This window comes from Diadema antillarum, unplaced genomic scaffold (assembly GCF_040938485.1).
Source record: "Diadema antillarum isolate AM-2024a unplaced genomic scaffold, OU_Dant_1.0 seq00000786_RagTag, whole genome shotgun sequence".
NCBI classification, from domain to species: domain Eukaryota; kingdom Metazoa; phylum Echinodermata; class Echinoidea; order Diadematoida; family Diadematidae; genus Diadema; species Diadema antillarum.
Window position 1 is genome coordinate 15670 of NW_027271674.1, and position 60948 is coordinate 76617.

The 60948-nt window shown below is 38.6% G+C and overlaps 1 protein-coding gene across 1 annotated transcript; it reads left to right on the plus strand.

Annotated features, from left to right (window-relative positions):
• Positions 1 to 12252: 12252 nt before the first annotated feature.
• On the plus strand, positions 12253 to 60285 carry LOC139739175 (Na(+)/citrate cotransporter-like). The gene is made up of 14 exons (XM_071649789.1): positions 12253 to 12418; positions 29646 to 29911; positions 32310 to 32478; positions 33881 to 33948; positions 35598 to 35702; positions 35844 to 36065; positions 39803 to 39922; positions 41679 to 41774; positions 44245 to 44349; positions 49673 to 49770; positions 50626 to 50747; positions 52396 to 52557; positions 54818 to 54955; positions 60154 to 60285. The coding sequence occupies exons 1-14, from the start codon at positions 12305 to 12307 to the stop codon at positions 60283 to 60285; spliced, it is 1917 nt and encodes a 638-aa protein (XP_071505890.1). The 5' UTR covers positions 12253 to 12304.
• Positions 60286 to 60948: the final 663 nt, after the last annotated feature.

A 60948-nucleotide genomic window follows, 5' to 3' on the forward strand; every position in this document is an offset into this window, starting at 1 on the left:
CAATGTAACTTTGTAGAGAATTCCTGTCATAGCTGCTGATGAAATCCACTTATCTGACGTCAAAATGAAGTTGTTTTCTCACACTCAGATAGAATTGTACAAGAAAAGAATAGGTGTATGAAACAAATATCACACCAATGGAGCAAACGAAGTAGGTTTTGTTCTACTGTCGAGAGTTACCAAAATTATGACCAACAAGCATGACAAGCGTAATGCGAAATTCCCTCTATGATTTCACGTTCACCTGTCGTGTAACAATGAAAGGCTGTAAACCGCTTGCAGGTACATTACGACTGCGGGAACTTCTGTGTGAGTTGTTGATGCGCGCACGCGTGTGTGTGTGTGTGTATGTCCGGAGTTAATGACCGCAAAAATCTCAATACCCAAAAGTTGTGCCACAAATCCACCCTCCTCTTTTTTTCTGGCTAAGATATTAGTTGTTGTTGTTTTTTTATTTCACCATTATATCAGAAGGTCAATCAACACTTTAGATTTTTTTTTTCTATTTGCAAATTATTCCTAAATTTCTCGTTGTCTTGTTGGGAGAATACACAAAATATTGTCGTGATATTGGGAACCGCTCCTCAGTAAACTTTATTTTTTCATAGTAGGTGAGCAACATTAACTTCATAATAGGGCCTAGTCTTGAACTAGTATTGTATATTTACGATACGATTACTGGCGAACACACAAACTGATGGACGAACGGAAAGATGGACGGATAGACAACCCAAAAACATAACCCCTTCCATCAAGGCGTTGCTTTGTTGCGAAGCCATAAAGAAACTTACTGGGATACAGTTTTATATGAGATCTCAATGAATGCTATAGTAATCTGCCTAAATGAGCATATAGAAATATGGTAACCCGTGAAGTCAAACGGGTCGCATCAAGAATATTATGTTATCACATGAGAAAATTTGAAGATGCTGCAGGTAATATAGAAGTGCATATAAAAATTAAAGTATAAAGTAAAGTATACTTACATGTAGAAATAGCCATTGTTTGATATTTTTTTGTTTAGTAATAGATGTGTAATTCATGACTAAAAATATATAATTCTTTAAATTATTTCCTTTTTATTTTTTGTAAATATTGGTTTTGATCTGTCCATCAATACGTGGATGGTTTTGTTGAAAGAAGAAGTGAATATGAAACGCATATGACAGAGAATTACAACTGCATTTTAAAACCCAACATTTCCAAAACAGTTATATGATATTGGATGGCCTTGAGATTAATACAAGGAAATATTGGACGAGCTATGCACAAATATTGGACGAGTCGAAGACGAGTCCAATATTTTGCTTAGCGAGTCCAATATTTCCTTGTATTAATCGAAAATAGGACATTCAATATCATCATTATTATCCTACAGAGGATTTTAGCAAAGAATGTTTTCACTTAGGCCTACCCTTTCTGTCTCCGACTCCGAGTGCTGTTCCTACTGTGTAGTGATCCTGACATGGGGTATGGTACATGTACACTCTTCAGTGCAAGTTAATCCACTTCAGTCTCTGATAAAACAGTGATCTATTATCCAAGGTAGCCGTCATGTTACTGTTAGACAGATATCTAGCTAATTTAGACCAGAATTAGATGTATTTGTATCCGAGATCTGAGAAACAATTCACGTCACATCTACCGTAGATCGTGAAAGATCGAATTAGGCTACTACTACCACAACTAGTCCTACTGTGCTGTATATAACGTACTTGTACACACGTACGTAAATATACAGTAACTGTAATATGCATATCGCGCATGCAAATGCAAGCGCAGCGGCGGCGGCCGGCTACATTATATCGCGCGCGGGCTATCTAGCAGTAGCGCTGAGCATGCAGAGCTGCAGATCAATCGTCGCCTTGCGCCTGCATGCACAAAAAATGCAACTTGTTTTCATCAAACCTAAATCTAACTTCCTGTTATGAAAGTGATATTTTGAAAAATTGTGTGAAAAACAATTTCAACTAATTGATATATGAAATTTGTTTGTATAAACACAGAATTTTAGAAGAAACGATATTCTAGTTAATTCATGATTGACCAATCACAGACGTTTTTACTTCATATTTCAGGTCATCGCGTATATATCTCAACTAATCACGGTGCAGTTTATAAAAAACTTTGGGGAATCCCCTCTTGCCCTCCAATATTTTAAATATTGGTCGCCTCGGCCAAAATTATTGGTCGAGTACAACAAACCTTCTAAGTGGGTCGGAGGTTATGAGGTGCGTCGACAAAATAACACTTGTATTTGGGCTCTAAAAATCCTCTGTATGGATAATAATTACCGATATTGTTTGTAGTTTAGCTCATGACAAAAGTTCTGGGTTTGATGGTGCGAAAAATTATCAAAAAGAACATATATATATATATATATATATATTGGGTTTTCCCATCCATTTTCGCACTTTTGTCATTCAATTTTTGTTCACACAATTTCATGAATTTTTCATTCAAATTAGCCAGATGCTGTTCATGTTGTCGACTCGTAATTTGCAGTTTTTCGCATCATAATGCATGAAGCAAACTTTAAATTTTGTACCCTGGAAAGCAGCAAACATAATTATGTTATCCATTCTTTGACATTAAACAGGCTACAATTCTACACTTAAAACTTTGTCTTTAATCATGTTTGCCTAGAAATCGTTTGTCAGTATTTTCGTATGCAAGACGGTACGTCTGTTTGTATCAGTGTGTACTCGGATTGATTGTGTGTGTGTGTCTGTATCTGCGGTTCTGAGTGTGTATGTGCGTGGGGGGGGGGCACTTGTGTGTATGTTAACTTCTGAATGTAAAATGTGTACGATTACAGAAAAAATACATGAATGACTGGGAAATCACACCGGATAGAGATATGAGACTAGTATGAATGAAAATTTAACGAAAATGATTGACAAAAGACATAATAGATCCTGCTTTTTTGAGTGCTGCGAGTGAGACTGTCGAATTTGAACTGTAAATGACGAAAATGTATGCCAAATGACTAAAGTGGATGGACTTTATTTGAAAATGAACGACGAAAGACGAATTTGAAAGTAAGATTGGCCTATTCCCGATATCCCGCGACGAAATTGAAGTAAACATGTGTGAAATTGAATGAAAAAAGTTTGAAAATGAATGGGAAAACCTATCCTGTATGACTGTGACGGTTTTAATTTGTTAATTGCAAGTAGCATTGTATCGAATCAAATGAAATTAGCTTACAGCGGTTCCAATATATAGACTTTGTCCTGAAGAAGAGATATCAAACTATCCATCAATATCAATTTTACATGTATTTTGAAAGCTGTTAAGAAATGTATGCCATAGATTATGAAAATTCTTAGACACATGCAATATATTATGTAAGTCTCAATAGATTTTCCAAATGGACACTCAACATCTGCTTATTCAGCTTTCTCATCGTGTGATTAATATATATATATATATATATATATATATATATATATATATATATATATATGGAGACTGATAATAGGCAAAGAAAGCTCACGAGACCGACACAACCGTGACGCAAAATAGGCTCACGAGACCGACAGGATGAACAGCGCCATCTGCATGTCAATTGCAGATAAGTAACCGTACAGGGTGTTCCATGAAGGAGAAAATTATATACTGCGGTAACAACATCGTCACGCTTTCGAGGGAGAGATTGTAACTAAATGAACAGCACCATCTACATATCAACGACATCGAGTATGTATTCCTTTTAGGGGGCAGTTCTGTCAGCCTTCGGGGAGCGACATTGTTAATATTTTTTAAAAAGAAAATTGTCCTCTTCATGGGACCCCCCCCCAAAAAAAAAAAAAGAAGAAGAAGAAGAAGAAGAAGAAACGAAGAAATGTATGAAAAATAGAAGAAAACAACAATGAATGGTTTCATTTTAAATGCCATCGTGCTATTTCAATAGGCTTTCCCAGTTTCTAGGTAGACGAAGGACAGGATGTAAGCTCTTTCGCCCTTTTCTCCTCGCTTCACTAGGTAAGTAGGCCTTATCAGATATCCTATCCTTCTACTTTTACCGGCCTGCTTAAAAGTTCAATTCTCAGTTTTCTCTGTTACTATAATGTATAAAATCTAAAGGATGAAAACGTTTTACATATATATTGCAAAGATTCATCTAGATTTGTAGCTTGTGTTTGCAAAGTTATTCTCCTCAAATCAGTGCATTTCTTCATGAAATAGAATAGCTATTTCCAAGGATGCATCTTCTTTTGGGAATCCTTAACACTACCAAAATTTTCTTCAGAAATGGGCATTATTAAACCTCACTGAAAATGTAAATAAAGTTATAGATATTGGACAAGTTGTTGTTGTGGTTACCCTCGATCTTTTAAAGGCTTTTGATATGGTATCCTTTGATATTTTGATTGAAAAAATACGATTTTTCGGATTTTGTGAGGATACTATACGCTGGTTTGTAAATTATTTCAGCCAAAGAAAACAACAAACTGTAATCAATGGTAATGTTTCAAAGGAGGGTGAGGTGCTCTGTGGGGTCCCTCAGGGAAGTATTTTGGGACCTTTGTTGTTCATCATGTAAATGAATGATTTGCCTCGGGTAGTTAGAAATTATCAAGTGTCGCTTTATGCGGATGATACCTGTATTTATTATGCATCCACTGATCCTATTGAACTTGAAAGAATTGTTAATGATGATTTACGTACCGTGCATGAATGGTTACTTCATAATAAGCTTATGTTGAATGTTAAAAAATGTAAATGTATGTTTATAGCTACTCTCTAAAAAAAAAATCGAGTGAAAATATTCACTCTAAAAAGAGTGAATACAGAAAAATCGAGTGAATTTCGAGTGAAATTTGAGTGAATTTTGAGTGAAAATGTTCATTTTCACTCATTTTGGAGTGACGTCAGGGATCACTCAAAAATCTTCGAGTGATCCCTGACGTCACTCCAAAATGAGTGAATATGAATATTTTCACTCAAAATTCACTCCAATTTCACTCGAAATTCACTCTTTTTTGTATTCACTCTTTTTAGAGTGAAAATTTTCACTCGATTTTTTTTTAGAGAGTAGGTACTAAGCGTAATCGTAAAAAATTTGAAAATGTTAGTATAAGAATTGATGGTACTCAGTTAGAAAAGGTAAAAAGTTGCACATATCTAGGTGTAGTCATTGACTCAGAATGCTCTTGGAAACCACAGGTTGACAGCGTAAAAAGTAAAGTGTTACGTAATTTGTACGCTTTAAGAAGGGCAAGACCATACATTGACCAAGACACCGCATTAACCCTGTATAATACAATGATTCGTCCTCATTTTGAGTACTGTAACACCATCTGGATGAAACCAAATTCTGGTCACATAAAAAGACTGCAAATACTTCAGAACAGAGCCTTGCGAACTGTTCTGAAAGTGGATCATCGTCACAATAGACGAGATTTGTATGGGAGGCTGCCTATTGACTGCCTCAGTGCCAAAGTGAAAAAAAGATCTTGTTGTTTTTATTCACAAAGTTTTGAATAACCTCTTGCCTGATTTTCTGACTTATCAAGTGAACGTAAAAGTATCTAATTACAATCTGAGGAACTCGGCATTTAAAGTATTGTTGCCAAAACCAAAGACCAATTTCTGCAAAAGTAGTACTGTTTACATAGCAGCTCAATTATTCAATCAATTACCGGAAGCCACGAGATCATGTACAAGGTTAGCACAATTTCTGAAGGATATCGATTCTGTTTTTTTACTTGATTTATGAGTTTTTCTATTTCTGAGTAATATCTTCTTCTTTTTTAAATCACTTCCTTTCCGAGATTTTTTCTTCTTCTTACTGCATTCTACTGTCAGACTGTTTTGTAAAGAGTGTTGTGTATATATTATGTATTTTTTTTCATCTTTTTGTTTCGTTATACCGATTATTGTCTATGTATTATTCTATACGTTGATTGTACATTATGTTTTTTGTACAGTGTATATCATACGGACTTGCTGAAAAACAGCCTAACGGCTGAGTGCAAGTATTTTTTACCCGTGTTTAAATAACACAAACAAGCAAACAAACAAACAAACAATACCTTGATATTATAGACGATTACATTATTTTCTGTGAATTTATACTAAATCTATACCTTTGCAGATGACTACGCCCCCTTCTCCATATCATGTAAAGCAGGTGTGCACTGCAACATTGACGATGTTGTGAAATATTTTCTTGTAAACTTCATTTCACAGCTGGATATTTTTCTGATTGGTTGATCTGAATGTCCACATCATTTTCGTTTAGTAGTTGTTTACCGGGATGTGTTTTGCGGAAATCGAAACGAGGGTGTGTAGGAATTTTTGAAATTAAAGTGGAAAGATCTCAAGTACACTTTTACTGAATTTTGTTTATTTTTTTTTCACAAACACTCACGCACGCGAACAAAATTAAAGATCTTGAACAGTTCGGGGGTGGGGGGAGGGAGGGCCACTGACGGGACAATACAATACCCTTTCTTTTCTTTTCTTTTTTTAAATGAAGGTGAAATTCTTATTCCGAATCAATTTAGATTTATGAAAAATCATTCTACAGATTACGCCATTATTCAACTTTGTGACAAAATAATTGAAGTTAATATTAATAAGTAACATACTATTGGAATTTTCGTGGACCTGAGTAAGGCATTTGATACTATTGATCAAAAATTCTTATTCAAAAAATAAAACATCATGGCGTTCGAAGAATAACCTTGTTATGGTTTACCGATTATTTATCAAACCGTGAGCAATATGTTGATTTTTGGCACTGAGCTCCAGATGACAGGAAAGCTGAATCTAACAGATCTTTGAATAAAGTGGAGTTAACTTTAAACAAATGAGAATCATGTCTTTTGCGGTTCTCATAATGGTGAATATTGCTAATGATATTAGAAATTTTCATTATGTGCAATGGAACCAGGTTTTGAAATAAAAGAAGCCGAGTGGTATATGGTAGGAATATAAATAAAACATAAAGAGTCTCCAAACAATCCCTCAAAAGGTCGTTATTACTGAATGATTGAATTACATTGTATTCATGAAAAGTTGATCTCCCTTATTTTATATCTAAACATCTTTTTGTTTTGCGCGTGTGTGTGTGTTTCCTCACAAATCTGACTTGTTATAATATATGCCAGTATAATACCTCAGACATTTTGTCAGAAGGTTTAAGAGAACTTGCATCCTCACAAGGCTTCTAAAGCTTTCCTCCAAGTTCTCTTTTTCATTTCACTTTTAATTTTACCAAAGGCTGGATTCCTCAATTAAATATCTAAGTGTGTTATTCTGTTATTATGTCCATTATGTTATATTTTCTTATAAATTATTGTATGCTTTTTTCTATGAGGAGTTTGCTTCCGAAAGGTGCCATATCCATCTTTTTTTCAATGGATTTAGCGCCTTTTGGAAGCAAGCTCTTCATTTATGTATGTATGCATTGTATGTTTGTTTGTTTGTTTTTTTTTATCGTAGAAATGAATAAACAAACTGAACTGAACTAAACTGAATCCAACTCGACATTCCAAAGATTATCATTTTCACAATCCCAAGCTAATGTTACACTGTAGCTCACAGATCAATTAGACACCATGGACCAGACGTTCGAAATAACCTTCCTGAGCAAATAAAGGCAACCACCAAATCATACTCTTCTGAGACACTATAGACAAATATCTTTTATCGAAATATAATAATGTATGAGTGATAAGATATGTCAGGGTTCTTGTTTTTACTCAAAAACAGTTTGTACCTGTATAGTAGGAGTTTAGTAATTTGCAGCATATTATAAGATTGATAAATGTAAACAGAAATATGTAACAGACATACATATGACACATAATCATTAGAAACAAATACAATTATGTATTATATGACAAAACATAATTGTATTTCATGGCATGCACAGTACAGCACAACACAGCAAAACTGCACAGCACTCACCTCGGCTCAATATCATAGTATAGAATGATTATTGAAAATGAATAAACTATAAATGTTTTGAATTTTTCCCTCTATTTTAGACCTTACAAATTACTACGATATTTTGGATTTCATAATTGATTTAATTTTGTAGATATGTCCTTTATGTAAGTCGAATTTAAAGGCCTCGATCAATGTGAAGCTGCTTCTTATGATCGCGGTCTCCTGCTTTTCCGTTATAATGTCGAAAAAGGCTCAAGTTCAAAATCAATTAAGTTAAATCCCCTCTTTTTTCAGAGTATGTATGTATTTCGAGTTAAGACAGTAGGCCCTATGTTAGCGTATGCGTCGTGTAATGTTCGTTTCTAAATGTTCTAAAATGTGTGTATTCTTTTGTTATGTGTAATTTGGAAAAAGGCATAAACCAAACCAAACCAAATCGAACCAAACTTTCCTTTTCCATCTATTATCTTTCTCATGCCATTATCTGGACACCCTATACAATGAATTGGTCTATATAGGTGTCGCTGTTTATCCTGTCGATCTTGTGGGCCTTCTTTGCCTAGTGTTGGTCTCGTGAACCTCTTGCGAAGTGTTGGTCTCTATCATGAGCCTTTTAATCCTAGTGTCGGTCTCGTGGGCTTTGTTAGCGCAGTGTCGGTCTCGTGTGCCTTTGTGAGCATCATGGGCTGTATAACTCGTGGGCTTATTTTACTTGATGTCGAACTGATGTATTACTTGTGGGCTGTATGACTTGTGAGTTGTGTAACTCGTGGGCTGTACACTGGCGTAGCCGGGGGGGGGGGGGGGGCGATGGGGGCGGTCGCCCCCCCCCCCCCCCCCCCTAAGATTTGGACCGGGGATTTGGGAGGCGGGAAAAAAATGCGTGTATACTGTATGCATGCACATGAAGCGGGTCTCCTTTGCAACCTTTCATCAAATAAGATTTTTTTTTTAATATTTCACTCAAAGTGTGCACCAGATCGTTGAATTTCAATTCAAAATGTGCAAAATCTCTCGTGCTTGGGAGGGGGTATCCCAAACCCTCCCCCTCTGTCCCTCTTTCCCTAGCTAAGTACTTTTTTTTTTTAGATTTACAAAAAAATATAAATAATTCTGAGTGCACAAGACTTATCTCTTATATTCCGAAAACTCAAGGTTCCCTCATGTATAAGGGGAATTTCCCCTTTTAATCGACCCTTTCCTCCCTCAGCCCCCCCCCCCCCATCAGTTTTTTTTTTTTTTTTTTTTTTTGGTGATTTCCCAAATGTTGATCCCATCAAATATGCGTATACGAGATATCTCAATTTCAACCTTAAAAAGGCAAAAGCTCCATCGGAAGGGAAGGGTGGAGATAACACTCGCCCACGCCTTCTCCCTGCTCACCCCCCCCCCCCCCCCCCCCCCGCCATGCATAGAAGTAGACTGTGGCTATACCCAGATCGCTTTATTTCAATTCTAAAAACGCAAAAGCTCCACGAGCGGGAGGGGGAATCCCCCTTCCCCTAAGCTCTACCTCACTAGACTTTATACATACACCCAGATGGTGCACATTCGGAATAAGAGCTAAATTCCGTGATTTTAACACTTCGATGAAAAGGTATTGCACCAAAAATTTGCACCAGATCGCTGAATTTCAGGTCTGAAAACGCAAAATCACCTTCGTGTGGCAGGGGATATGCCCCTATCTACACCCTCGTGTGCATGCTTTTTCTGTTTGATTGCTGAACAGACAGCGTTCATGATATTCAGTGTAAGAATTAATACAAGAAGACTAGTGTATTCAAATTATACCATTTATAGGCAAATTGTTCAATAATAATCTACACTAAAATATACTGCTATATACCTTAAACAAGTGGGACTGTTTCACGTCGATAAAACGCGCAAAAACATGCATCAAATTGCACCATTTGCAATATCAAAATGCAAAAAGTTCTTATCGTGGGAGGGGGGACACCCCCTCCCACACCCTCCCCTCCCCCTTCGCTGTCTCCACTCGCTCGGGTTCAGTCGCGTTTATGATATTCAGTGAAAAGAATTAATACAAGAAGTGTATTTAAATTATATCATTTTATAGGCAAATTGTTCAATAATAATCTACACTAAAATATACTGCTATATACCTTAAACAAGTGGGACTGTTTCTCGTCGATAAAGCGCGCAAAAACATGCATCAAATTGCACCATTGGAAAATCAAAATGCAAAAAGTTCTTACCGTGGGAGGGTGGAAACCCCCCTCCCACACCCTCCCCTCCCCCCTCGCTCGCTCCGCTCGCTCGGGTTCAGTCGCGTTCCTGATATTCAATGAAAAGAATTAATACTAGAAGTGTATTCAAATTATACCATTTTATAGGCAAATTGTTCAATAATAATCTACACTAAAATTTACTGCTATATACCTTAAACAAGTGGGACTGTTTCACGTCGATAAAACGCGCAAAAACATGCATCAAATTGCACCATTTGCAACATCAAAATGCAAAAAGTTCTTACCGTGGGAGGGGGGACACCCCCCTCCCACACCCTCCCCTACCCCCTCGCTTGCTCCGCTCGCTCGGGTTCATTCGCGTTCATGATATTCAGTGAAAAGAATTGATACAAGAAGTGTATCTAAAAATTATACCCATTTGTAGGCAAATTGTTCAATAATAATCTACATCAAAATAAACTGCTACCATGAAACAAGTGGGACTGTTTCACGTCGATAAAACGCGCAAAAACATGCATCAAATTGCACCATTTGCAACATCAAAATGCAAAAAGTTCTTATCGTGGGAGGGGGGACACCCCCTCCCACACCCTCCCCCCCCCCCCTCGCTCGCTCCGCTCGCTAGGGTTCAGTCGCGTTCATGAAATTCAGTGAAAAGAATTAATACAAGAAGTGTATCTAAATCATACCCTTTTATAGGCAAATTGTTCAATAATAATCTACATCAAAATAAACTGCTACAAACAAGCGGGGACTGTATCACGTCGATAAAACGCGCAAAAACATGCATCAAATTGCACCATTTACAACATCAAAATGCAAAAAGTTCTTACCGTGGGAGCGGGGACAACCCCCTCCCACACCCCCCCCCCCCCCCCCCCACCTCGCTCGCTCCGCTCGCTCGGGCTCGGTCGCTTCGCTCCCTCGCACACTAACCGCCTCCCACTAAGATGAAATCCTGGCTACGCCGTTGGGGCTGTATGACTCGTGGGTGTCGGTCTCGTGATGTGCATCCGTAGGCTCAGGTACGCTCAGGCAATCTTGCTCATTTATCAAAATCACCAAATTTAACAACAACAAAAAGAAGTTTAGTAATTCTATATTACAGCGTAGCCTTTAATCAAGCTTACTGAGATTTAATATATGTCTGAAAAAAAAAAATGATACCTTGCACTGGCGCGTATAGGAGGAAATGCCATGTTTCAGCCATTCATCGTCATGGAAACTGGTTCTAGACAACTTTATGTTTCACGAATGTCTGTAAATTGAATTGCCTAACCATGCTTACAACTGGTTTCAATCCCCTGTCCTACGCCTTGTGCGATGATTTCTTGTCTAGAACCAGCACGGTAAGCGATAGCATGAAGAGTTGTGGCACCATCACTTCGGAACTACTAGTGAGTGTCTTTAAGTGGTCCTGAGCGCCCCTTTGTGTTGTTAGAATATCTGTCTCACTTGTTCGTGGTGCTAACTCCGTGTGTCTTTCTTTATTGGAAGTGGAACAAGTCTACTCCGATTTCTCAAAGGAAACCCCTGAGTGAAAATAGCAACATTAGTATAACGCATCAGTCTCTTGTCAGTGAAAGTTTGAGGAAAATTGGGTAATCGATGCAAAAGTTATGAATTTTTAAAGTTTTGGTGTTGGGACCGCTGGATGAGGACACTACTAAGAGGTTATGACTTCATGTGTGGACAACATAATCATAAAGAAAATATAAAGGGAATTCCACACACACAAAAAAATCACCTTTCTAGTAAATGAAAGAGCACATGATTAACCGCTTTCAGAAAGCAGAGAGAATATTTGCTAACCTTAACATATGCCAGTATCCAGTTGATAGAATATGTATTTTTCATCAGAAATGAATTTTTGTGTACACAGCTATCACATGAGTGTTAATCAAATAAAAATTCCCCAACTCTCCACAAACTCGCAAAGCTTCCAGATCGATAGGTCGTGTGGTACAATCTAGTGAGTGCATATCACACCCCAGGTGTAAGAGGTCGAGCGGAGCACGGCAATACTATAGTCTAGGACATCATTACACACTGTTGAGAACGTCTGGCGCATCCCGGGTGCAGCTGAGTACCGCAATTGTGATTCGTTAGTTTTAATTGTGCTCTCAGACTTGGATTTTAGACAGTTCGATTGGAGATTTTGAACGAATTGAGCGGGGTTGATCACAAAAATGTCGGTAAAATCAGACAGAGTGTTGCAGGAAATTGGCAAAAATTGGCCCTACTTGGTCATTATCCTCGTACCCATAGTATTCTGTCCCGTCGCGATAGTCATTAACAATGCGGTAAGTTCAGAAAGTTGTGTTTATCCGTGTAACCGATTATTTATTTTATTTTTGTTCCATCATTGTTCCGTCTCATGGGCTGCGTTCGAGCGCTCCAAAGCGAACCAAAGCGAACTGAACCAAAGCGTACTGTACCGAACTGTGCCAGATTTGAAGCGTTCGAGCGCTCTGTCGACAAAGCGTACTTCACGAGTTATTATTAGGAAAGGTCACGCATATTTGTAGCAAGAATGTCATCCACCTGACGCTTGAACTACTTACAGCTGTCGCGAACAATAAGAATGTTTTTGCATTGCGACGTATGCGCATGATACGCGCATGCTTCACAGCGAACTTTTGGTACGCTTTTGATCCGCTTTTTGAGCACATCGGGAAGAGGGGTCCACTTTTGGCTCGGTACAGTACGGTACGGCACACTTTATGAGCGTTCGAGCGCTCTTCTGGCGCGGGTACGGTACGGTACAGTTCGTCGAATAGGACAGCTCTCGAACGCACCCATGTTCTAGCGTTAGTTTCTTTTCATACAAGATTCAAGATTCAAGATTCAAATTCATTTTCTTTTCCATCAAAAAAGGAAAGAAAAAAAAAAAACCAACAGAGAATATTATTATATGTGACCGTGCACCACAAAACGAACAAAAAGTCGCACCCCTTGATTTTACGTGAGGACTCAAAAAAGGTGAAATGGGTCAAACAAGTCAATATTAACTTTTTTTCATATTTTCTGAAAGAGTTACCCTTCTTCTACATTATTCTTAAGTTTGGGATCATAATATGAATGCGAAAATGCATTTTCAGCATTTTTTCTACATTCTTTTTATGTACAGTAGTGAGATCAAGTATGTCTTAGAGGTCCCTTTTCATTTCTTGATAACCACTGGCAAACTTTTGGTTTACATCCTGTTTTTTTGTGCCATTCATCGCACAGCTAGCCCGGCTTGGTAAAGATTAAACGCTTGAATAGACAGTTAGACCCTGTGCTTCAGAGCCTCTTTTCTCGGTTCACACTTTTCCAGAATGTGTGCTTTCTTTCCAATATTTAGATAGGTTAGGAGAGTCCATATCAATTGAGCTATACATCTTTTTAAAGCTTAGAGTCTGCTCTTTCAGAATCTACCCTTAACTAAAAATCAATGTCTGGCGACTTTTTGTTAGTTTTGTGATGCAGGGTCACATAATGTATAATATATTTCTGGCAGGAGATATTTGTAATAATTGCAACAACAAAAAAGTGATTTAACAAAGTACATGTGAAAATGAGGAACAGATTCAGAAAACTCATTTGCATCTTTTTTTGTAATATATACATATGCATATAATGCAAGTTAATTAAGGATGGGGGTAGAAATGGAGGGTCCCACTAAGAAGGAAAGCTTGTAGGATATGGGGCCCTCAGAAAATACACAAAATAGCGAGTAATGAATTAAGCTACAAACCGATATAAAACAAAATTTAACGAACCAATGCCAACTGAAATGAAATCAAATTGGGAAGGGAAAAAAAGATAAGAAAAAACTACAGCACTTGCCACCGTGGACGCAAGTAAACTGGATTCCATGATTTAAGAGTAATGATAAAGTATAACCTGGATTGAATACACATACTGCAAACAATTTTATACGTAATTATACCGGTAAGAATGCGGAAGAAGGAGAGAATAGACACCATGGTATCTACAGAACAATAAGAGGAGCATTTGGGGAGGACTTGTGTTTAACAGATTATTTTTCTCTAATAAAAAACAAAATGATTACAAAATTGTTTGATGTGTGAAGGAATGATGACTTGACTGAGATGATAAAAAAAACCACTAATTCAGTTGTATGTTATAAGATTTCAATAGGAACAATTTTGATTTGTTCTTGAAGGAGTTCAAAGTTTGAACTGTTGTTATGTCTTTATAAAGTGAGTTCCAATATTTTGGTCCATCGTAGATGAATGTGTTCTGAGCCAGCAAAGTTCTCAAACATTGCAAATGGAAATCAGTCAATTGCCTTGTTGGATAATAGTGAATGGATTGATTTCTTCGAAACATTGTTTGAAATATATTTGGAAGATTGATTTCATTATCATTATGCATAAGTCTGACAAGTCCTAAGTTTAACGAACACAAACATTTAATTTTCAATATTTTATGTTAAAAAAATAGCGGATCAGTATGAGACAAAAATGCAGTATTACATAATGATATGGAGTGATTTCTTTAGTGATAGAATTAATTTAACTAAGAGTATTATATAATATAAATATGGAAATAATTGGAATGAATATGAGCAGGGACGATAAAGGAAATCAAAATTTAAGCTTGTATACTATTTTTTCGTGAAATACTGAATCTTTATAGCTTGATTCTAGTCACTCCTGAAAATTGAACGAGTTCAAAGACTCAGAGAGATCAGAGATCATCTATTCTCATAATCATCCGGGTATGTGTACCAATTGTCAGTGTTTGAATGCACGGGGGAAAAAGTAATGTCAATATTTGTGCGCGTTTGTACCTGAGTTATAAAGGCATGTTATACCGACCCAGTTGATTAGATAAAGGGGGCAATGTAATCCATACCAAGTTTCCATACAAGTAGTATCAACATGACACATATTATGTGACCCTCAATTCTGTACTCTGAAATTTGGAGACACGTGAAATGTCAGACGATAAGACAAGAAAAAGTTTATGGATTATGGTTGCTTTACAGTTGTTTTAGTAATCAACTTTCTGTCTCTCCTTGGGGCAGTGAATATTACAGCTTCATTCATAGCCACATAGATAAACAACATAAAAGTTTTTGAATTCTTTGCAAACATTATAAAGTGTTTTTCATACAAACATAGAGTATTAACTTATGTCATATACTACAATACGATGTTTATTCGTGTAATCTTTAGGACTTGCTATACCAGACATTATTCATGAGCGACAATCTAACATATTGGCATCGTAAAATGGATAACTTTACAGTTTCTACCACCTCGTCATTTTCACCTATTGCTTTCCTTTAAAGGTTAAGTGTACCTTTAGGAGCAGTGATTTGAAAAAAAATGTTCAAGATATCACATTTGATGCATAATATATCATTATGTAGGTCTGTTGTATCACTTTGCAATGAAGCATAAAATATAAGGAGATACAGTATCAGTATTTTTCTCAGTAAATCATAACTGTAGCCGGTTTAGTCTGGAAGCATTCTTCTTACAACTATTGTTCACATATTGTGTATTAAACAATACATAACATCGATTATAGGGATTCAGTTTTTTACAGTGGTTGTTTATACCCTTAATTCATATTTCAAAACTATTTTAAAGCACTAAAGGTGGGTTTTTGTTCCATCTGCAAATGGAAACTTATGCCTTTAACGTTAAGACTGTGGTATATTACATCTCTCTTTCTCTCTCTCTCTCTCTCTCTCTCTTTCTCTCTTGCATATTCTCTCGTGTATATAATAGCAAGCTATAGGAGTTAAGCGCAGAATTCTGTTACAACTCATCGGTAGTAACAGCAGCAGTAGTTGTAGTAGTATTAGTATTAGTTCTGTCGGAGTACTAATTGTATGAGTAGTAGCAGTAGTAATATAGGTTTTCCATCCCAATTTTATCAAATTTGTTTTTGGATTTAATGAAAAGGCGTTCAAATTAAACCGATTTTGGTCACTGTTCTACTCTCACGGTTCATTCTAATTCTTTGAGTATTCAATTCTATTTTACGTCATTCCTTTAAGATTGTATTTCATTCAGGTTAGAGAGAAATTCATTTATTCTAACGACTCAGTTGGCATTCAATATCGCTCCAGTCGGATAGACGTTCAAATTTGTGCCAAAAGCCAGTTTCAATTTCATTTATAGGAACACAACTTCCCACTTTGAACGTTCGAATCAACATACACATCTTCTACGGGCCTTTTTTTCACTGTCATTACGATTGGATGATAGAATTTCATTTTCATTTCAAAGTGTCATTTAAAGGGGATGGCTAGTAACTGATCAGTGGGAATCAATGGGAATGATTGGGGATGATTGTTCCAATCCTTGTGGGATTCATTTAAGAGTACATTATGTATCTCTTGCTGTGTGAAAATCATATGCTTCAGAATGGTCTCATATTAAAGTAATGTGCAGTTCAATGTTTCCATGCAGGTTAGCATACCTGTATAGTGTCGGGGCGATCGTTAACGGGCCGTTAATGATCGCCCCGACACGAATAAAAGCAACAACGAAAAAGACTGCCCATACTTTGTAATTTTTTGCCTTGTGGTGAATTTGAATTCCTTAACTTTCTCCACGGCGGTGCTGATGAGAATTTGAATGCATTGCACTTGCATCTTTAATCTGAATGCCTTTTTACACCCTTGTGTGAAAAACTCATGAAATCGCATGCTGATCAAATTAGATTGAATAAGCTAGTTACCTTTTTAAATGTCCATCTCGGTGATCATTCTAATTCACTCGAACTTGAATGACCGCATCGCTCAATCGAATGCAAATGTGATGAATTGGGCGGGAAAACCTATAGGCCTAGTATACTCAGCAAGAGTAGTAGTAGAGGTAGTACAAGAAGAAGTAATATGGGTAGTAGAAGCAATCGTAGTCGTAATAGTAGTAGAAGGAGTAGTAGTAGCAATAGTAGTAATAATAATAATTGTCGTAGAGGTTGTATTACAATGCTCCTTTCTTCCCGTCCCTTTCGTCTTCTTTTATTCATTTCGAGACAGACGCCTTTAAATTGGCACATCTTTACTGAATTTGTGCTCTTGAACCACCTAAAATTGTAAACAGGCTCCCAATATGAAATGGCCCCCTTTCTTTTCTGCTAATCTTCATACTTTGCGTCAAATCTTAAATGGAGAGTTGACCTCTCTATCAATATTTTCGGAATCACCAAACACTGGTTATCTTTATCAAGCATTTTACACTTGTGGAAGAGCGTAAAGATATTTTTCTCTCTCTAACTTTCCATCTACAACGTCATGCAAAAATCTCCCTGAGTTCATTATTCTAATGTGAATGGTAGGAGAGTCACTCCTGTAAACAGAATGAGTTCGAAGACTCAGGAAAATCATGGATGATTTATTTTCACATCCGAGTATGCTTACCCCTTGTCAGTGGTTGGATTCACGAATAGAGTATAATATCGATATTTGTGCACATCTGTGTTGAAGTTCAAAAACCTTTTATACTGACCTAGTTCATCAGAAACTTGGGGCAATGCATATATATTAGAGCAAGTTTCCCAGCAGTATCAACATGACGCATAAAAAAATGTGACCCTCAATACTGTGTACTTTAGAATTTGAGACAAATAAAATGTGTAGATAAAGAATAAGGGAGAAATAAGACGAGGAAAAAGTGTTCGTGGCTGCTTTATGGTTCAGTGCAACCTTGCGACAGGCTTTTACAGCTTCCTTCATAGACTCATGTTTAAACAATATAAAAAAAATTCTATGCAAACAGTATAATGTGGTTTTTATTCAAACATAGAGTACTAACTTTTGACATAAATACACAACAATGCAATCTCCAGGGCTTGCTATACCATACATTTATGAGATAGCAACGTAATATATTGGCAGCGTAGAATAGATAACTTTAAAATATCATTGTCTACCACTTCCTCAATTTAGACATTGTTTTCTTTTAGGTTATACTACTACTACTACTACTACTACTAGTAGTAGTAGTAGTAGTAGTAGTAGTAGTAGTTGTTGTTGTTGTAGAAGTTATAGTGCAATACTTATTTCTTGCCGTCCCTTCCATCTTCTTGTATGCATTTCGAGACACACGAGTTTTTAATGGCACATATTTATGATTTTGTGCTGTTGCATTATCTCACGTTTTTTCTAATTTCCAGTACAAATCAATTTCATATAACCACTTTCTCGATAATGAAATTACAAAATTATTGGCAGTAAAACAACTAATAAGAATACAAATATATAGATTATACACCCTTGTCTTTTGATTGAATAAAGAAAAAAAGAGACAAACTAAACCCAAATGTGTATTGTCATTTATCATAATGATAATATGAGGATGTCACAAGGAAATAATAGAAATATGATAGGGCCTACATAAAAGCTGTACCGCTTGTAAAACTGTAGGTAACAGGATCCCAATATGATAAAACCCGCTTTCCTCTCAGCTAATCTTCGCAGTTTGCGTCAAATCTTAAATGGAGAGTTGACCTCTCTATCAATATGTTCGGAATCACCAAACACTGATTATCGTTATCAAGCATTTTACACTTGAGGAAGAGAGTGAAATTTTTGTTTTCTCTCTTTAATTTGCCATCTAGAACGCCATGAAGAACCCTCGCTTGGTTTATTATTATTTTGGGGATAGTGAGAGTTTGAATTGAGAGTCACTCATGAAAACAGAATGAGTTTGAAGACTCAGGAAAATTATAGATGATTTATTTCCACATCCGAGTATGTTTACCCCTTGTCAGTGCTTGGATGCACGAATAGAGTGGAAATAATGTCGATATTTGTGCACATCTATGCTTGAAGTTCAAATTCCTGTAATACCGACCTAGTTATTCAGATATTGGGGGCAATGTAAACTTGAGCAAGTTTCCCAGCAGTATCAACATGACACATAAAAATATGACCCTCAATATTGTGTACTTTGACATTTGAGACACATAAAACGTGTAGAAAAAAAAAACCTAAGAGAAAAATAAGCAAAGGACAAAATGTTCCTGGCTGCTTTACGGTTGTTTTAGTAATCAAATTATCATCGCAATCCTGTAGCAGACTAAAGTCTTATGCAGCTTCTTTTAAAGACACATGTTTAAACAATACAAAAATGTTTTCTTTGCAAACAGTATAATGTGGCTTTTATACAAACATAAAGTACTAACTTTTGACATGAATACACTACAATTTCCATTCGTGCAATCTTTAGGACTTGCTATAACATATTTATGAGATAGCAACGTAATATATTGGCATTGTAGAATAGATAACTTTGAAATATTCTTGTCTACCACCTTTTTACTTTAGATACTGCTTTCTTTTAACATTATATTAGTAGTAGTAGTAGTAGTAGTAGTAGAATTTATATTACAATACTCCTTTCTTACCCTCCCTTTCATCTTTTTTATGCATTTCTAGACACACGCCTTCTTAATGGCACATATAATGATTTTGTTCTGTTGCATCATCACATACGGTTTTAATTTTTAGTTCAAATCTATTTTATATTTCCACTTTCTCGGTAATGAAATTACAAAATGATTGGCAATAAACCAACAAGTAAGAATATAAAATATAATACAACCATTTTGTTTTATTGAAGAAAGAAAAAAAGAGACATACTGAACACAAAATGTGTGTGGTCATTTATCATAATGATATGAGGATGTCACAAGGAAATGACAGAAATTATGATGGGGCCTACATAAAAGCTGTACCGCTTGTAAAACTGTAGGTTACAGGATCCCAATATCATAAAACCCGTTTTCCTCTCAGCTAATCTTCATAGTTTGCGTCAAATCTTAAATGGAGAGTTGACCTCTCTATCAATATTTTCGGAATCACCAAAACCTGGGGGGGGGGGGAGGGGGGGGGGGGGGGGCTTGTCTTTGGGTCACCCATTCCTTTCTTTTTTCTTAGCAAAAAGGTTTAGTGATCCGCCCCTGGCATGTGATTCGTTCTAGCGTGGAAAATCGGGTAACGTGCACAATTTGTCGATTTCCCGACAGTCGATTAAAAAAAAACAACAACAACAAGAGATACGCAAAAATTACGATCCGGTATGCTATTTCTGACGAATCTTTTCGGCTAATCTTTAGTATTTTCGTTGTTACCCAGGTGAAATCATGATATCGCAGCGTTATTTCACACATTTCATATGCATTATGTGCACATTTTAGAGCATAAACCGACAGTTGTGTAGACATGTCAGAACTATTGTATGTGGTCACTACATAAGCGCTGCTCGGATCAGAATTGTGTTGATATTTCCCACTTCTCTTATACTAAAAATTTAATTTGTCATGAGGATTCCGCTTTGCATGGGATAAGGTGGAAACAGCCAGATCAAACTATTGAACGTGGGCCAGAAACATTATAATAAGACTAGAGAGCCTTCATTGGCCTTGTGGGGGGTTTGTTATTGCTGTTTTTCTAAATAATGCCTATACATACTATGTTTGTGAACGGATATCCGGTGCCTATTGCTGCAAGTTCAACAAGTTACATGTCATTCTGCTTCAATGTGTGTTTGGGCTTGGTGATACTTGTACAATAGAGATTATATGTCAAGGATCGGACAAACTTGAGATAGAGAAAATAATTAAGTGTATAATCCTTAAAATACCATAATAACATGATTTTTATATTTCATTTAGGGTATATCGCCTTTAATGTTATACCACTGCAACACAGGGCCCTTTCATTGTTAGTACTCTGGCGTTACCAGGCAGCCATTTATGGAGCTGCGTCGAGATGGACATGTTTGAGTAAACACATTTTATCCAATGATTGATGCGATTCGAACTCGGGACCTCCGATTGAAAGTCAAGAGTCTTTTTCATTATGCTGCAGTGCTTCCTTGTACATTTAACTCTATCTGTATGTACCTTTGACAATTTGCTTGCATGCCGTGCCGGTAGTATTTTGAGGTAGTAAACAAAGGCTTAAGAGAATTTGTTTTTTGTTTTTTATTGTTCCATATTCCACATTTCAACAAATACATAAAACATAAACATCACAATACAAACGCCTGGATGAATTGTCAAGTACAGCTTATAAGACAATAAAACATGTGAAATATGAGGAATCTACATAGAAGCATTGCTTGTAGGGTGTAGATTCCCAGATGCGGATGTGAGATTATTTCTTACTTGGTTATGTAATTTAAGGAATGACAATTTGTGAATTGGAGAAATATAAACGCCAAAAAGTAAAAAGAAAAAGAAAAAACAAAGAAAACAATGTCCGCGGCACAGACTTCTTGAGAGTTGCGTGATCACCCGAGCGAGGTACAAGTCAGATGCAGTGTACAATAGCAGAGATACCAAATGTGTACAAAGGAAGTTCAGGAGATAATATAGAAATCACGAGCGAGGCACATGTTACATAATCGATAATGTCAGTAATGTGAAGTATGAACAGAGAATGTCGAGGAGGATTGAAGAATAGCTACAGATATGAATTCAGAAAAACTAGTTTAAGTTTATGCTTAAATGAATAAAGAGACTGAGATTGGATTATTTCTCTATCCAACTCATTCCAAAATTTCGGTCCTGTAGCGGTTATTGTTTTTAAAGCAGATACGGTTCGTACAGGAGAAAGATGAAAAGAATCTTTTTGTCTAGTAGGGTAAGAATGAACTTCAGTATTTTTGACAAACATCGAAGAAAACACATCAGGGAGACCACCTGAGTTTACTTGATACATAAATGACCCGATATTAAAATGATATAAATCCTGGATCTTAAGTGTTCTACTGGAAAAGAATAACACATTAGTGTGTTCCAAAAATGTGGCGAAGTTAATTATCCGTATAGCTCTTTTCTGTATTAATAATAAAGAATTAAGTCTAGTTGTACAGCAGTTTCCCCATGCCAGGATTCCATAACCTATATAAGGCAAAAATAGAGTAGAATACAATGAATGCAGAACATGTTTAGGAAAATACTGTTTTAACTTGTACATAACACCTACATTTTTTGATAGTAATTTACGCAAAGAATCAACATGAACTTTCCATGTCAACTTACAATCAATATAAAGACCAAGGAATTTTAAATATTCCACCTGGTTCAATTCTACGTCGTTTACAACCAACTTACCCGGTAAAATATTGATTATATTGCTAAAAACCATAAATTTTGTCTTGGTCAAATTCAATGACAATTTATTAGCCTGAATCCACTTAGATACTGATTTTAATTCAGTATTTATGGTATTCAGTAAAACATGAGGGTTTCGATTTGAATAAAAAATGCTGGTGTCATCGGCAAAAAGTAGAAAATAGAGCAGAGAGGACGAGCTGCGAAAGTCATTCATATAAAGAATAAACAATAAAGGACCTAAAAGGGATTCTTGCGGTACCCCACAAGTTATAGGCTGTGAGCTGGACACATGGCCATTCAAACTAACAAATTGAGTTCTTCCAGTAAGGTAACTTCTAAACCACTCCAAGGCCCTCCCACGAATCCCATAGTGTTTTAATTTGTATAATAATATTTCATGGTTGATTGTGGTGTGTCAAAGGCCTTGGAGTAGTCAAGAAAGATACCTACTGTGTGACACTTGGCATCGATCGCTTTGATAATTTTCTCTATCATGAGTAAAATAGCATGAATTGTGGAATGCTTTTTACGAAATCCAAATTGATTTTCATCTATTACATTACAGTCATTTAAGAATCGGAATACACGTGTGTACACAATCTTTTCAAGTAATTTAGAAAAAGAAGTTAATAACGATATTGGTCGATAATTTCCCAGTTCGTCCTCTCGGCCCTTTTTATATATCGGGATAACTTTAGTAATTTTCATCCTAGTAGGCACTACACCGTTCAGTAATGACAAATTAAATATATGGATGAGAGGTACAACAATCTCACGTACAACATATTTCAGAAGATAATTAGAAATTCCATCATAACCAGTACTTTTTTTGGCTTTAAGATTATTTACAATGTCAACAATTTCGGATTCTAATACAGGCATAAAAAACAAAGATTGATTATTGCGATGACTTAAATACGTAGAAAAAGGTATATCCGTTTCCGGAATACCATCAGCTAAATTAGATCCAACCTTCACAAAATATGAGTTAAACGCTTCAGAGATTTCATTATCATCTCTTAACTCGATGTCATTTAGACAAATCTTATGGATATCCGATTTATTTCGTTTCTTCTGAAGAACATTATTAATAACTTTCCTAGTGGATTTAATGTCCTTCTCATGGAGAAGAAACAGTGAAGAAAAATATTTCTTTTTTTGCCTCACGCAACACAGAAGTAAGAACATTACGATAACTAGTATATTTGCTTTTAGCAGCATCAGTTTTTTGAGACTTGAATATATAAAAGAGCTTATTTTTCCTATTGATAGACCTCAACAAAGATTTCGATATCCAGGGGGATCGTGGTATCTTTTTATAATTTGATCTAGATTGTGATCTTATCGGAAAATGAAAAAAGAAAAGAGGAGCGATCAGATCAACAAACTTATCATATGCATCATTAGGCTCATTTGCATTGAGAACCACTGACCAATCAATATTTAACAGGCTTTCCTTAAATCTTATGATATTTTGTTCAGACATAACACGAGCTGTAGAATTCATTTCCCAAGTTGCAGGCTTAAAGCGATTTAGTATAAATGGACTGGAAGCAAACACTGGGAAATGATCAGACATATCCGAAACTATTATACCTTGATCAGTTGGATAATGAATATTAGTGAATATATTATACAATAATTGTATACGCTGAATTAAAGGAGACCTCCAGATAATTTTGAGACTTTTGAATTTGAACGTCTATAGATTGACTATACTGCGTAGAATTTCAGACTTTAAGCTTTTGGGATAAGGAATAAGATTACCTTCAAAATTTATAACAAATCACAAAGCATTCATCACGAATTTAATACACACAGGTAAACTTGTTGGCCAAGTCGTCTCATAATGATTTTTTTTGGCTACATTCCTGCAATATGTTAATCTCTCGTGAAATGTCATCATCCTTTTTCGGTGTATCGTATTGTGGGTTTTGCAGAGCGTTGAGTTATGTGTTCAAGGACCACAATAAATTTCACAAATCTATTCACGGCCTATTAATTTATGCCATGTTAATGTTGTGAATTTATATAACTTGTCGGGTACGCCACCTTAAAGAAACATTGCAAATTTATTTGAAATATTAAACTGTTTCGATTTTTCGAAAGATATACTCTCTAGGCCTGGTGTAAAACGTTCGTCTCCCACTATATATACGTAATTATGAAGAAATAATCTGAAAAACATAGAGGTATCAGATAACGCTTCCTCGCCAAAATCGGAAAAAAGGCTTCCGAACTAATTTATGATAATGATAAGTAGAGACGTAATAACTAGGAAACAACACAGTTGGCACACAACGACCAAACTAAATTTGTATACACTACCTCGCCAAAATCGGAAAAAGGCTTCCAAACTAATTTATGATAGTGATAAGTAGAGACGTAATAACTAGGAAAAAACACAGTTGGCACACAACGATCAACTAAATGTGTATACACTATCCATGCGAAATAGCACATGAAAGATGTTACGGGGAGGATTATTTGGCAAAGTAATGCAGTTTTATGGTGATATGTTCCGATTTCTACAGTAAGTTTAGTAAAGTAAAGTCTGAGAAAGGTACCATCGTGCCAGTTTCATACGTTAAATTAAGAACAAGGAGAAAAATTCAAACGTGTTCCACTGATTTTCCCCCAATTGACACTGCAACCTGACGAGGGTGGACGGGTTCCTTTGTTGCGGAATGCCAAGTATCTGCGTGTGGCCAAACATTCTTTGATAGCATGCTCGGAACACTCAAAAGATGAATGTTCATCGTTTTAACTTATATCTACAAGGGAAACCAATTTCCTCTTCATGGCCACAGATTTATCAATACATTCATCGGGGAAGTTTTCCGAGCATATCTAAGGCCGCGTTTATAAGATTTTGCGTTGTTTCGTTGAATCATTGTTTTGAATCACTGTTTTGAAACACTGTTTCAAATCACAGTTTCGTCAGGAGAGCGTTTATAAAGGCCGTGTCACACCATTCCGGGCAAGCTCCGCGGGCTTGTGGCGAGGAGAGAGCTCTCCGCAGTTGGTCCGCACCTGACAGTATCTAGCGCGTAGTTGCCCGGAGGTGCTCACGCAAGTCCGATTTAACCGCAGCCAAGTTTTGAGCATGACCAAAACTTTTTCCGGGTGAGTCCCGGGAATGCCCGTAGAGGTCCACGCAGAACGCCAGTACGAGACCCTTAGCGGCAGTACTTCCAAGGCAATTCCCACGCAGGTACTTCGCAGTCCCGTATGCAGCCAAGATAATGAAATTCAGTGAGATTTCAGCCATTCCATTAGAGGAATTCCTTCACTGAGTTGTCAGCCCCCACGCGACTGGTACAAAGGTCACACAGTATACTCGCAAGCATAACGCGTCCAGCAAGTAAGACACATGCGCTGACTCGCTCAAATCCTTTTCCGCCCTCAGGAATGTCCGGTATGCTAGAAAATCCCTACACGTAACAAGCCCGAGTAGCTTGCCCGGAAAGGTGTGACAGGGCCTAAATACGGTTGCGGGTAAAAAAATATAGTTTCCAGCACGTAGAAGATTTTCAGCGGGCGAACAAAAATGTTTGCAATTTTCATTCACGCCTTGTCATACCGTACGGGGGAACTTCTGCGGCTTAACTTGCGGGGAAACAAATTTACTCCCCGGAGCTCTCCGCAGTTGGTCCGCACCTGACAGTATCTAGCGCGTAGTTGCCCGGAGGTGCTCACGCAAGTCCGATTTAACCGCAGCCAAGTTTTGAGCATGACCAAAACTTTTTTCCGGGTGAGTCCCGGGAATGCCCGTAGAGGTCCACGCAGAACGCCAGTACGAGACCCTTAGCGGCAGTACTTCCAAGGCAATTCCCACGCAGGTACTTCGCAGTCCCGTATGCAGCCAAGATAATGAAATTCAGTGGGATTTCAGCCATTCCATTAGAGGAATTCTTTCACTGAGTTGTCAGCCCCCACGCGACTGGTACAAAGGTCACACAGTATACTCGCAAGTATAACGCGTCCAGCAAGTAAGACACATGCGCTGACTCGCTCAAATCCTTTTCCGCCCTCAGGAATGTCCGGTATGCTAGAAAATCCCTACACGTAACAAGCCCGAGTAGCTTGCCCGGAAAGGTGTGACAGGGCCTAAATACGGTTGCGGGTAAAAAAATATGCGTGCGCACCTCCGGGCGACTACTTTTGAGATACATGCTAGGTACTGTCATGTGCGGATATCTACGGGGACCTCCTGGTAGTCAAAATTGTTCTTTGCAAGTCGCACGCAAGGCTGGTGTGACACGGCCTTTAAGGCCGTGTCACACCACTACGCGGGCTTTTGGCGAAGAGGTAGTTTCCAGCACGTAGAAGATTTTCAGCGGGCGATCAAGAATGTCTGCAATTTCCATTCATGCCTTGTCGTACCGTACGGGGGAACTTCTGCGGCTTGACTTGCGGGGAAACAAATTTACTCCCCGGAGCTCTCCGCAGTTGGTCCGCACCTGACAGTATCTAGCACGTAGTTGCCCGGAGGTGCTCACGCAAGTCCGATTTAACCGCAGCCAAGTTTTGAGCATGACCAAAACTTTTTCCGGGTGAGTCGCGGGAATGCCCGTAGAGGTCCACGCAGAACGCCAGTACGAGACCCTTAGCGGCAGTACTTCCCAGGCAATTCCCACGCAGGTACTTCGCAGTCCCGTATGCAGCCAAGATAATGAAATTCTGTGAGATTTCAGCCATTCCATTAGAGGAATTCCTTCACTAAGTTGTCAGCCCCCACGCGACGGGTACAAAGGTCACACAGTATACTCGCAAGTATAACGCGTCCAGCAAGTAAGACACATGCGCTGACTCGCACAAATCTTTTTCCGCCCTCAGGAATGTTCGGTATGCTAGAAAATCCCTACACGTAACAAGCCCGAGTAGCTTGCCCGGAAAGATGTGACAGGGCCTAAACACGGTTGCGGGTAAAAAAATATGGGTGCGCACCTCCGGGCGACTACTTTTGAGATACATGCTAGGTACTGTCATGTGCGGATCATCTACGGGGACCTCCGGGTAGTCAAAATTGTTCTTTGCAAGTCGCACGCAAGGCTGGTGTGACACGGCCTTTAGATTTTTTCTCCGAGCGTGTTGGGGCTCTCGCTCAGTCTGTGCCATTGCGCAACTTACTCTGCGCACTTTTTCCTCGGCAAAAGGTCAAACAGGGTGCGCGCAAGGCATTGTGACGTCACATAAACAGTGTTTGAGATCGCGGTTGCGTTTATAAGAGAAACACTGTTTCTACAGAAACACTGTTTTGAAACGCACTATTTTGTGCGATTTGAAACAGTGTTTCAAAACACTGTTTCAAATCACGGCTAGCGTTTATAAGATTTTTTCGAGCTAGAGTTACTGTTTGGCCAGAAACAGTGTTTCAAAACACTGTTTCTGGCCAGAAGAAAAATCTTATAAACGCACCCACCCACACGCAGATACTTGGCATTCCGCACGAAACGAACCCGGCCATGCTCGTCGCCGGTAACCCACAACACGTCTGATTTTTTTCGTCCTTGTTTTTAGTTTAGCACATGAAACTGGCATGGTGGTCCCTTTCGAAGAGTATAATTTCCTAAATCTGTGATACTGAAGAAACCGGAACATATCATACTAAAACTGCTTTAATTTGCCAAAAAAAAAATACTGATAATAATAATAATAATCCTCCCAGTAATATCTTTCATGCGCGATTTGCATGGATAGTAAATACATTTACCTTTACATTTACAGCTGCGCTGTTTCCTAGTTATGACGTCGTCTCCATAAAATCAGATCGGAAGCCTTTTTTCCGATTTTGGCGAAGAAGCGCTCTCAGAATCTGCAGTTATTTCTTCATGATTATGTATATATAGCGGAAGACAAATGTTTTATCTCTCGAGTTTATCTTTCGAAGAATTGAAACAGTCTAAAATCTTCAAAAAATTGCAGTCCCTCTTTCAAGGAGACCTCCGGATGATTTTCAGAACATAACAGCTATAAATTAATTTTACTGAATACAGAGTTTCAAATTTATAGCAATTGGGATGAAGAATTAAAATGTTTTTTTAATTCATAACAAATTGCAATGAACAAGGATTTATAATGACATGGCAGCCTCAACATAAAAATGCATGAGTTGGGGCTCAAGGAAGCAGATCAAAAGAAGAAGGTATCCATAGATTATACACGGGTGAACTTGTTAACCCGATAAAGCCCAAGCTATTTTGGCCCTTTCAGGCCCAAGGGGGACACATTGTGCCCCCCCCCCCATATAACTTCTTTATTTATGATGTGTGACCTTCATATTTGGCACATGGGTAGAGCAACTCATACTCTGCATGACCCAACTTTTTTAATTTCTCAAGGTCATTCACTGAGGGCGCTATTCACCAAAATGTAAAGAATAACATGGAAAATACGCTGAAATCATGTTTTTTTTTCTTTTTATTTTTTATCTCCAGTAGGGCCTATATATGTTTTTATTTTACATCGATCATTTTCATATTCATCAAAAAGGAAACGCAAGTCAACCTTGACTATTAGTTATGGTTGAATTTCTCAAGGTCAACATGTGGGAGCGCTATTCATTACAATATAAAGAAATATAATGAAACCTATGACGTATTGCTTGGAATGGGTATATATATTGGTATCACATTTCAAATTTCTAAAATATTGAATTTTGAGTTTACAGATTGATAATATGATAAACAAATGATAATTACAGGCAAAGCTTGTGTGAAGATAACACATAATAAAAGGGTAGTTTTGAAAAATGCTGTATTTTCGATTATTTCTATTATATCTATTGTGTGATGTCTATGTCATGAAAGAAAGGAAATAATACGAAGACCATTTCAGGGTAATTCACAATCATATTTACTTCACCATTTGGTCCTTCAGCAAATTAGAGCAAAGAAAAACCCCATTTCATCCATTATCATATTGTTCATTGAAATTGGAACAGAAAATCAAGCAAATCTGACGAACATGGTTGTTCGTTTATATATATAGCAATATCAGACATAGCTAAATTATATATCAAAATGTTTGCAATAAGATTCTCGGAAAATTCACCAAATTTGGTTGAAATCAAGTAGAGGGTGTAGGAGTGGCAAACGAAAATATGGTGGGGGCACAATGTCCCCCCTCCCCCCCCCCCCCCTTGGGCTTTATAGGCTTAAGCAAGTGGTATTGTAATGGAATTACACTGATACATTTTTTCTGAAATATGTGAGGCTTCCATGTCATCAACACTGTTCAGTGTAAGTTGTTTAAGATTTTCAGTGTTGGTTTCGCTGCTCAAGGACTACAATAATTTCAAAATCTATAATGGCTACATGGAGCTGTCGATTTATGTACTAGCTTGACCTACATGATTTGAAATTATGAACATCGTCTGGAATGCCATTTTTCACCCTTGCAGATATATATATTTTTTCATCCTTGCAGATTGGTTACACAGCCTACTCAATCCTTATCATGGCTTCCTACTGGATGACGGAGTGCATCCCGCTGGCCGCCACCTCCCTCCTCCCCATCTTCCTCTTTCCCGTCTTCGGCGTCATGCAGTCAAAGGATGTGTGCAGCAAGTACCTGACCGAGACCAACGCCGTCCTCATCGGCGGGCTCATGGTGGCCGCGGCGGTCGAGCACTGGAACCTGCACAAACGCATGGCCCTTCGAGTGCTCATGCTGGTTGGAGCGAAGCCGAGATGGTACACCCATATCACCTTCACACCATGTTCTTTGCTATCTCACAGAAATGTCACTTCAGAATTACTGTAATCCGCAAATCAGTGTCTATTCCTTTCATGAGGCATATACAAAAAAAAAAGTGTTTCCGTAATTGTAATACGAAGTGCAAGCCACCTACTCAGATCACATTCGGTAAAATACAATTGAAATAATTTTCAAAATGTAACTCAATAAAAAAAAAAAAATCAAAATGATGTAAGAGCATCTCTTAACCTCACATCTCGAACATTATACAAATGATGCACAGGATAGAGTGCGTTAGTGTAGGCGTATAGTGCACTCGAGGGTATTTACAATTGTGAAACATGCACGAGGCGAAGCCGAGTGCATGTTGCACTACATTGTAAATACCCGAGAGTGAGCTACGCCTCCACTAACGCCACGAAATAATCCTGTGCATCATTTGTTTTATAAAATGGGTCGAAAATTCGAAAACTAACAGCATTTTTCAGCGTTTTTCACGTACCTTTGAGGGTCAAGACGTCCGAAGATGTTCGTCCTAAACATTTACGCACGTCGCACTCGGAAATCCCGCACATACAGTATGATGGGGGGTTGGGTTTCCGGACACTTAAGTTCCCGCATGAAAACTTACTTATTTTACATAGAATATGCACCCTTTACCTTAAAGACTTGATATAGACTCCTCATATAGGTCTACTAGACAACATACTCTGAAAACGGCGTGAGAATTAACCTGCTAAATCGTTGGATTTGCCCTTCAAAGTGACTCCATGTACGCGTCCGGTCCCACAACGCTTGGTCTACTGTACTGTACAAAGTGTACGTAAGTAGAGTATACGTACGCCAAACCTGTGCCACACATGTTATGCACAAGGGAAGAAAGGCCGGCCGGCCGGCAGCCCGAACTAGAAGTTGTTTACAGGATTGACAGCGCGTATGCATGCAATTCAAAGGAGCCGCCGCGCGCACAGACGATTGGCAATAGGATTTAACACGCAGTGCAATGGGACTGAGTAACCAAGGCACACGTCACTCATTTCAGCGCTTCCTATTGGCTACATTCTTGAACCCATTTTATAATTCACATTAACAATCCATCATGTCCTTTCTCCTTTGTGCATGTTATCAAATAATTTTCTATACACGTTGACTTGTATCGTTCTGTGAGGATTGTGATTTTATTGGATACAGTTTCGTTACTTCTTGGGCTCGTTAAGATAAAGTTTCGTTCATACGAACATGAAATTGAGGTTCGTTATTCCCAAGGACCGTTAATCCTAAAATTGAATAAGGTTCGTGACTCCAAGGGTTCATTCGTAGGCAACTTCTTTTTAATTTCGGATTAACGAACCTTTGAATCAACGAACCTTATTTCATTTTAAGAATAACGAGCCTGTGGATCAACAAATCTTATTTATTTTCGGCTTGAGGTAGCTGGAATCTTCAGGATAATAAACCTTTTTCGTTTTCGGATAAATGAATCTTCGGAGTGACGAACCTACCATATAACGCCATAAACGTTCGGATTAACGGACCCTATTTCATTCTTGGATTAACGAATACGTATAAGGTATAAGGAAAGTGTTTTTTTTTTCAGAATAATGATCCTTCGGAGTACCGAACCTCATTTTGTATTCCTTTTAACGAACCTTCGGAATGTCGAATTACATTGAAAGGTTACATGTATAGGTGCTACAAAAAGCATTTCCCACCGTCTTTTGATCCTTAATATTAACTGTCATTAAAAATTATTAAAAATTATACATCAAATAACACTGTCATTGATATTGATCTATATCGTTTTTATATCTATTATTAACATTATGTATGTTATAGAATGTAGCATTGTCGACATAATGTATACATTGCAAAGCATGAGATTTCAGGTGTATTATAAATGTCGTTTATTGTGCATTGTGAGGTTAATAACATAATTTATGCACTTGAAGAGTTTGTTTGCAAAAACCGATAAGTCCATATTTGTCGAATGGAGATATTTGCCATTAAAGGTCAAGAAAAATAAAGAGAATAATAAGAAAGTTTTTGCTTCTTTTGACCATAACTTCAAAAATGTACCTTTATATGTAGTGACCAATGTATCATTTAAAAGGAATCATTTTGTACTTTAGGACAGAGACCTTACTTCAAAATCTTCAGAAATGGAATTATCGGTTTTTGCAAACAAATTCTTCACTTGTTTTCTACTGAAATGCAAATCTCTACTTGTATATTACTGTTGATAATGGAAAATGATGAACTCTAAAAATCAGTAAACCCTCGCCACTTTTCTTCATCTTGCAAGATCGATATCACCATTTCTAATCTGCTATGACTGAGAACTATTGTCTGTTGCTCTCACCATTGTCATTTTTACTGTCCTTACTTCATCTCAAGGTTGATGTTCGGATTCATGATCACCACTGCCTTTCTATCGATGTGGATCTCGAACACGGCGACGACGGCGATGATGATCCCCATCGCTCAGGCCGTTCTCGACGAACTTCAGGACGCCCCCGACGTCACTAGTGATCATAAAGATGACGACGCGAAGAGAGACGGAGTGGTAAAAATGGGCTTCTTAGCAATAGGATATGTTCTGCTTGAACTATACACCATGGTGCATGGAAATCAGTGTGAATACTGAGTTCAGTGATGCCTAACACGAAATGATTTTTTTTCTTGCCATGCAATGATATTTTCACATAAAAATAATGCAGCATGGAGAATATGGAGGCTGCATATTCGCGGACAAGAAAAAAAAAAAGAAACATTTTTCCTCCCACCCATGTGCTATGTGGGTTTTATATTTTGTTTTGTTTTGTTTTGCCCTTTGTTTTGCCTTTTTGTTGTGACGATTACTCATCACTCTTATCATTCTCTTTGCTTCACACAAGGATGGTTAATGTGTACTAAGAAATCTGTATACTTTTTTTTTTCCTGAAAGTGCTAACTGCGCAAAGAAATATTGATATCAGGGCCGGTGCCTCGTTTTTAAAAGTAGGGGCCAAGTTTAGAGTTCTGGTGTCTCAGAAGCTGTTTCACCGGCTTTTACAGCAACTCCCCCCCAAAAAAAACAAAAAAAAATGATATATATATATATATATATATATATATATATGAATATAGTTATATACATGTATATGTAAATAAATAAATAAATAAATATATATATATATATATATATATATATATATATATAACATTTTTCTTGTGCCACTTCCGGGGTAAAGAAGTTGGGGGCCCAAGTGGTTAAACCCTATTTGTATTCCTATGTATTATGCATAAAAGTGTGCATGCTTGTGTGTGTGTGTGTGTGTGTGTGTGTGTGTGTTGGGGGGTGGTGTTCGCCCCCCCCCCCCCCCCCCCCCCCCGGTTGCGCTGGCCTTGGATAATACGTGATGTCTTGGTATTGGATTTAAGGAAATGAAGGTATGTAAGCTTGAAAAGGTGTGCCACGTACATGTTTCAACTCCCTTTCAAGCTAACAAAAATAGGTGAAACGCTGTGTCTTCTTACAACCTGCTGCTGCTAATGTCAATCTTTTCACACCTTAGGTCTTTGTGCTTTGGTCTGTTCCTTCACGTAAATTAAATGTACTCGTATTCTATCAGAGCAAAAGTGTTATGTACATACATGTATTGATTTGATATTTCATTACACTATCCTGACAATAGATTTAGTTTTATTTCTTTGCCAAATTACTACTGATCACTAAATGTTGTACAGAGTGCATTACAGGAATGCACACTCCGGGTGACCGCACTGTCACTTGTCATGGCATAGGTTTGGTTGAAATTACAGTAAAAGGCGATTACATGTAGCTCACAGAGGCATTGTGTCAATCACCCCGGTTTGACCCTAATTTCGACCAATTTATTTGACTTGTTATTCTGTATTCACTGAAACTTCATCCATATTTCAAGCACGTAATATATGATTCATGATGGCGTTATTTACCTTGACAGGAGCCCAGAAAAACGGAGTATAGCGAAATCCAACTGATGGATATCTGCACCAGTGACGTTGATGATAGGTAAGAAAAATACGATAACTGTTCAATACATACAGGAGCGCAACAATATGACCTACAGGTGGGAAAATAATTCATGAAGAACGGTCAGATTTTATTACGTCTTGCCCATGGAGGCTTACAGTAATTTCACCTTATTAGTCATCCTCGAAATAAAAACAGAATATGGTCTTACCTTAGATTACAGAAAAATTTTGTTTTAAAAACATTGATATTTCATTCAGCGATGTCAGCGTTTCTTTTCATTCTTTTGAAAACCATACAGGCCTGGGATAGTTACTTTATGTAAACTGTATTGAATATTGAGATTTCTTGTGGCATCGGTGTATAAGGATTTGTCTACATAGAGTAAATATCAAATGTACATTGTACAAACACTCTTTATGCTCTAAGAAGGTATTAGCCACTTTCTAGTTCACTTGCTGCAGATACGCCTTGATGAGATTTTGAAAACAGGCATCCGATCAGTCAGTGGTAATGATTGTGTTCAATTTTGAATGCAGAATTTCAAAGCCAAAACCTTCCTACTGACAACATTTGACTGAGAGAAATCTTTAAAGAAGTTTTGATTGTATTTTGTCAAAACTTGGAGTCCTTGCGCTTGCATGAGCACAACACCTCAGACCGTTTATCATGGCCTAAGACATGAGGGACGTTCTACATACCGTATGCTTAAACTGTGCCTACGTACGTGAGACTATATTCCTGATGGAAGGGGAAAAAGCTACTACGGGTGGACGCAATTTTCAATCTATAGACAGGCCTATAAGTATGACAAGATATACCACAGTAGTTATGAGGGAGTTGCATAAGATCATCGAAAAAGAGGAACGCGCAGTAAAATTGATGCGAAATAATTGTCATTGATTTTTTACGTCTAGAAAGCGTGACAAAGATTCTCTTTGTTTCAAACACCGCGCTCCCCCATTAACTGCAAAATTCAAATCAACTTTCACTTCCAATATCAGAAATATTTTTAGCAGTCGATATTTGTATATTACTTCAATAAAAAAATGCAATGACCCGACGAAGCTAGTAAGTGCTCAGTTGGATTACGTCGATACAAGTGAAAATTCAGGCACACCATTATATAGATAATGACTGGCGGGGGAGGGAATTAACATACCGAATGTTCCACTCGAAGGGTTTGAAATGCTTTTTAGGGGGGTTATAAGTCCCGAGACGAAGTTGAGGAACTTATAGCCTCCCGAAATAGCATTTCGAACCCTGTGGGTGGAACGTTTGGTACATGTTCCCGATAACAAATGTCATCATCTGTTATATCATTATTATGGGTTAGTCAAATCACACTTTCGTACGCATTACAATAACCGTCATCTCCTTTTTCACATTGTATAGAATATGCGAATTTATCCTATCGACTGCGTGAAAAATATGATCGTTCAGTCGTTTGTCATTTTGTTACGTGAAAATGTTTTCCCATGGGAGAACATTACAAAAATGTTCTGCCCATGGGCGAACATAACCAATGTGCCTCAATCACGCGACTGTGTTTAGCCAATCACTAACCGGTATTTGACTAACCCGTTAATTATAACAATACTTATTTTCTTAATTCGGTGATTCACATGTGCATAAACAAAGTGCAGACATTCCTATCTCCAATTCATATTTCATCTCACAATTTTCAGTTCCCATGAATCCGGCGTGGTGGATGATGACTTTTCTATGGTGATCGCACCACCACGACCTGATCCTGAGGCCGACGATCAGGCGGATTGGAGCAAGTCAATTAGGTAATTCACATGCTGCATAAACAAAGTGCAGACATTCCTATACCCAACATATCGTTGGAATGTCATATTCTCTTTAAAAACAAAGTCTCTCTGTATTCAACATCACCAAAGCAACTACTCGTTTCATCTCATAATTTTCAGTTCCCGTGAATCCGACGTGGTGGATGATGACTTGTCCATGGTGATCGCACCACCACGACCTGATCATGAGGCCGACGAGGCGGATCGGAGCAAGTCGAAGAACGAGTATCGGCTGCTCTGCAAGGCCATCACACTGTGCATCCCTTACGCCGCCACTATCGGTGGCACGGCCACGCTTACCGGCACTGGACCCAACCTGGTTATCAGCACCCAAGTTCATACGTAGGTATAGGTCTTGACAAACTTCACTCGTATTAAGGCGGTATCACACCTCCTTGCTCATATCACCATTTTTCAAAGTTTATGCGTACCTTAACCGTAGCTGAAAGCGCGTAAATGTTGCACAGCCCGACAGAAACATGACCTACCAACCAAGCATTGCTGTTTATGATACGATGGGCCGATAATAACAGCTAGCGGCAATCGTTAACACGACAGAGCAGTATGTAATAGACAAAAATACATCATTCAGATTGATGACTTTTGATGGGTTGTTTTTATTGCTGTTGGAGGACAAATTGCCCTTCATTATGTTCATGGACGTAAATAAACACCGATTATGCATCGGCGTAAATCCTTAACGAGGAGTTGGGGGGGGGGGGGGGGGATGATCGGTGATAGTCACCATCACAATCGTGATTAAAAGGGACCATAACAGGACCGGTGCAACAGTCGGAGTGGAGGAGGGGAGGAGAAGCTTGGTGGGGGCTGCCCTCCCCCCTCCCCATCAATCGATTTTTTGTTTGTTCTTGTTTTTGTTTGGTTTTTACTTGTCAGCCGACTTTCGGCGGAAAATTCACCTCAAAAACATGAAGACTCTTTTGTTGTTGTTGTTTCTTTTTTCTTTTGTTCGTTTGTTTTTTGTTCGTTTTTGTTTGTTTGTTTGTTTGTTTTTTTTTGCTTGACAGACGATTTGGACATCCCTCCCACTTTCAAAAACGTATAATAGCGTTAGCCTGCGCATAATGCGCAAATGAAATCGATAAAATGGTAATATGGATATCCATTTCTTTGTATGTAATGATATAGAAGCTATTTTCCTTTACTGTTAAAATACAGCTGTAGCTATTGTGTTTCTAAATTTTCTTGGTTTTAGTTAATTAAAGCAATCATCCCCAGGGGCATCGTTCCATTTTAACGATAGGGGGAAGGGGAAAACATGGACAATATGTGCGAGAGAGCGGGGCGACCGAGAGAGAGATGGGAATGGGAGGGGCAGGGGCGTCGATCCGTTTTCACAAGGGGAGGGGACTTGGAGTTGGAATATCTTTGCGAAGGAGCGGAGCGACCGAGCAGAGGGAATGTGTAGATCCTTTCTCCAACACGAGGAAGATTTTACATTTTCAGGCCTGAAATTCAGCAATCTGGTGCACACTTTTGGTAAAATTTTGGATTTTTCTCCTATCAAAAAAGTAAGAAAAAGAAATATTCACAGATAATTAAATGATTAAATCGTGGTATCCCAGCTCTTGTTTCGCGTGTGCGATATCACTATGTAGGCCTACTAGGATAATGATACATGGGGGTTGTCAGCAGAAGGGAAAGGTGTGGGAGGGAGTAGCGCACTCCCACATGACGGAGCTTTTGCATTTTTAGGATTGACATAGAACGATCTGATGCCTACTTTTGTGGAATATTCGGAAACTTGTCAATCCCCAATAAAAGTGTGCAGAGTTTAAATCAATGGATGGGAACAGAGCGAGGGAAAGGTAGATTAAAAGAGGATGAGGGAATTTTTAAATTTATGAGAATTGAAGCACATTGAAGCACATTTATGAAACATTTGGAAATCTGTCAATTTAAATGAGAACTAAGTCTCTGGGAAAAGGACCGAACGGGAGAGGGTGTGAGAGGGGTATCCCGCTCCTATACCGCGTGAGAGATTTTGCATTTTCAGAATTGAAATTCAGCAATCTGGTGCATACTCTGGATAAAATATTTGGACAGTTTTCTATAAAGAAAAACAAGAACATTTTGCTCATTTTGGGAATTATTGGGGGATAAAAGGTCACGATTGCTACCCCCCCCCCTCCCCCAGGATCGACGTCATTCACACGAGGGAGGCTTTTGCTTCTTGGAATATAAATTCACATAAAAACCAATCTCATAAACACATTATAGGTATTTGATGATGGAACTCGGAATGTTGTCCATCCTCGAAGTGTACTGTTTTTTTTTTTTTTGTTGTTGTTGTTAAGGGAAACCAAGTGGGGAAAGGGTTATTAAAAGAAGAAATCTTCTCCCACTCAGCTTAACTTTTGGTTGGTCTTTTTTTTTTCGGGGGGGGGGGGTTCTTTTAACTATTAAAGTGACAGACATGGTGCACACTTTAGATGAAACGTTTGGTAATTTGTCAATCTAAAAGACGAAGTGTGCTAAGTCTATTACAGGAAAAGGACCAAACGACTATCTAGGAGGGTGTGGGGAGGAGGTATCCCCTTCCCACTCGAGAGAGTTTTGCATTTTCAGAATTGAAACTCAGCAATGTGGTGCACACTTTGGAAAAACAAATATTTGGACAGTTTTCTGTCACAAAAAGCAAGAAAATTCTCGTCATGTCGGAAATCATTAGGGAACAAAATGATACGTTTCAGCCCTCCCCTCCCCGTCCTGCAGGATCGACGCCCCCTGCATACGAGGGAGCTTTTGCATTGTTAGCTCACCTGAGCCAAAGGCTCAAGTGAGCTACTGCGATCGCCCTTCGTCCGGCGTCCGTCTTGCTTCGTGCGTCGTGCGTCGTGCATCGTCCCCCCAAAATTAAGGAATCTGTAAAAATATTCTTCTCTAGAACCAGAAGTGATTGAGCTAAGTTAATACTATGAGTTAGTACATTGATGACTGTAGTTTCAAGTTTGTTCATGGCAGAATCAGGGGTGCCTCCCCCCCCCCCCCTTGGGACCCAGGGGTGGGGAGGGGGAGGGGTTATAATGGAGCCTAAATTGTACATTTTCATCTTCTTCTCAAGAACCCGATGACCCATTTTCACCAAACTTGGCAGGTAGCATCCCTAGGGGGTTAGGAACTTAATTTGTTAAAATGGGCACCATGTCCCACCCAGGGGGCCCCCAGGGGGCCCAAACCCCCAAAATTAAGGAATCTGTAAAAATCTTCTTCTCTAGAACCAGAAGTGATAGAGCTAAGTTAATACTATGAGTTAGTACATTAATGACTGTAGTTTCAAGTTTGTTCATGGCAGAATCAGGGGTGTCCCCCCTTGGGACCCAGGGGAGGGGGGTGAGGAGGGGTCCTAATGGGGCCTAAATTGTACATTTTTATCTTCTTCTTGAGAACCCCATGACCCATTTTCACCAAACTTGGCAGGTAGCATCCCTAAGGGGTCAGGATCTCAATTTGTTAAATTGGGCACCATGCCCCACCCAGGGGGCCCCAGGGGGCCCACACCCCCAAAATGAAGGAATCTTTAAAAATATTCTCTAGAATCAGAAGTTATAGAGCTAAGATAATACTATGAATGAGTACATTACTGACTGTAGTTTCAAGTTTGTTCATAGGTGATCCAGGGGTGCCCCTCTTGGGGGTAGGGGTGATGGGGGTGGGGGTGGTTGGGAAGGTCCAAATGGGGGCCTGAATTGTACGTTTTCATCTTCTTCCTGAAAACCTCATGATGAATTTTCGTCAAACTTGGCAAGTAGCATCCCTAGGGGTCAGGATCTCAATTTATCAAAACGAGCATGCTAAAAAAATGCATGCTCTAAGGATTAGAACCAACACTTGCTGTCGGGCGAAAGCTCGGTGGTCTAGTGGAGATGACGCCTGTCCGGTGATCAGGAGGTCGTAGGTTCGAATCCTGCTCGAGTATGTACCCCCATGATTTTTTTTTTATCATGGCTACTACTAAAACACTGATCAATTCTGTGCTTATTTAAGTCGATGTAGGGCAATTTGTCAATCAGTTGCAAACTCGCTAATGTTCTAAACTCTCTCCCGTACATATACAGTCTTTACGGTCCGGAGGCAGGGCTGAACTTCGGCACGTGGATGATGTACGCTTTTCCCGGGATGGTTGTTTGCTTGTTGCTCTGTTGGATCTGGCTTCAGATCATGTACCTCGACTGCTGGTAAGCAAGCAAACATCTCAGTCAGCTGTCAACACTTGGGCCCGAATTCACGAAGGTGGTACAAATGAAACCATGGTTTAAACCATGGACAAAAACCATGGAGCGCCAAGTGTCGCACGGAATATTTCGTTACGAAATTGGTCATTTTTCGTCAACGAAATGACCGTTCCGTAAACGAAATTATCATTTCGTGGACGAAATGTTCATTTGATTACCAAATGTTGTCATTTCGTTACAAAATAATCATTTCATGGACGAAATGACCAATTTCGTAACGAAATATTCCGTGCGACACTTGGAGCTCCATGGTTTTTGTCCATGGTTTAAACCATGGTTTCATTTCTACCACCTTCGTGAATTCGGACCAAGTTGAATAAAAAAGCAAAACAATCAAACAAACCTTTGATATACACACTGAGGAGAATACAAGAATTCACCACGGGATACGAAATGAGTGACCGCTGGCCGCGCTAGGCAGGTGGTCGCTATATAAAGGATTTTTAAGACAGCAATTTCGTGGGGATTTTTTCGGTGGCCGCTATGAGCAGGTGGCCGCTATAAACAGTTGACGGCTTAGACAGGTTGCACCGTATGTTATTTGAGACTGACAATACAAAGGAAAAAAAGGAAAAATCTTCAGTTTCCGGTAAAGGAGGTTGCTTAAAAACAGAAATTGTCATTTATCATTTTTTTAGATAATAATGTAATACTAGTTGTCTAAACTCTTCGTCATTGAATATATTTTGAGAGTCTGTTCAGACTTATGGTTTATTCATTTATTGTTGTCTATGTCATTATTTGATATGACAGCACAATCATATACGTTTGGGATGTTATGCTTAACGTGAAAAGGACTTAATGGCATGCTTAAGCCCTCTGCATGCACTGGCATGCAGGGCCCTCTGGCAAAGCAGTGGCAGCACCGAAGAGGCTACCTTGGATAAATAAAACCCCTATAATCAATATCACTATCATTATTATTATGGATATATATAGACATACCATCTCAAAAATATCCAGAAATGGTTGTCATGACCACATGGGCCCCATTTCATAAAATATATTAGGTTAACAATTCTTCCTAGAAGGGCAAGTTCTCGTGGCAACAGCCAATCAGGAAAGACGATTCTTGTCGTTACCATGTCATACTATACTTGCCGTTGCAGCAAAACTTACCATCATGTCAACTTCCTTTTGTAAAAATGGAACCCAGATATTGTGGGATTCCTTGACTTAGTATATATAAGAGAATATCAAAATAGATGATTATAGAAGCAACCTTTCACGACGTGACTCTCTAGGCAGTGTGTCATAGATGAACTGCTAACCCGATTTAAGTATATAAAGCAAGAGAAAAAGAAGGAAAAAAATTCAATACTTACCTATATAGCTTGCCCGCAAGGGTGAAGGGCGATTGCAGCATTGGAGTTTTCAGCAAACAACATGATTATTGTTTCTGCCCAGTTCTGTTTTGAACTTGATACATTCCTAACAGTTCTAGGTTTATCAGCTATCGAAAACAGAGTTCTGCCACGCTGGTTTATCTCACGATTTCCGTGTGAGAAACCTTTTGCTGTTGAAATAAGCACCACTATTTCGACGTGAAGGAAGTTGTATACAATCCTGACACAATATTGACAAAAAGGTTTAGAAATGTCAACTTTTTGGTAGTATTTTTGAATATGACATTTTCACGAGTATTCGCGAAATCCTACCTTTTCTCATTTGAAATGTTTCCTTTCTCTACACCATGCAGTTGCTTACAGAGGACCAGTAAAAACATCGGAAATGCTCAAGAGGAGCGTGCAAAGGCGGTGATACGGAAAAGTTACGCGGAGCTGGGCCCAATGTCGTGAGTAGGATATACAATTATTAAGTTTTCTTGTGTTGCTCCCATCGATTTTCTTTTTCCGGAGGCTTGTTGCAAGGGGTGCCTGCCACGAGTCTGATAAGCACGAGTCTTATAAAACCGCCCACGAGCCACGTGCACAATAGGCAGATAAAGGCTCATGAGTCAGACACTACAGGCAAACAAGGCCCACGAGTCCAACTTTCGTTACATTACGGAGCTTACTGTACGCTATGTTGGTCTCCTTGATCTTTTCTTCTTCTATTTTCCCCAATGTCTGACTCGTTGATCTTGTGTGCCAAAGGTTGGACTCACGGGCCTTGTTTGTCCAGTGACGATCTCATGGGCTGTATATGACTTGTTTCTGCTGTATGACTCGTGTTTTTTTTCTCAATGTTGAGCTCGTGGGCGATGTGACTCGTGGACATAGGGCTCGTGGGATGACCCATATGCAAGAGCAGACGAGCTGATAAATCTGGATTTACCAAGTTCCAGCAACTCGTGCTGTCTGTATTTTAAGCTCCATTGCATTTATGCATATTTTGCCTTGACTTCAGAAACAAAAAATTGAATGTTTTAAGAAGAGCAATCACCCAGCATTCGGAGCATTGCGAGTTTTGGCAGCGTTCAAGTTTTCTGTCAGTATAAATCAGGCCTACATTATAGAATATTGTTACGGTCCCAGAGTTAGGCAAATTGGGACTCCACTTGAAAGTTGGTAGGGCAAGTCTTATGGGCGGACACATTAACTGGGAACATTGTTTGTATCTGTGGTTCTTCCTTTCCCCTTACCACGGACGAGCCCCCTACAGTTTATCATCCCCAAGTAGACTCCCTGTCCCCAGACCAGACCACAAATGGTCATTGGTAACGGTCACTGTAGAATACAGTCATTGCATACAAGAAGGTGATGAATGATGCTTTGATAATGTAAGAAATTAAGAGTGAGTGTTGAGGAGTGTATCTTGGGACGCTGACTGGAGTAAAAAGCAGTCTTGGAATGAGCAATGGCGTGTCAAAGTCATGTAATCTTGCGATCTCGAATAAAAGACTACTTTTGAGACATGAACCATCGAAATGACTGGTTGCCTGGTTTCTTCTTGTGTACGTCCTTTAGAGTTTAACTCTAACTGTTTTGGGTACCAACTCGGCGGTCCCAACAATATAATGTTGTTATGTACTAACTCAGTGGGTGACAATTAGTGCCGAGGAAGTGCTAGCGGTTTTTGTGCCGTGATGATCTTGATCTGTAAAAATATGTACTTGTTCGTTAAACTTAATGTGATGTCGGAAACGTGTTTTAATGTAATGGCCTCAAGCGCATTGGTTAGAATTCGTAGGAACTGATGGATGCGCTTATTAACTTAATTGCGTCGTAAATTGTTTGGTTATAACAGTGTTTTATAGTTCTCTGTATAACCAGAAGGTATTCAACGTATCTCTGATTTAGATGTGGACGTGCTATGTAGAAACAATCTGCTTCTACAATGGTTCCCACCACACACAATTTTATTTATCTGTCATGAATGTAATGTACTTGAGAATAATTTCAGTTGATTTTGTGCCATGTAAATGCTATTTGTACATTCGGCACTTATACCTTATAATTTATGTGTTTGTCATGGACGGATGTTGTAAATACAACACTGTCTGATTTGTGTGAAACTTAATAATAAATGAAATGAAATGAAATGCAGTGAAATGAAATGAAATGAATTGAATTGAAATGAAATGAAAGGAAGTGAAATGGAATGGAATGAAGTGAAATGAAATGAAATGAAATGAAGTGAAATGGAATGAAGTAAAATGAAATGAAATGAAGTGAAATGAAATGGAATGAAATGAAGTGAAATGAAATGAAGTGAAATGAAATGAAATGAATTGAATTGATATAAAATGAAAGGAAATGAAATGGAATGGAATGAAGTGAAATGGAATGAAATGAAGTGAAATGGAATGAAGTGAAATGGAATGAAATTAAATGAAATGAAGTGAAATGAAATGAAATAAAGTGAAATGAAATGGAATGAAATGAAGTGAAATGAAATAAAATAAAATGAAATGAAGTGAAATGAAGTGAAATGAAATGAAATGAAATGAAATGAAATGAAATGAAATTGTTCATTTTTATTTCATTTTCACCCCCTGAGAAATTAACCCGGACCCTTCCCCGGTCCTAATCCTAATCCTCATCGTAATCCTGAACCTAATACTAACCCTAACTCAAACTCCTAACCCTAATCTTTACCCTAACCTCACCACTAACCAGTATTTAGCCGGGGTAATTGCCCTCTGGGGTAATTGCCCGGGTACGGATTCAGTTGATATTCATATCGAAGTAGACGGCACCATTTTGTGTGTTCACTTCATGCATCTTCATTTTGAGTGAACATACGACGATTTTTTTTCTCTCTCATTCACACACACACACACACACACACACACACCTTCTTTCTCCCCTTGCTCCTCTTAGATTAGCCGAATGGGCGATCCTGTTTCACTTCGTTGTTCTCGTGCTGCTCTGGCTAACACGAGATCCCAAGTTCGTCAGTGGTTGGTCCGTCGCTTTCGAGGATGGGTGAGTTTTATGATACACTGTATGGATAGTGCTTACAAATGGCAAGCTCAAGTCAGGCTTTACCTGCGGATCAAAGTTCTACATTACAGTCCATGCCCTTCTCTGGCCTAATAGTCTGGGTGCCAGAGGCTGAACCTTGTTTTACCGTCCACCCAATGTTTTTTGATGGTTTTACCCTATTTCGGGGGTGCTGAATCCGAATCCGGATGATGCAACTCTTGCATCCTTGAGGGTTTTGAGATATTCAAGATGGCCGCCAAAATGGCCGCCAAAACCGGAAATTCCCACGTATTTCCTTCTAAATAGTGAGATATTGAAAACAAGTGATGGTTTTACCCTATTTCGAGGGTGCTGAATCCGAATCTGGATGATGCAACTCTTGCATCCTTGAGGGTTTTGAGATATTCAAGATGGCTGCCAAAATGGCCGCCAAAACCGAAAATTCCCACGTATTTCTTTCTAAATGGTGTGAAATTGAAAAGAATTGATGATTCTCCCTATTTGGAAGGTGCTGAATCCGAATCTGGATGATGCAACTCTTGCATCCATGAAGTTTTTGAGATATTTAAGATGGCCGCCAAAATGGCCGCCAATTAAAACCGGAAATTCTCATGTATTTCCTTCTAAATGTTGAGAAATTAAAAACAATTGATGGTTCTACCCTATTTCGAGGGTGCTGAATCCGAATCCGGATGATGCAACTCTTGCATCCATGAAGATTTAGAGATATTCAAGATGGCCGCCAAAATGGCCGCCAATTAAAACCTGAAATTCCCACGTATTTTCTTCTAAATGGTGAGATGTTGAAAACAATTGATGGTTTTACCCTATTTCGAGGGTGCTGAATCCGAATCTGGATGATGCAACTCTTGCATCCATGAAGTTTTAGAGATATTCAAGATGGCCGCCAAAATGGCCGCCAATTAAAACCGGAAATTCCCACGTATTTTCTTCTAAATGGTGAGATGTTGAAAACAATTGATGGTTTTACCCTATTTCGAGGGTGCTGAATCAGAATCTAGATGGTGCAACTCCTGCATTGTTGAAGATTTTGAGATATTCAATATGGCCGTTAAAATGGCCGCCCAAAACGGAAGTTCCCAAGTATTTCCTTCTAAATGGTGACAATTTGAAAGCAATTGGTGGTTTTTATCTTATTTTGAGTGTGCTGAATCCGAAGCTCAGGATACAACTCTTGCATCCTTAAGGGTTTTGAGATAATAAAGATGGTCGCCAAAATGACCGCGAAAAACGGAAATTCATATGTAGACCCAGTATTTTCTTCTAAATGGTGTAAAATATAAAACAGTTGGTGGCTTTACACTATTTTGAGTTTGCTGAATTTGAAGCTCCAGTATACAGCTCTTACTTCCTTGAGGGTTTTGAGATAATAAAGATGGCCGCCAGAATGGCCCCTGAATGGCCGTCAAAAACGAAAATTTCCATGTAGGCCCTATATTACCTTCTAAATGGTGTAAAATTGAAAACAATTTGCGGTTTTACTCTATTTCGAGGGTGCTGAATCCGAACCTGGTTGATGCAACTTTCGTGTTTTTTTTAAGGGTTTTGAGATGTCCAGGATGACCGCCAAAATAACTGTCAAAAATTGGAAAATTTTAGGCCCTATTCAGCACCCTCGAAACTTGGTTGTCGAAATTCGTCCATTCTTTAGGGTTTTTAGACGTCCAAGATGACAGCCAAAATAAGTGGCAGAAATTCCAATGTTAATATATTTTTTTCGTAATGGTAAAAATTTTAAAATAAATTGATGTTCTTACCCTATTTCGAGGGTGCTGAAGGTCTTTGAAGGTTTTCGGACATCTATAAATGTCCTGTATGAACGGAAACTCCTTAACATGTTCTTATACTGAAATGGCGAAGTATTGTGCTCCAACGCGAAGCGGGAGATTAAACCCATGCAGGGTGAAAAGCAATAATTCGTATTCTTCAATTCAACTCAGTTGAGCGAATTTGTCAAATCAGCTAAAATTTATTGACAGTCAAACTGACTGTCACAATGGTATTGTAATATACTGAGATATTCCGATATGTCTCAAACGGAACTTTAATACCTACTGGAAAAAAAAAAGAAGTGATATTGACATCATACTGAAACGTACTAACGCAAAGAAAGATACGACTAAAAATGTCTTTATGCATAATTGTTATGAAATAATGCTTGTGGTCGCCAATAATATGGCTCCATAGATGTAAAGTTAATCCTTTTCGGCTACCAATAGAGTAAAATCAAATTATGGCATGTTGGTATTTGGTGTTGAAACTTGTCTTGTATTCTTACGAGTCTCGCCTCGTATTCTTGTGAAACTTGTCGCATATTCTGATTAGGTCATTGGAAATGGTTGCATCCACGACCACTATAGTAGATATCAATAAGGGTAATTTCAAAAACACTCTGCGCGATTATGGTATTCGTAAATACTGGATTATCAACTATTACCTTCCATGTTGTCGTTTGATTTTTATTCAGTTTTTTTTTTTTTTTTCACGGCGCGTTACCTGTGATTTGTCCGTCCCCTCGTGTGTGTTTGTAATAGATTATATGTACATATATATACATATACACATACATAATGTTACGTCATATTGAAGAAAAAATTAAAGCATAACAATAAAAATGTCCCACTCGTGTCTTCAACAATGTCATCAAGACCACCAAATAACCAATTTGAGTGTTCATGGATAAAGAGATTAAAACTGCTCATGGATTAAGGCAGGTAATGTTGGGTAATTTCAGTACACTTCTCTACATCACTATCACAATATGATTTAGATGAACATGTCTTGTCCATTAATTGTTAGTGTTCAAAACTTATCCATTATATTATGTAGAGGAAACAGTGTAATCTTGCAATTATTCAACCGCATCTGTAGTCTTGAAGGGTTAATTTCTGGCACACTTGTATCGTACCAACTCAAAGATATCCAGTAGAGCTGGTTTCACTGTGTATGACGAAAACCATCAATTGTTATCAATTTCTCACCATTTATAAGAAGGAAATACATTGGAGTTTCCGTTTCGGCGGCCATTTTGGCGGCCATCTTGACTATCTCGAGGTGCATCATCCAGATTCGGATTCAGCACTCTCGAAATAGGGTAAAACCATCAACTGTTTTCTATTTCTCACCATTTAAAAGCTAATACATAGAAATTTCCGGTTTTGATTGGCGGCCATTTTGGCGGCCATTTTGGCGACCATCTTGAATATCTCAATACCCTCAAGGATGCAAGGTTTGCATCATCCAAACTCGGATTCAACACCATAGAAATAGGGTAAATCCATCAATTGTTTTCAATTTCTCACCATTCAGAAGGAAATACATGGGAATTTCCAGTTTTAATTGGCGGCCATTTTGACAGCCATTTTGGCGGCCATCTTGAATATCTCAAAAACTTCATGGATGCATGAGTTGCATCATCCAGATTCGGATTCAGCACCCTACAAATAGGGAGAATCATCAATTATGTTCAATTTCACACCATTTAGAAGGAAATACGTGGGAATTTTCGGTTTTGGTGGCCATTTTGGCGGCCATCTTGAATATCTCAAAATTCTCAAGGATGCAAGAGTTGCATCATCCAGATTCGGATTCAGCACCCTCGAAATAGGGTAAAACCATCAATTGTTTTCAATATCTCACCTTTTAGAAGGAAATACGTGGGAATTTCCGGTTTTGGCGGCCATTTTGGCGGCCATCATGAATATATCAAAATCCTCAAGGATGCAAGAATTGCATCATCCAGATTCGGATTCAGCACCCTCGAAATAGGGTAGATCCATCAATTGTTTTCAATATCTCACCATTTAGAAGGAAATACGTGGGAATTTCCGGTTTTGGCGGCCATTTTGGCGGCCATCTTGAATATCTCAAAACCCTCAAGGATGCAAGAGTTGCATCATCCAGATTCGGATTCAGCACCCCCGAAATAGGGTAGAATCATCAAAAAACATTGGGTGGACGGTAAAACAAGGTTAGGCCCAAAAAGTGGCTTTGGCACCCAGACTATAAGTGTCCTTTTAATTCTTCGTTGCCACTCATTCCAGCCTCAATTTGTACAAACTACGGACATTTCAGATATCTCTTGCGCTTTATCTGCAGTGTAAACGAATTCACGTTGAAGGAAGACAAAACAATAATACGTAGTTCAAGTTCAAGTTCGAATTTATTCGTTTTTCCACAATAAAGTCATACAAACATAAGTCTCACTTTCTTGAGTGATAGAAACAATGCATGTAAATTCATACAAAGAAACAATAATGGGAAAAACTAACAGTATCAATACATTGCAATTGTTGCAGAGGTAACGAAAATGAAAGAATTGTCAATATGCACTGTGTGAAAAAACGGAGGGACCCACTAAAAAGACAATGCTTGTAGAGTGTGGGCCCCTCTAGTATTAAAAACTCGATGCAAAATTTGACTAAATATAGCAACAAAGCAGCACGATATCCCCGGCAGAGCACTTCATAAAAAGTATACCCCAGCAAAGTGCATACTGTTGTATAGACCATTATTTTCTTTTCATTGAAATTGGTCGCGTGTCGAGTGCCACGTAAGAAGTGATCCCTTCTCGGGAATAAACGATTTTAATTCTTTCAGGAGGCATATCACGACGCTAATCCTAAGATTTAATGAGGTTAACAGAATCAAGACCTTCCTCTATAATATGGCTCTCTATTTTTTCTTGTGTTTGTGTATTAGACCAGTATCTTTCTTTGTTCACAATATGCAGACTTAATTTCTGTAGTGTATACAATTACTTTACCGATGTCCCACACATCTAAATTTAATGTAAAGCTTCTTTGATGATCTAGATAAAGAAACTCACGTTATCACGATCTTTGAACATTGCATCCCGAAATTTTAATTGTGGTGTTTGAAATTGACAAATGTTGCAATCTACCTATTGTATACGTTTGTTATATTAAAAAAAAAAAGGTCTATTGATCGTTAATGTTCTGTTAAGGCGTGCTGTAGTTTTTGTTTTGTTTTTTACATGTTAGCAGTAAAACAATTGTTTTAATACATGTACAATAAGGCTGATGAAAATATGCTTAGTGTACTATAATTCCTGACACGCATAAGTGTTTTTAAGCAAACAAGTGATTAAAAAATGCATTTGGTCCTAAAGATCCGAGAAAAAAAGTAAATAAAGTCTTTAATGCGGAACTTGAACTCTTGAAATAAAAATTTCGAAACATGATTAAACGAAAACGATCACTATTTGGTTGGGAATCGCAAGTCTTAGTGGGCTAATTATCTTTGGTTGGTCAAAATATCTATCCGTCTCTTATTTTTGCAGCTATGTGACCGATGCCACGTCCGTGATGTTCGTGTCGCTGCTCCTCTTTATGTTCTCTTCTCGACTGCCTTACTTCTGCTCCAGACAGGGACGAAACGGTTACAAATCATGTGATATCAACCCTGTGTTCTACCCCAGTTCTTTATACGGAAAACCATGTAATTGTACGTGTTTGTAGAAACAAAAGCCTTGTGAGATGGCACTAGTTAACCTCTTCGAGAGGAATCAATATTCCCCGAGTAAATTCTGTAGTGAATGCAGAAAGAGACACCACGTGAAAGTTTGACAAAAATCTGACACGGAATCTGTTTACTGTAGCGATGCATTTTGGAAACAGATTTTCGTTGATTCTGTGCCCTTCCGTCACCTCTTCAACTGTCAATAGAGGAACAGAAGTATAAAGGAAGAGAAAGTGACTTGGAGTAATATTTTTCACTGAAACGTGTTGAAAACCTAGCGAAACTTATATCGTACTATGTCAATCCTTTCCTGGAAAATGCACATATGGGCCCGAATTCACGAAGGTGGTACAAGTGAAACCATGGTTTAAACCATGGACAAAAACCATGGGGCGCCAAGTGTCGCACGGAATATTTCGTTACGAAATTGGTCATTTCGTCGACAAAATGACCGTTTCGTTAACGAAATGTTCATTCAGTTGAAAAATGTCATTTCGTCACAAAATAATCATTTCATCGACGAAATGACTGATTTCGTAACGAAATATTCCATGCGACACTTGGCGCTCCATGGTTTTTGTCCATGGTTTAAAATGGTTTCATTTGTACCACCTTCGTGAATTCGGGCCGAGGTATTTAAGCTTGGTGATTCTAGAGAGAGATAACTGCAGGGGCACAAAACATTCTTACCATCTGGCAATGTCACGTGGACTTATGTGTACCATAGAGGGACTGCAGCAGATTTTATTCCACCGTTTAACTTCTCTTGCCCAGATCCGTCTGTTAAACCTTCACGGATTACCCCTATTCTAACCTGGCCTGTTGTTCATGAGAAGATGGCGTGGAACGTCGTCCTGCTACTCGGGGGCGGAGCGGCCATGGCCGAGGCCTGCAAGGCAAGGACACCAGATTTAAGTTTTTAATTATTATCCTGCCGCATTTATATTCTGACAAACATCGCAGTTATAAATCTGCACCAAGATACTGAATACATCAATCTTTATACCTGTCGTCATTGAAAAATCTCCCTGCAACTCCAACCCGATGTTATACATCCCGGGGGCATCACGGGGATTTCCCCGTCAGTGTCCTCGGCATTCATCGAGGTTTATTTCGTTTCCGGATGCGAAATCACACCAGTCGATGTCTGTTAGTCGCTTGACCTGATATTATTCTCGGTATTAGTTTGACATTTTCGCATCCTGCCAATCAATCCTCATCTTACTTAGACGGGAAGTGTCCGCTTTGTCATGATTGACTGCCAATGATTGATGTGTCAGCCATATTATGTAGACGTGGAATCAGGTGTTCAAACTTCTGACTATAACTTTTTATTGTTTTTCCTATCGTCATGACAAAACATCCAAGCTGTTACTCCCTCATCGATTGAAAAACTGTAAAAGTATACATCTGCTTTCATGTTTTGCTCAGTGACAATTGTTCACTAAATAATAAATTTGACAGCATTACGTCGCACCCTAAAGAAAAGCTGGCATAGAATGCCTCTGACACACACACACACACACACACACACACACTTTACTTGATATACTATAGAGGTCTGAGCTGAAATGTGACAGCGGCCGAACAGCGCAAGCACTGTGCTGCTTGATGTATAATTTATTGTAACATTGTCCTCCGGGAAGACCTTAGGGTGTTTCATCAATATTATAGTCAGCGCTGAAAAGTTGTCAGTCTCTGACAATTTCAGCAAAAAAAAAAAAAAAAAAAAAAAAAAAAACACCTTGCTTTTTATTGGCTAAGGAGCTCTGGTCACTGACGGTTACTATGGTGATTATCGGAGACTGACAGTACTTGTCAGGGCTGACAACTTTGATGAAACGGTACCCAGGCTGACAAAATCAAACGTCTTGATTCCATACCAGATGGAGCTATGTACATATTATCATGAGTCCAATAGTGAATGTGATGTGATGATAAATGATAAAGTTGACGGCAGAAAACCTTTCAAAAAAGCGCAAGTAAAGTCTGGCAAAAGCAATTATTTTTTTAGTTTTTTTTTAAACAAATAAATGAGCTTGACGACACGTCGGTAACGTGGTCGCTAATTTAATTATTTCAGTGAGCCCACTAATTCAGGATATCGTCTTTTGACGATTTTTTCGTCCTCAAATTCATTAATGATTGCTCAATATTAAATTCATCTGTAGTTATATGGCACGCACTTTTTTTACTGATTACGAATTCTTATAGCTCAATTACAATACTCGAGCCTTACAGTGGTAGAAAGCTATGCATTTGTCATGATTTCTCATCCTATATTAGATGGTGCACTTTGGTAATGAGTTGGACACCGCAGATTCACAGCAGAATTCTGACGAAAGAAAATATAAAAGACTTTTAGAAGATTCGACACCAATAATGCATGATCGACAAATCTATAAAACTATATACTACCTGCTGGATAAATGTGCTGCAGAGTATCCACTGACTTTTGACGGAATTCACACTAGCGAATACTTTCAATTTGCATATTGCTCTGAGACCTATGAATTTTCGTTCGTTCGTTATTCACCATTATAGGTGTCTGGCTTGTCGGCATGGCTTGGTAGCCAGTTAACAGTGTTTGGAGGGCTTCCCCCTGCGGCTATGGCTCTCGTCATCTCGACAATCGTGGCCATCTTTACCGAAATCACAAGCAACACCACCACAGCTACCATCTTTATCCCAATATTCGCAGAGCTCGTAAGCATTCAATAACTTGACATCCATTTTATTTGATATCGATATCTCAATCATCATCACAACAAACTGCAATGAAACTTTTCACGTGGGCTCTGGAAGGGCATTTTTTTTTAAGATCTAGAAAAATAACGACGTGGTAGACACATAAGCACAAAGTTACAATTTGAGCAAGTCGCTGTTTGCATAGAGGGTAAAAAGAAAATAAAAATTTTGCATATTTGTCTCGAATGGCTCTTTTCCATCGCTATATTGACTTTTGCCACCATTACAAAGTATGCATTGTTTTCCTCATCATTATGATGATTCATATTATATATAAAAATATAGTATATATATATATATATATATAGAGAGAGAGAGAGAGAGAGAGAGAGCGAGAGAGAGATAGATATAGATATACAGATATATAAAAGTACATACATGTACTCTCTAAAAAAATTGAGTGAAAATATTCACTCTTAAGAGTGAATACTAAAAAGAGTGAGTTTAGAGTGAATTTGGAATAAATTTTGAGTAAAAATGTTCATTTTCACTGAATTTGGAGTGACCTCAGATATCATTCGAAGATTTTGGAGTGATCCCTGAGGTCACTCTAAAACGAGTGAAAATGAATCTTTTCACTCAAAATTCACTCTTTTTTGTATTCACTCTTTTAAGAGTGAATATTTTCACTCGATTTTTTTTTAGAGAGTACATATAATTTATCTTACTTTGTCTTTTTCTTCATACAAATTGTCATACTATTATAACCTGTATGATTTGTATAATGTATTACCTTTTGTGTATAACATTGGTGGAAACAGAAGTATATTAATATTTTGAATTTAATAGAAAGAAGACAATTTGAAAGGAAAGAAAAATACCTGTTCACATGGCATGCCCTTATTTAAACAAAAAAAGCGTCGATTGAAATACATACTTGCCTAATCGGCATCGTGTTTGAAATAGGACGCCATCTTGTGATAAGTTCTTCTCGATTTCGATAATCAATTAAGACTTACGTTGAATATCGGTTTTTAGGTGAAACAATCGTAATGGTTTGCTGGATAGATCGCACAGCCTCTGGGCCGAATGCATAAACGCTAGCAATTGCTTGTGCTAGCATTTTACTTGAATCCGTATGCATAAAAACAAGCAATTGCTTGCGAGCAGAAGCTTTTGCTAGCAAGCACAAGCAATTGCTTGCTGCCTGCAAGCAATTGCTTAGAGACCAAGCATTTGCTTAAAAACGTATGCATAAAGCATACCTTTTGCTTGTTCTTGCTAGCAATTGCTTACGATTTTCCAAGCTCTGTAAAATGAGCTTGAGCTTTTGCTTAACTGGGACGTTCCCTTTTAAGTATCATTTTTCATATAAAAAAAAGAAAGACCACACTTGTGCAGGATTGGTATAAATCTAGAAGAAATTACTCCTAAGTAGTGTAAGAAACTTTTGGTTTCAACAACGGGAATGTCCAGTGGTTAGCACGCAAAATGTGATGAAAAACTGGTAGGATGTCTGACTTTGGTGGAGAGCAAGGAGACCTCACTCCACGTGCGATCTGGCAGATCCGGGCTACTATAAGCAGTGATGGGAATCATGCCAGTACGTGTGTGTGTATAGATGTGTGTGTGGGTCTGTGGGTGTGTTTTTACGAGTGTCATTTCATAGCTCATTTGCTATGTCAGGAAATGTTTCCGTACACACATGCCCTTTCAAATACATGCTGTCACACTCGCCTTTGTTCTTTTGTTCGCACAGGCGTGACGTCCTTTTTGTTGAAAACGCAAGCAATTGCTTGTGCGGGACAAGCAAAATGTATAAGCACAAGCAAAAGTTTATGCATATGGATTTAGGCGATTGCTTGAGCTAGACCTTTTGCTAGACGAGCTTGTGCTTTTGCTTGAAGCAATTGCTTACAAGCAATTGCTTGTTTTATGCATTCGGCCCACTGTAATGAATATCAGCCTACGTTTGCGTTGATCTAAAAACGGGCACATCAAGAATGTGTAAGTGGCTGCCGCATTCACAGCAGTGTAAGAGTCTCTCTGAAGTCAAACTGACTTTTACATCTATCCAATTTACCACGAATCAATAAGAAAATAAATGCAATATTTCTCTCTCATCTATAAAGCTGAGGCCTTTACTAATCTTCTGTCGGCACGTGATATCATAACACTGTTCTTGTAGAGTGCAATTATTAGGGATCGACGCCATTGATGAAATTATGTTATTGTTTCGAAATCGAAAGACACTCCGTGTGTGCTTTGTTTGTTGTAGAGCACCAGTCTTGGAAGGAACCCGTTGTACATGATGCTCCCAGCCGGCATTGCATGCTCCTTCGCATTCATGCTTCCGGTGGCCACGCCTCCAAACTCCATCGCCTTCGCCCACGGGCAACTCTCCGTCATGGATATGGTGAGTACAATGCTGTACTTCGACAAAACAATTAGTGTAACCAAGGAAGCTTAACAAAATGGAGTAACAACAGTCTCATTCCCTTTGATCCCATGTTTTATGCCGCCACTCTGATAAATTTGTAGTTTCTACTAAACTGGAGCTGCCCAATAGATAGGAAGACAATATTGATTTATGTGTTATTGCACCATGACTCGTCACTCTCAAAGGAAGATATGTCTTTATGATGGTAATTACTTTTCGCCGTCCCTTCTTACAAAACAAGCGGTACATACATGTAAACAGACACGGGGATGTGCGAATAAAAATTGTTCAAAATTGATGAAATAAAAATCAAAATTATTCGACTTTACATGACTTTACACTAATATAACATATAAATAAATGAAGAACTATACTTGAAAATTATACAATAATCAGTTTCATTTGTCGGCGTTGTAGTGAGGTACAGTTTCATATATTTTCACGACATACAGCTCAGGTTTACATTTTTGCACATAATCCTGGACAGGATTTACTTTTGTTTCATATGCTTTCTCATTAAGTGTACATTAATTTAATTTGACAAGTAAACAAGCAGAATATAGCCGATATTATGCTATAAGTTAAAAATGAATCTTCAGATTGCTCAAACAGACGGCGGCATAGAACCCCAGTCATCAAAGGCACAAGTGCACCTTTGGAATTCTTCTGTGCATCAATAGAAAAATGAGGGCTGTTTGAATAATAACAGCCAGTTGGAACTCCATTTTTTAAACCTCCTTGGTGTGGCAAATAACGAGGAAAAAAATAGATAAGTAGCTTGCAAAAAAAAAAAAACAGCATAAATGTCATTTAAATTATTATGATAGACCTATTATAATGTCTAGTTGATTTATCGATACGTCGATTTACATTTTTTTTTTCTCTTCTCGGTTTCGGTCACTGCAGTTTGTCGTTCATGCCGAGATGAATACAAGTCACTTTGATTGAAACTGGTATTTTGGGGGTAGTTTTTGTCGCTGACCTCATGTAAAAGGCCAATTGTAATGCGGGACCAAAATCGGCCGCGCATTTGGCCAAGCTCTGGAGGTAGTCTCGGCAGCGGCCAAGCCGCGGCCGAACCCGGCCTTTTCTCACTGTAAACGCAAACTGGGCCAAATGCGGTACCAAATTAAGTCTGGCTTCCAGACCCTCTGCCCGTACTATTTCGCTATTCAGGATATTAACGCCCTCAACGTCGAAAACTAGTATAGTGGTTTTGTCCTGCAAAGGATTTTTCCTTCGGCAAAGGCCTTTGCCGAACGGAGACTTCGTCGCCGCGGAGTCCAGAAAGGGTTGGCAAAGTGTCTGGAAGCCACACTATACCAAATTGCGTTTGTTTACAAGCAGAGCGCGACTACGACAAAATATTGAAAGGTTTGAATTGAAGAAGAAATTTACAGGAAATAATATCATATAAATTGACTGTTTTCCATCATTCAATGTTATTTTGATTACTTTCTGACATAAATAATGCAATAAAGTTGTCTCTGCTTTGAATATAAGAATCTTTATTTTTACCAAATTTGAGCACTGGAAAAAAGTTCGATAAGGCTACGAAAAGTGTCAAATCTGCGACGTCACCAAAGGTGTATGCAACCTAGTGGGATTTACGTATCTATAGGCAAACTGTGTGCACTTTTCAGGAAATTGGTGTGTAATTTGTTTTCAATCTAGAATAAATCGTCCGCCAAAACTATATATTCACGTCGTGAAATTGTTTGTTTGTTTGTGTTCATTGGAATCATTTTTTACACCCATAAATTTACGGAAAAACAAAGTTTTAAAAGCACAAAACCTATCGTCAGCTCAAGATTCACGATCGCCGTGATCAGCTGTTCCTTCGTACAGCCACAATTTTTACTGTTATTATTGACACAACAAATCGATCATTGTGGGGGAATTGCGTATAGCTGAGGTAATCTTACATACTCATGAAGGATGATAACTAAGTCAAAGAGCTGTAATTGATTGGAAATCATTTTTACACCCATAAATGTACTGAAATAAGACGTTTGAAAAGCACAAAACCTACCGTAATCAGCTCAAGATTCGCGATCGCCGTGATCAGGTGTACGCACAACAGTACCAGCAGAATCGACAGTGGAGAGGTATTCCTTGATGCCGTGATTTCAGCTTGATTCTTCTTCGAAATGGCATGATGGAGGTTTGTTAGATAAATGTGTGACCTTCTTTTTCTCTTGTGTGTTGGTTTAAATTCTAATTTCTACCTCAACTTGCTAAAATAACAGTCTAACAAGGCGGGAAACTGCAACATTTCCGTGCTAAGCAGCAGTCACGATACACGTATTGCATGCAAGCATGCACTGCTGCTGCAGCGATCCCCATAGTATAACACGCAGGTTGCACGTATTTCGATCAAGTGCCTTGGTATTAAACAAGGCTGTTTACGCGTCTGGGAGACGATTTACATAAACTTCCGCATGTTTCAGACGAATTTATGAATGAAAGTGAGTAGCATGGCATCATGCCATGACCATATTTGCAATAATCAGAGGTAGAGCTTTCTGTAGGTACCAAATGTGTCAGGGTTCAACGCAGAATATCTAAGACACGATCGCCAAGAGAACAGTCATTTTCGCCGTAAGCGAAGGCGATTTGGTCTTTAGACGTAAGATTTTGGCCAACTTTTGAGATTGACATCCCACTATTCTCCTCAAAATTCCACATTTTGTAGGTTGTATTTCGAAATTTTGTTGATATCGATCAGAAGCTACAAAATTTCCCCTCCAATTCACGTGATACCAAAATGTCAATTTGGTCCCAGAGGTCATTTTTTGACCTTTTTCGGGCTGTAGCGCCAAATCACATTTCGGGTTTTGCCAGAGCGGGTCTCATAGCCGTACGGCAAATCAGCTCATACACATTAGGTGACGTCGCTCAAATCCGATGTTTCTTGTAGCGAACGGAGCTACAAATGGTCATGGAAATTGGGTGTTTCTTCAATCTCAAAAACAGTTTGGGGGTAAAGTTACATCGTCTAAAAGATATCCAGTTTTGTTAACTAGCTTCTTAGCTTTCCGTAGATATCAAACTTGTCATATTTCTAGATTCTCTATAAATTTCTGCTTTAAGGACGTTCCTCAGTTGAGTTTGTGCGCATCCTAGATGCGCAAGTTGGCAGTGACGTAACAAAGAGCGTAGAAGCGCACGCACGAGTGATGAGCTGAGCTAGCTGAGCTGAGCAGCTGCTAGAAGGTCGAGCTAGAGTGTGGTACTAGTACGTACGGATACCCGACAGCTCCCCGCGGCGGCCGCGCTGGGCGGCCTCGCTCGGCTCGCGTGCAGACTGTACGCGTGTCAATCTGAAGTTTTCCACGCCTGTGTCCACATAATAATCATCACTGCTGTGTAAGGGAAATAATAAAAAAAATGCACATGGACCTTCCTTTCTGAATATTTTTTTTCACCATATCACTGCAACTGTGAAGCGTTTTTGTTCTTGTTTTTTGATTTTTTTTTTTGAAAAAAAAAAGGGTTTTGAGTTAGCCGCATGATATTCATGCATCCTAGCAAGGTATATCCCTGCATTGGTTCCTGGCCAGATCTGGGGATTTCTGTCGCAAGGATGCCCTGTTAGCACTAAAACGAGCACATGAACCCCCCATTTTTACAATAGTTCTGCATTATTAAGTAACCCTTCTTCTACAATTTGATAATGACAGCATGACATTCATGAACCCTACCTAATCAGGTCACACACGATAGGTTCCTGACCAGATTTTAGGGTCCTAGGCTGATTTTATATGGGGGTGCTGCCAGCACAAAAACTAGCAAATGAACCCCCACTTTTTATTGTTTTTCTGGAATTAGTAAGCCTTCTTCTACAATTTGGTGAAGTTTCGTGAAAATGCCATGGATTTTGAGTGTACAGCATAAGTTTTATGAACCCACCCTGTCAGGGCATCCCTGCATAGGTTCCTGACCAGATTGTGGGGACTTACGATGATATATGTCGCATGGGGGCGCTGCTAGCACAAACACGAGCCCATGAACCCTACTTTTTATTTTTTTTTTCTGGAATAAGTAAGCTTTCTTCTATAATTTGATCAAGTTTCGTGAAAATAACATGGGTCTTGAATGTATACAGCATAAATTTTATGAATCTTGTCCTTTAGCTCACCCCTATAACAGAAAACATCGATGAGAAGGATTTTAGAGATTTCGGTGTTTTCTGCCGCGTGAGGGCGCTGCTTGGTCAAGAATGAGTGCATAAACCCTAACTTTAAAACCTTTTCCTCGTTTTGGGTACCTTTTTCTGCAATTCTTGCAAATTTGGAGAAAAGAACCTGGATTTTGAAAGAATTATATGGGCATTTAAGTTTGTCATTGCAGATTTTGTTGCTAATCATGGTCTTGATCCTGTAACGCTATCATTTTGGCACAGGACGGCAGTTAAGTCATATTCTTCAAAGTCCCGTAAAAGAAAAACAAGCACATGAACCTATAGTTTTATTAACACATTTGGGCTTCGGATGGGTCAAAGTTACGGTATGGAAAGTTTGAAGGAAATGACACGGATTTCACTTTAACTGAGGAACGTCCTTAAAAGCCCGGGCCGAGCCCGGCACTGTAAACGGATAGAATTGCGGGGCTCGACCCCGCAATTGAGGTCGGGCTCGGCCACGGCTCGGCCCAGCCCCGCACTGTAAACGGGGTCTATAACGCCTTAAACCTTGAATTCCTTTGCATATAATCACCAGCATTGTATAAGTATTATCAATAGTAATAGCAGCAGCAACAACTAATCTTGGTATGTTTGTGGTGGTCGTGGTTGCTCATTATTATCCGCGTCATAACCACGTCATAACGTCGTGATTACTTTTTTTTTTCTTTTGCAATGGAAAATGTTGTATGGTTCCTTCTTCGCTATCATACCACTCGTGGGACTTTTATCTTGTAGGGTGTTCAACGATCTGTCCTTAATTCCCAGCTGGCTGAATGTCAAATTGACACTTGTACCAATTTGTATAATGTATACTTTGTTCTTGACGGAAATTCAATGTAATTAAACATTTACATTAAACTGAATTGAGCTGAAAGTATAGCAGCAGCAATATATGTTTGTTGTTGTGTTCGTGGAAGCCGTGGTTGTTCATTGTCATCCACGTCATAATCACTCTCATTATTGTTGTTTTCCTGATCTGATCTGACAGGCGAAGGCAGGGCTGATGATGAACATTGTGTGTGTCCTCGTCTCCAACCTCAGTCTGAACACGCTTGGCGTCTGGGTCTTCGACGTCAACACCTTCCCGGACTGGGCCAACGGCACCACTCTTCAAGCTTAACCGACCTTTTCAATATAGTGCCTTGAATGGTGTGTGTTGTTGGTTTTCGCACTCACATTGAACGTCTTTCATGCATTTTTTTTATATTTTATTTAGAGAATGGGAGTACCACGGAATGGAAAGGCTGGCCCGCTCGGCTTGATGTCCACGAAAATTGGCTTATAATCAGAATAGCATGCATGTGCAGAATAAATATGGCGATGTAATTTTCGATACTCTTGTTGTTGTTGGTTTTTTTTTTTTTGGTTTTTATTGTTTCATTATATGATATGCAAATTTTAATCAATGTTGTTGAAAAAAAAATGATAAACAACATTAACAAGGCAAGTGCCATAATGTGTCTCGCCCATTCGCGTACAAGAAAATGTACGCGAATGGGATATAACAGATAAAAAAAGAGATATAACAGATAAAGAGATATAAAAGGGTAAAAATTTATGGCAGAAAAGAAACGTGCCATAAAAACTTAACATTGGGCCCTTAAAGTTCGTTGACCCCTGCCTGTGACCTTTGACCTTGTGGTGACCATCAACTCCCCAAGGACATCTACCATCCAAGTTTGGTCACAAACGACCTATGGATCAAAAGTTATGACCCATAATAGAAACGCGCCATAAAAACTTAACATTGGGCTCTAAAAGTTCGTTGACTCATGCTTGTGAC

Excerpts from the sequence above, each read along its gene's own strand:
- LOC139739175 (XM_071649789.1), top strand. The coding sequence starts at position 12,305 with ATGTCGGTAAAATCAGACAGAGTGTTGCAGGAAATTGGCAAAAATTGG. Across the intron at positions 12,419-29,645 it reads CGATAGTCATTAACAATGCG|ATTGGTTACACAGCCTACTC; the intron begins GTAAGTTCAGAA and ends TCATCCTTGCAG. Across the intron at positions 54,956-60,153 it reads AACTCTCCGTCATGGATATG|GCGAAGGCAGGGCTGATGAT; the intron begins GTGAGTACAATG and ends CTGATCTGACAG.